General features: G+C 37.1%; 1 protein-coding gene across 11 annotated transcripts; it reads right to left on the reverse strand.

Moving 5' to 3' along the window:
* Positions 1-9705: 9705 nt before the first annotated feature.
* Positions 9706-49287, reverse strand: LOC135220867 (nuclear factor NF-kappa-B p105 subunit-like). 11 transcript variants are annotated; one of them, XM_064258450.1, is made up of 26 exons: positions 33813-33947; positions 30162-30268; positions 29761-29909; positions 29426-29595; positions 29046-29205; positions 28472-28616; positions 28256-28360; positions 27933-28044; positions 27564-27679; positions 27218-27355; positions 26342-26407; positions 26143-26201; positions 25430-25549; positions 24499-24754; positions 24380-24462; positions 24179-24247; positions 21200-21353; positions 20679-20958; positions 20128-20242; positions 17902-18124; positions 17427-17596; positions 17169-17273; positions 16746-16916; positions 16027-16220; positions 15145-15397; positions 9706-11255 (listed from the first exon to the last, which is right to left on the reverse strand). In XM_064258450.1, exons 1-25 carry the CDS (start codon positions 33857-33859, stop codon positions 15148-15150), a joined length of 3564 nt encoding a protein of 1187 aa, XP_064114520.1. In that variant the 5' UTR covers positions 33860-33947; the 3' UTR covers positions 9706-11255; positions 15145-15147. The 11 variants fall into 11 exon arrangements, with proteins under 11 accessions (XP_064114520.1, XP_064114519.1, XP_064114514.1 ...); XM_064258449.1 differs by lacking the exon at positions 33813-33947 and adding an exon at positions 49130-49287 and having other exon boundaries at positions 24380-24754; XM_064258444.1 differs by having other exon boundaries at positions 20679-20955; positions 24380-24754.
* Positions 49288-72089: the final 22802 nt, after the last annotated feature.

Raw genomic sequence — 72089 nt, forward strand, 5'->3', positions numbered from 1 at the left:
CAAAGACTTCAATGGCTTGTGAATGTTTCTTGAGGTCACCAAATCTTTCTGAAAATTCCTCTCGTAAGACTGCCAACTTGTCACCATACTTCTGATACTGAGGGTTGCTAATGTCATGGTTTTTTAGCGTAGGAAAGTTGGCTGGGTTTTGGTTTCTGATTTGTGACTCCCACAGATGCAATTTTATCTGGAAGCCTTTGATCAGTGAGAACATCTAATTTATTAGTTGATCTTTTCCTTGAAGTTTAACATTCAGTGCACTAAGATGATCAGTTATATCTACTAAAAATGCTAAATCACACCTCCATTCCTTATCTCTCTCAATTCAGGGATAGCATTGCCTTTCATATCTAAGAACAGCTCAATTTCTTCCAAAAGGTCATATGCTCTCTTCAACATTCCTGCTTTGCTTAGCCACCCTACCTCACAAAAATACTTCACATCACTGTACGCTGCACCAATGTCTGCCATTAACTTCTGAAACTCGCGGTGATTTAAACATCTTGACCTAATGAAATTGACAGCTTTCACGAGAATATCAGTCACATGCTGAAAGTTTATTGTCTTTGCACATAAAGCTTCCTGGTGTGTGATACAATGCAGAACAATAAGTGAACCGAACTCGATATTTTGAGACCCCATTCTAGTCTTCAGTAATCCAACAACCTCATTTCTTTGACCAGACATCACAGGCGCGCCATCTGTTGCAATGGAAACTAAATTAGTGTAGTCCAGTCCAAACCTTGCCAATACTTTTTCCAATTCATCAAAAATAGATTGTCTTGTTGTGGTCCCCTTCATGCTTTGTAGTGAAGCCATTTCCTCTGTAATATTATAGTCATTGTCAACTCCCCTAATATACACAGCCAGTTGTGTAGTGTCTGCGGTGTCACAACTCTCGATCATCAAGAGCAACAGAGTATGAAGAAAAAGCACTAACTCGTTTGGCAATTGTACTTTCAATATTCCCTGAAAGACTGTCTATTCTTCTAGCAACAGTATATCTTGAAAGGCTATGTTTTCAGCTACTATGAGATTCAGGGCCTCTGTAACACGGTTTTTTCGCAATAACTTTTTATCTATGCATTTCATAAATATAACGCTTATTCAGAATACATATTATATCTACACATAAATTTTGACTATTCTGCATTACGTAGGTTGAATAAATTTGGTACTTATAATGTAAAAGTGACTTTAAAGACGGGCCAACTTACTCAGAGAATAGGTTTCGAACGCACTCGTTATGTAACTTACGACAGCATTTCTTCCCTCTTTCTCGATGGATGATTGGCTATACGTAACGAAGGCTAAACTTCTGGCAACAATGACATACAAATTTAAATACAAACAAAGCAGTACACCTTTATAAACTCTGGAACCTCTCCACTGATAATTGTCATAGTGATCAAACCAACAAAATATGTTAATAAACACAAAAACACTTCAATTGTTAGTCTAACTCCCAAAATAGGTTTCCTAAGAAATTACAGTCTACTTTATAGGTCACAATCAGATTGACAAGATGTAGGGAATAGTTGGTAATTTTCAAAAACATATTAGACAAGCTTAATTTGATAACTGCTATATCCAATGTCAAGCAATTTTTATTTATTGGCTATCTACCTATTTACTGAAAAAAAAAGCCGGTATCGTATATTGGCTTTAAACCTTGACCAATAATTATCGTCAGAATGATGACTTCATGAGGCTCCACCCACTTTCGCCTCGTTATAATTCAGGATAACACTGAAGGCTACCATGGGCATTGTTGGATTAGAAAATTTAACTTCTGGCTATAAAAACTAATTTCTCGAGTAGTTGTAAGAAGTGCTAAATGATCCTAAAGGTTCCCAGCAGTTGGCCTAAACGTTTAATTCATGTATATTACTGCTATACTGTTGCGACACTACTGCTACAGTAGTATTACCAAAGTCTTTGGTATTACTACGCTAGCACTGATACCCCACCCACATCTATGTATCGTTCCGCCATTCATAAAGTCTTTGGGTTTCAGAGCCGATGTAGTTTCTGTTGCTTACGTAATGAATGTTTTTCGACTCTTGGCTCGTAATCATTAAAACTATGGGTTTAGGTTATTGATAATGCTGACAAAATTTGTGTGTGGTTGTAAAATATACATATGTCAACTTTCAGCTACATCCGATGCTTTGACAAGGAGCAAAGTCCAAAAAACTGTTACAGAGACCCTGAATCTCTTAGTAGTTTCTTTTTGTCAGGAAACATATTGCCTGAGGCTCTACACAAACATTCTTTAATTACCTCACCATGAGAATAGGGCTTGAGTCTTTTTGCAAGGGTTTGACTAATCAAAAAACTTGTTTTGAGAGATGCATCACATTCCTTAAGTTTCTTTGTAAACACCGACTGTTGCCTTTCAGAGATTTCTGCAAGATTGATATTTTTTCTTTGCATGCTTCACCTGTCATATTTTCATATTCTTTGTGCTTTTGATGTTATATTCTTTTAAAACAGAAATGGATTCATGGCACACAAGGCACAATGCTTTCCCCCCCTGATTGTATGCATAAATATTGCTCAATCCATTTCTCTTGAAAACTCCGGTTTTCCTCTGAAATCTTGCGTTTTTTACTCATAGAAGCTATTATTAGTACATTAAGATCTCTTCTGCTGAGCAAAATATATAGAATGCCGGTAATCACAAATCAACCACAACAAATGAAGCACACTGATTTCACCACTTGAGTCTGAGATAAAACTGAGAACTAATATTAATTCCGCTGTACCGGGCTGTAACCTGCAAAAGCATAGCAGTGTAAAAAACTGTAAAAACATCCAACCTTAAAAATAATGATCGGTTTGGTGTTTTACAATGGTCTTAAAGGGGAGTTACTTATAAGCGATGACCCCTTCGTACCATCGGTTGTATTGAGGAAGGGAAGGGTTTTGTTGGGATGAAAACACAAGAGAAGAGAGAGAGAAGAGCAGGAGAGAGAGAGAGAGATTGTTAGGAATATTGTCAGTTGCGAAGGCGCTCTCTCTCTTGTGGGCCGCACCTATAGCTTTATTTATTTGTTTTAGGAGAAGGGCTGCAATTGAAAGCCTTTGAAGGGTGGCCGCAGGTTTGCACACCCCTGCTCTAAGACGTAACACTAAACTCAGGGCTACCCTGTAGCCTCTAATGGCAGAAAAAGACAACCCCTTCTCATCCCTGAGGAAGGTCAAAAAGCCTGCTATGTGCTGAATAGGGGTTCCGAGTGGAGAAAACCCCCGTTTACAACACGAATCACAGTAAGTCGCACATTTGCCTTGGTAAACGGCAGAGGTAGACTTTCTGAGACTGATGGACATATGCCCTGCTGACCTCTTGGAAAAGAAAAGCCTCTTGCTTGCCAGGAGATACTTGATAGCCTCCAACCGTGTTTTTAGAAGGAACAGGGAGATTCTTACTGACTAGTGGAATCTTTCTCTACTTGTGGCTAACAAAGGAAGTATTGCCTGCCGGGGGCGGGGCTTATCTTCCCTCGGCACCTCCGACAACAAAAGCGACAGGCAGATCCGTTAAAACCCTTCCTTCCGCCTTTGCAGCCCACAGGGGGAGGGCTACCAAAATCATACTGAGACTCTGCGAATTCTTCAACCTGTTCAGAACTTGATGGATCAAACAGAATGGAGGAAAGGCACACACCTCCAGGTTGTCCCAGGGATGTTGGAACGTGTCCTCCACTAACGCCAGAGGATCTGGAACCACCAAACAGAATCTCTCCAGTTTCTGTTGAACCGGGTCGGCAAAAAGGCGATCCAGCCATGGTTCTCCCCCCAAACCTGGTAAGGGAGGCTGTTCTGCAACGGCCTGATGAAGAGGGAACCATTTCTGTGGCATAAGGAGCCTAGGATCCGATGGACTGAGCTTCGTCTGCAACCAACCCTTTCCTTCTGCCTGGGGATGTACCTTCGGCTGAGAGCCTCTACCGAATTTGCTGAACCGCCCACTGGTGAACTAGACTGTCAAGGTGTGAAGGTTGACGTGAAACCAGGGCCCCCCACCTGCCTTTGTTCCACATAAAGCAAAACCCACCGTGGTGTTGTCTGACAATTTGAGAACAGGAATGACCCTCTACTTTTCCTCCCCGAAAATTTCCCCTCAGACCCAGGAAGGCTGCTTTCAAACTCCAAGAATGTTGATATGCTGGCTGTTTTGGTCCTCCAAACTCCAAAGAACTCCCGAAGTAATGAGGCCGCCTAAAGCATGACCCCCCCCAACCTACGAGGGAGGCATCTTGAAAAACTAGCAAGGAAGTCCCGGGGGAAGGAGGAATGCAGGGAAAGGAACACACTTCAACGAGATTCCGGTCGTTTAACCAACCAACCACGAAGGTCTTCTCTCACTTCCAGGCACAGAGGAACCCTTAGGGCGAGTCCCCCGCCGGGGAGACCCAGAATTGTCCCTGTCCTCCATTGCAGGACTGGGAACTGAAATGAAGTCCCCCTCCATTGGAAAGGGACTTAGCTTCTCCGAGAAGAAGAACAAATTCCAGGAAGAACCTGCCATTCTGATGAGCTGACTGATTGTGGTTGCGATAGGAAGTCCGCTCGCTATCGCAAACTTCTCCAACTCTGATCCGCAAGGAAACTTCTTGAAGGACCTGCTCATTATCGATTCCGACCATGGCCCAAAAGTAGAGAATCCTTTGACTTGGGTACGAGGCTTGACCATTCTCTTGGTTTACCATGACCAAATGAAGCCCAGAATAGGGATCTGAAATATTGCGTCCTTTAAATCTATCAACAGTATGAAGTCGCTTCCCCTCACAGCTGCCAACACCGATTGTGGGGTCTCCATCTTCCTGATGAAATGATTCAAGGTAGATAAGTCGATCACAGGTCTCCATCCCCCTGACGCCTTGGGCACCAAGATGTGACTGTAAAACCCTGGAGACAGACGCACCACTTCCTCTATTGCATCTTTGTCCAGCATCTTCTACACTTCCTCAAAGGATGAGCCAAGACTTCGGAGAATTGGGGATACACCCGCCTGAGCAGAGGTTTGTCCGAGAGCGGAGGAGAGAAGTCGAATGGTGGTAGATACCCCACCTAAAGGACATCTACTATCCACTTCACTGCCCCATAACTCTGCCACTTGGCCCACTGGCCTGCCAGGCAACCCCCCCCCCCCAGGCAAAGGAGAGGGAGAGGCACCCAACCTATCGACGACCCCATTTATATCTGCCACTGGAGCCCCTTCTTGACCTGTAAGAGTGGGAACGAAAGGGACGTTGGTCCTCTGACCTAGACTGGGACGAATGGGAGGGCCCTGCCGAAACTGAACTCTTAGACGGCCTACCAGGCTGAGCAAGGGGAGGAGGATGGGCGGGATGTCTCCGAGAACAAAAGACTGACTTTGACACAGCCTGGTGCACTAACTGTCCTTCGTGTCAGCCTGGCATCGGTCTATCGCGTCCTCCAGCTCAGTCCGAGGGAACAGGAACTGAGATTCTAAAAGGTCCCCATTCCTTAGCATTAACAAGGACTCAAGATCAACTGATCTTGCTATCCTGGACAAAGCCGCGTCTCTTCTGATCAGAAGAAGATTAGCCCACAAATTGATGCTGAGGTGTACGAGATACAAGAATGCCTTGCCTCCAGACTGCAACAAACTGGCAAGAGAATAAACACTCACCAACTCCTCTGGGGACTTGTCAGACGCAACCTTGGCAATGACCGTCAACCAGAAGTCCAACCATGATACAGTCTGTAACATGGAGGCTGCCATAGACTCTAAAGCTTAGGCATCCTGCAGACAAGGACAGCACCACCGACCTCACCTGCTCTAAAGTCAACCCTGGCTTCAGACGTATGACGTCTGGGTTAAGATGACGAGACAACAAGTAGGCAGAGTTTGTAGCATAATACTTCCTATGCCTCATGACGTGAGTGGAGGGGGAAGGAACTTGGAAGAACCCCTTGACCGAAGAGACCTGTCCCAATCTGACACAGAGGTGTTCACCTTATGCAAGACCAACTGGACATGCCCCGATAAGGGAAGCTGAAACGACGACTTAGGATCTTGCGTAGCCCCCAGCAAGGCTTCCAAGCAAGAAGGAGTGAAAGACAACCAAGCCTGAGTCCTACTCTCCAAATTGTTGAGCCCACGAATGAGTCAACAACTTTGGTAAAGGAAGACAAAAACTCTTCCGTGTCTCCTTCCTCCTGCTCCGGCAATGGAGACTGACGACAAGAAGATGCAGGCTTATCCAACATGCCTTCCTTGTGCAGACCCAGCAGCCAAACAACCCGAAGTGCCAGCCGACCTATCTGGACTGGAGCCAAGTGGCAACTCCTGTGACGAACCAAGCACAACACTAGGAACATTACTACGCACACTCCCAATAGATGACTAGCGTACGTGGCCACATACGTGTCCGTGCGGAGCATACGCTCTTACGTGTGACAGAGAAGTGTCTCAAACACTTGACAGAGAATTCCTCGGAGTCGAACTCCGGACAGCATCAAGGGGAGAAGGAGACGAACACTCCCACTACACTACTTTTGCATTCACAACCTTCGATCTTTTCACAGGTGCCTTGAGATCCTTACAGCAACAAATAGGCCCTGGTGCCAAAGAAGCGGAAGAATCAGCAACATGTGAGGTTGCAACACACTCACGACTCTAAGTAGTCACTGCAGATTGCACAGGGGATGAAACACTAACACTCACAGGAGCACGGGCGTGCCGCTCCTTACTTATAGACGAAGAAAAGGCAAAGTCCTTAACCTTCCAACGCTTGATATGCCGAGACGACGGAGATGGGGGAAAAGGAGAGGATGACAGCACTGACTTCTTGGCAGGAGGAGGGGCCGACGCAATACGCTTCTCCCAGTCGACATGGCAGCAAACCTATCTTCCAAAACAGAGTCCAATCTCTTAGGAACCACCTGACATAAAGCCTCAGACGATCCGCAAGAGAGGGCGCAGACGTCACGGAAGTGAGATGGAGCGTACTGGATAACAGTGATGACGTCATGGGAGCAAACGATGATGACACAGAAGAGTGAGGTAGCACACCAGCCCCAACTGACAACACCAACATCGCAGGGAGAGACGACACTGAGGGAATTGGGAGTGTCATCATCGATGGAAGTGACGTCACCAGAGGCGCTGACGTCACGGCTTCCCCTCGACCCGAGGAAGCAGCAGGTGTCACTGGCGGAGAGATACAAAATGGCTGATCCCTTGATGTCACCAGCGGTGCTGACGTCACAGCTTCTCCTCTACCTGAGGAAGTGACAAGTGTCATTGGGGAAGCAATACAATATGACTGACCCCAGCTACCAATGAAGACGAGGCCAGGAGAAGGGAGGAGAGCTTGGCTTGGGTAGCCTAAGGGGGGAGGCGAGCATCCATGAAATGCGTCAGCAAACCCTACATGGAGGATGAACCCTGTAGCCCAAGCGACCCCCAGAGCGCCGCCATTATGGACGCCTCCAAATCTGAAATAAAATAAACTGATGAAAAAGCCTCCTCCCTCATGAGAAGTAAATTTACTCCCGAGGAAGAGGGGGCGACATTACACAATAAATCAGCCCGAGGGCCTCCCGATACTTCCACTGACGAATCGATGGAAGAAAAGGAAGGAGACAAAGGCACAACAACACTAGCATCATGGGGTGTGACTGCAGCAGAAGATGAAGCATCTGGGCGAGGAGATGAAAACCCCTCCTATGAAGGAAGGGTAGAAACTCTACGATGCTCCCTCTTACTATAAAATAACTTCCACTGCACTCTAGGCCGTGCACGACATTCCAGGCAGGGATTCATTATGGTACAAACATTAGCACGACACCTACTGCATGTGGAGTGTGGGTCTGTTGCTGAAGACGCCAAGAAACGAGAACACGGGAAACCTTGAGTTCCCGGACACATATGTTGGCGAGGCCGAGAAGGAGCAGAAGAAGCCATAATACAAGCACGCACACACATACACAATCACAAGCGAAAACAGGCAGTGAACCGGGTACAAGGCTGAGTTTTCACCCAATGTACACACGTGTTGCCAGCTCTCATAAGATTCCTTGTTTTTCATCTGTGATTTAAGCGGATCCAGCTAGGCACTGGAAAAATTATCCTATTGTTAAGACCGAAGGTTTGTTCGCATATGAACAATTACTTTTTCGTTCATTCCCCAAAATATTTGCACACACTCGTGTTACACCTTGTATGATTGTTACAGCTGTCAAAAAACAACCCCTGATTACAGCAATAGGTTTTTATTGTAAAAATATCTGAAACAGACTTAAACAAGAAAATCACCTTTCATATTTCCTATCTTTCAGCTACTTATATGCTTGCGGCAGTACGTCTATGTATACATGTGAAACTAATTTTAATTAATTTCTATTTATACTAGAAACGAATAGCTACAGAAAGATTAATAACCCAAGAAAGCTTTTATGAAAGTAAGCCTTTCTTAAAGTATTTGTCAGCTTTGACTCCCACAGCTTTCCAACATGTCCGGACGAGACAGGATAAATTATGTTAAGCAATAATGAAAAGGATAAGGAAAAAGAACATGCCCAATAGAAAAAAAAGAATAACGGGAATAATCAAATACAAAGCAGATTAATAATATAGAAATTGTCGATTTAAACATTATTCAGATTACGTATCTGAGAGTATACAGTTTAAAATAGACCTAGGCTATTCAGGTGTCGAAATCAGAAATCAAATTTAGCTCTACTAAATGTCATGTAAATTATTTTATTGATAAAGACAGATCACACTTTGCCATTAAAGAATATTGACAGGCTTAATGTATTTATCAGCCATAGGTGACAAACTTTCAGCCAGTACAGTACGATACGCTGGGTCATGACTTCGAGCGGCAGCAGGCCCATCTTCCAAATGCTTATGCCATTGCTGCCATGAAGCCTTAGTCGATAATAAAACTAGAATTTGTGGACCCATGGTTATATATTTCCCTTTGCAAAATAATTATCTTTGATATGTTAAATAAATATACAACCTCAATTATATTTTATTTCAAGCATAACATCTTTGAATGGAAATATTATTTATTCCATATGGCAATATTTCCATAACGAACAATCAATTAAGAAACCACCAATAGTTCGTTGGCCAACTGTACATAGAGTTCAGTCCCAGTGAAAATTTTTAATGACTATCTCTGTCCTGTAGGAGTTATGTCCCCGAGGCCATCAGGACTAACCATTCTTCCAGTTCTCACAGTAAGCACATACCTACCAAATAAGCCAAAGCCAACACCAAGGTGAATAACTGGGCACAGTAAACATAATGTTATTGCAGATCAACTCAAAAGTCATTACAGTCAGGTAGTGGGGATAGTGGTCATTCGAGCTATGGAGATTTCCCATGCTTGACATATTTACAACCAGGTTGAATTGGGAACTTGTAGTTTTTTGCTACCTGGTTCCAGTTTTTTGCTTCCCGGCTGCAGATCCCTGACTAGTGATGGAAGATGGTTTCCAACACTTCTGGGACAGTCTGGACATGTTTACACCTTTCACTTCTCAGCAAGGTGGTAAACCAAGTGTTTGTTGCTTTTGTACTTGCCAGGAGTTTATGCACAGACTTTTTGAGATTCACTGATCAGTCACGGAAAGTATAGGGGTGATCACGGTTACTTTCTCACAAGGATTGCAAGTAAAAGAGAATAACTGATTAAAGGTATTGAAAAAACTTAACACATTAAACATGTTTATTAAACTGAACTTATAAACTTTAGCAGCATAACAGTGAAAACCATTATCAAATAGGGAAAAACAATAAGAAAATCTTTTTAAAGCTTTTTGGAATTTCCTTTCTCTGAAAAAATAACCAAGGAGTTCTGAATTTTTTGCAAAACTATTTATTGCAAAGTGAAGTAGGTTTTTAAATCTTGACATACATCTCTATATTACTTGGAAAAGATTGAAAGGAAGGAATGTCATATCAACATATCAGTACGTACTTTCCCAAGATGGGAATTCACACAGCACATTTTATATTAGAAGACTACTTCCCAGTCATTAAATTATCATCCTTACAAAATATAAAATATCAAAGTTTCATGGTACGTAATGAGAGTGCAGTGATAAAAGTATTTTCTATTGATATCTATAAGGTACAATAAAATGTATATTTCCTTGTACAAATGAGCTTGAAAATTCAAAAAGTTATCTGGATATGTAGCAAACTGTAAAAAAAACTTCAATCATTACATGATGTAATGTACAGTAGTTACACAATAAGTGTGTGGAATGTTTTGTTCATGGTCCATATTTCATAATTTCATATGTGAAGAATTACTCTGTAGTACTATCATACATAACCTAATGATAAACGATTTAATTTCTGTATACTCCATGAATTCAGAACTGCTGATAAGCAGTCAGTAAAAATATAAAATCTGTTACACAATTTCTCGGCTGATAGTCACCTTAAATAATAAAATTAGCTTATTAAATATCTCAGATGACAGCCTTCATCTTAACATAAAATTAACTTAAAATACAATCAACTGAAATAAAGTTTAGTTGTCAATAAAAAATATATAAAATCTATTTATATATATACAAAATCTCATCACAAAACTTTTTGCCAAGTAGAAGGCAATGTAACTCAGGTATTTATTCTTTAAGGACAAACAATCCTCAAGATTACAAAAATATCTCTTAAATGGAATAAACATTAAATCTTTTCTTATCCAAAATCACAATAGTATACCACAGATTATTATAAGCATAAAAGGCACTTACTTTCCACCTGCAAAGTCACACATCAAAAGCTACTACTATCAATACTGAATCTTAATTTTGATTTCTTCTCAACCACTAACTCTACCCTAAAAAAGTATTCTACATCAGCATTCATTCTCCATTTTACCTTAACAAGAATGATTGAACTATTCTGATGTAGCAATTCTCAACATACCAACAAAAACAGGATTCTACATCAATGTTCACTTTCTGGTTCATCTTGGCAAGAATGACAAAACTATTCTGATGTTGTGATGTAGTGATACATAAACATATCATCCTAGACAGCACATACCTGAGAAACCCTACTGTGACAAGCATGCTTTATCAGACTCTTCCTCCATCTCTGAACACATTCATATAGTTCCTTAAATCTAGATGCCCCCTTATATAAAGAACTGGGAAGTTATTCCAGCTTATGCTGCATCCAAGACAGCAAGGCAGTCCTTCAAACCAAGGACTTCAAGACAACCTCTGAGCTTCTCTATTGTAACACTCTGGAAGGAGAGAAGAAATATCAGTACAAACTTTCAATAAAGAACATGTTCAACAAATTGTGTGTTAGTGTTTCTTTCTACATACTTTAATAGCATACAACAGAAACTTCATGCACAATTACTGGCAGTTCATGAAAGAGGACATAAAAACTGAGTGAGTTTCCTGGTTAACCTTACACCAGGCTATTCTTTTCCAATACTAATAACAATTATCAAAACTACTTTCAAGCATAAAATACTTAGTATATTTTATAGAAAAAACCCTAATTATTAATAACCACTTTAATCTGACCAGCTAGTTAAAATACTTTAAATCACACAGGATTGACATGAAGGATTTGTCATAATAATATCAAAATTTTGACAACTGATTTTTCCTTAATTAATTGGGATATCAAAAGCAGGGAATACTGAAATTTTTTCATCCCAAATTTTAAATCTGCTGGACAAGCATATAAAATACACAAACTATTTGACATATGTATAAAATACACTTCAACTATCAGTGCTGACCTGTACCTGTTTCCTTTGCTTATGGGGGTTGGGTCATGCATGGGCTATTCTTCAGAACTGAATCATAACATTTTTCTTTGTTACAAGAATGGCATAAGAAATATCCAACCTTCCAGAAATAAGCGACCATTTCTAAATTTTAGTTAAACAAGTTTACATGTTATGACAGTCCTTATGCAGTTTTACAAAAGTGATCTGTTAACTGGGGAAATACTATGCTCTAACTATAACATTGTTATTCATACACAGCCATTAGCAGATCACAAAAAACTTTATACTGTACTAAATAGAAACCTCCAATGTGCTTTAACTCATCTTAACCAAAACATGCCAAAGAAAATAAAAACTACACTGTATATGCCAAATTTACTACATCAAATATTAATTTCTCTCCCTATTGATGGAACTGAAGCCAGAAAACTTGTTCTATTTTTAACCAGACCCAGCTATGCTAGAAATATTTTTCCCCCTACATAAAGACATGTTCCAGCAGTTCCCTAACATGGAGTATGATAAATAGTAAAGGGAGGAAGCATTACTGCTACAATGAATTAATTATATTTCTAGACTTCTAAGGTGACTGCCCAAGGGAAACTGGAGAAAGGTCAAATTAAAACAGCTAATTAGGAAGGGACAAAAAAGGGAATGGGTGAAAAACCAAAAGAAAGGAAGCAATGCAGTTGGGGCCAAAGGAAAGCTGCAAAGACCCCACTAACAGGTTACCTTTAGGAAAAAGGCATCAGGCTGACTCAATACAAAAAAGCAAACCCTACAAGAAAACATTAAACATTGACAAAAAGCTGATATATTAGACATCATACAACCATCCAATAAAACAGACATCATCATATATCCCAAAGTCAGGAACTTTCTTAGGCAAAATCTCAGACACACCTAAGCTGGAAGATGTATGTAGCCTATTAAAACCCAGATGCAAAAATACATTAAATTAGATGCAAAAATAAAAAAAAAAACTACCCCACACATTGAAGAGCCCAACTTCAACATTGCTGCACAAAATAACTGTGTCTATCCGAGACTAAGGATGTCTGATATACAGTTCAGCCTCAAATCCTCAAGTCAGCAGATATCAACATATATTTTTCTCCAGTAATAGAAATACCTCCTCCTTAGACTATGCATGAGATACAAACTTGTAATATTTATCCAAAAACCATGTATATATCCTGAAAATGATGCTGCAGAACATACAAGATGGAAAGGTTCACTATGAAATATACACTGATGGGTCGATATCTGCATAAGTAATGGGATTTGTAGCCATATCAACCAACAAAACATAACAATTTTCCTTGTTAACAATGCTGCTATGTATACAACAGAATTACTGGCAACAGGATATGCCATTAAAATTACTGGAAATATATCACAGAAATTTTTAACATTTAGCAACTCAAGAAGTGCTATAGAAACTTTCAGAATTATAATACCCTTGCACAAAAATTATGCCACAAGATGGAATATGGACTTCATCATATCAAAAGGAAATAAACATAAAAGTAATTCTGATCAATCCCTTTATGTACTAACATTAACCGGTTAAAACATTTCCAAGTGAATACCCAAAATATGATCGACAACCAAATGTCAAGTTTTTTAAACAAATCCGTTAACAAGAAATTCTGTCAATCTCCATCATTGCAATTAACCCAATTATTAGTTTTTTTATAGAACTGAATTTTAATTGTAATTAAAATCTACATTTATTAATAGAGACAAATCCTTCAAGTCAGACCTGTGAGAGCTCAATGAGTTACCTCAGTGATCTGTTTACACTACGTACTTAATAATAACAATGAAGAAAGAAAAGAAGAAACCCAACATAAATGGTAAAATGCACTCTTTATTTAACGACCTTCAGAATGATCCCAGAGACTATAAACCAAAAAAGTATTATACTTGATAGTTTTCAAGTACATAATGGTTAACCTGTTTAACATTGAATAAGGGAACTTAACCATTCTTTTAATGCTTGAAAATTTTCAATACAAATCCACTCTCTCGTGTATAAAACTATACATGGATTTTATTTTAGGTGTAAAATTACTCAAAATGAGCAAATATTCAAATTAGTAAAAACCAATAGGACATTCTTTCATACCAAGTTCCCACTGAATAGATTTTTCATATGAAATAAGGTGAGAATAGATATCACACATATAATGCTTAACAATGATCAATCAACACAAACATATAAAAACAAAATATCAGAAATCCAAAAGCCTTTTCGAAACTCAACATTAGCATCAGCATTGCCAGGAAGACTAATAAACAATCGAACAAGGAAAAGAAAGAAAGATTTCTAGTACTAATGGGCAGATAGTGAAGAACCAGAACAATGTGCATTGTTGATGCTATTGCACAGCAAGAGGCACACTATTTTTTTTAAGGTGCAGGCAATATGGGTGCTAACAAATCCCAGTTGTTAAAAAAAAAGCCAAAAAGAGGGCTAACAAATCCCAGTTAAATAAAAAGTCAAAAAGAGCTAACAAATCTAAATTAAAAAAAAGCCTCAAAAAGAACTAAAAATTATTCTAAGGGAATTTAGCTCTTGTCATAAATTTACTACTATTTTCTCTCAATGATGACTAATCTGTATACAGTACTACATATAGGCTTTTTATCCAGTTTCTCCACAAATACAAAAAACAATACTTCATAATTCATGCATGGAAAGGACATGATAACAAATTAGTGGATTTGTCAAAAGTCACTCTTGACTGGAATGAGCAAATAGTTATGAAAATATCCTGTAGTATTCTTATACAGTAATTTTTTAGGATGAAAATATCCTGTAGTATTCTTATACAGTAATTTTTTAGGCTCTCATAGCTGGAGTGAAAGAGACTGATGTAAGGTTGATTGAAATACTTATAATTACTGTGCTATAAATATGAACAAAATCCTCAAAAAAGACCGTAGGCAGTGCAGACATCAAAAGCATTTGTAAGTATACAAGCATACGTAGAAGTAGTTCCAGTAATTAACCAAAGGTAGAGTGACTGCACAAACTAGGTATACCTTATATAGATTCCTGAACCACCTAAACATTCACCAAGACATAAAAGCAGGGGGCTAGATATCCACTATCCACAATTCCACCATTGGTATGTACACTACATGATTCTATAGAGATTTCTTCCCAAAAGACATGCCTATCACCTCTGAAACCCTAGCAAATTAGTTTTGCTAAAATAGTATTTCTTGCACAAATGTGTGAATAGACCAAAAGATATAAAAAAAGCTACTGTTCTCAATAAGAAAAATATTTAAAAATGAGGGACAAGTGACAGAAAGCAAATTTCTATGAGACCCAAGATCATGCATGACAACACACGTGTCCCCCATTTCATACCTATCAAGACATTATGGGACATATCGCTGCCAGAGAATTACACTGCAGATTATAATCGGACTTCCCCGGGCAGGTATTGTAGAACCTAACCTTCATATTGTCTGGCTGAAGGAGAAGTGAAGCTGGAGATGCCTCTCTGGATAGATGAGGCACTAGGTAGTCTAGGTCTAGAAGTTGTGCCAGGTGGCGCCATGTATCACCACTCAAGTGATTTGCCAAACTCCTCCGAATTCCAGCACTTAGGAGACCAACACTGGAAAATACCAATAATTTCCCATTTAATACTGTGTACATAAAGAATATCATATGGGTAATCCTGATACAACTGCAATGAATGCACTGTATAAAGATTAAGTAAGATAAGGCACTCGTATACACATTTTTTTAGACAATCGAAATCTAAAATGTACTGTTAAAACTTTAGCTATAGGATTACTACAATGTTGATTGATTATTGTTATTAATATTGTCAAATATAGTGTTAACTAAACTAACCAACCGGTCTGTTAAAATGATAAATATCCAATGATAAAACAAACCTAGCAGTTTAAATATTATGGAATGGAATGGAATATAAAATTTGGTAAAAGACAATGCTGGGACCTAAGAGGTCATTCAGCTGAATAGGAAATTGAGAGTTGAAAAGTTTTACAGGGGTAAAATGAGGAAAACCTCGCAGTTGCACTATGTAACGAGTATTAGGAGCACTACCCAAGTGAATGTAATTTCTGAAAATGGCTGGAAACCTTAATCTTTTGTAAACAAAACACAATAGAATCTGAGTCAGAGTACAATACTCTATGTGACTTGTGCATAGAAAGGAATAGATAAAATTCCCTTCTTTTTCATATTACTTCTTAACTTGCTCAAAACCTTGTTTACCTGTTCTCTGAATCCTTGGATGAATCTGGGCATGGAATATCTGTTACGGAAATATCAATACCAGATACAGATATATCGATGCCCGAGTCTCCACCAAACTGTGCATTAGGTAGTTTTTTTACTTCCTGTACTTCATTTGCTACTTCTGATACTGAAGGCTCATCCAGAACCTCTCTCCTAAGGATTGCCAAGATCTGTAACATTAAAGAAAATGACTCATAAATTCTAATCACTAACATAACACGTTCAATACGGGTCATTCTGGTATATCTTAATTTAAGGCTTCTCTTATGATACAATAAATAAAAACTGTGCTAAAAACATTACAATCAGGAAAGTGACCACATGGATGCTACGGGGGAAGTGAAGGGGTGCCTAGTGTTATGCATTGAATGTACAAATAATGGAAGTAACAGAAAGAAGACCAGTGGAAAGTCCACAAAATCATGGAGAATGGACATGCATGAAAAACTGGACCAAATAGAAATCCTGGCACAAAATGGAAGAAGGGAGTGAACTCATTCCAAATATGCCAAATCTGATGATGATGACTGAGTACTGCAATGTATGATGGAGAGTTGAGGAAACTGCTTTTCTCGTTACATGCTAGTCTTTAATAAATGTTTTCTAAATTTTTATCATAGTCCCTGGATGTTAATGAAACGATTCAGAATTAGAAAAAACCAATAATGGCAAAACTAAGAATTACAAATAATGACCTCTCTATCATCACCAGCATAGTCCAGTGGTGTGTAACATTCTGCTTCTTCTTCTGATTCCTCCTCCTCTTCGTCCTCATCCTTTTTGGAGCTCTCCTCTTCCTCTTCCTCTTCTTCGGACTCTGATACCTTTTTTCTTCTTCGCAAATAATTCTTGGCTTCAGGGTCAGCCTGAATATATTTAAGTACAATATATAAACATGAGTATATCAACAACACTTAAATATCAAACATCTAAATTGAAATACCTTATTTAATAAATTCATAAAATTTATTACAGCTTAATCTGCAACATTCAATCTGATCCAACTCAACAAACAAAGTCAATGGAGATACTGAAAATTTGGATTTATATAAACTTGAAGCATTCCACTTCATACAAAACTTTTTATGTTTTCACTGAAAAAACCAAGATTTAATTACATTTGCTCTCATGAGTACTCTGCACATTTCAGGATCACGGGCTTGGGCTGCGAGGTGTAATGCAGTGTTTCCATCGAAAAGACCAGCTTCTATGGTAATACTTGTCTGAAGATAAAGGACAATGGCAAATTGATCTTAGAAATGACACGCATAGTAAGGAAACCTACAACACTATTTTATTTTCCTTTTCATATAAAATAAAAAGCAGACTGCCATATACAGTTCAGGACATATTTAAGAATAAGACAGTTAACTTACATTTCTAATAAGATATTCGGCTATTCTATGACGACCATACATTGCACATAAATGTAATGGATTTGCACCTCTCTTGTGCTCACACATGTGAACCTGTGCACCAGCACTGATCAAAATTCTCACAATATTCAGATTCCCACTTATAACAGCTAGATGTAAAGGAGTCTCACCTGGAAAACAAAAGTAAAAATAATATATAGTAAAAACTCTCCTACACAAATATAATGTATTGTAGTCACAACATGCAGTTCAGCCAACCTAATCACAAACTTCTATAAAAAAAAAAATACAACTTAAGACACTTAATTTCTAGACTTTGAATCCTTTGATGTAGCATCATGAAGAAAAAGATTGAATCTATTCAAGTATAAAATCAGTGCAACAATGAACAAGGAACATTACCATTCATTTTAGGAAGAACAGACAAAAGTACTCAAAACCATGATTTTGCACTCTTCATATCATAAACACTAACCCTGATAATTATAAGCATTAATGGCTTGGGATACTGCTGATCGAGCTCCATTGATGGGTCGAGTTAGTAAAGCCTCAAGACAGCTGTGATCTTGAAGTTGGACTGCTCTGTGCAAGGGTGTGTTTCCCCGTGCATCTGGAATGGATACATCGCAGCCTGGAACAGCAACCAGTCTTCGGACCATAGTTAGCTCGTTGCCACTTACAGCTTGATGCAAAGCCGTCTGAAATATGGCGTTGATATAACTTTCTACAGCAAAGAAAAATGCTTATTATCACACTAGCATATTTATGCAACCACAGACAAATTGAAAAATGAATTAAATACAATCAGTAGCACATCACTCTCAAGACACTACTGCAATTTCCTTATCAATCTGCAATTTCTTTTTTGACTAGGAAGAATTGCTGCCTATGTTGGACAATAATGGTTTTCCAGGAATATTCAAAATAACCTATCTAATATTAAATAGCCTCTCAAATTACTGTTTAATAATAGTATTAAGACTATAAATATTCTATTGTATGTTCTCAAAAAAATAAGAAGAGGAAAGAGGGAAAAGATATCAAAGGGGCAAAGTATAAAAAAGTTGACAAAGGAAAATTCAAGTTGAAAATAAGAGAGGTAATGGAATGATAAAGGCAATATTTTGAAAACCTTCCAATTAAAGAGAATAAGGACAGACTACAGGATATTGGTGTAATAGAAAGAGCAAAAGAGAACACCTGAGGTGGTTAAGATTCTCAGGAACAAAAAAAATTGAAATATGTAACTTAACACAAGCAGCAGGAGAGATGGTCATCTATCAGCTTGCTGGATATATAAAAGAAGAGGAGACAGGTCCACATGAATGAGAAAAGATCCGTACAGTAATTATACGATGGAAAAAGGGATGCAACGCAATGCAAAAGTTATGAGGAATATGACTACTTCACCATGCTATGAAATTATTGAAAAAGGTGCTAGAGCAAAGTTCAGAACATTGTTAAAACTGATAATTATCAGCTTTGCTTCCTGCCAGAGGTCCACAACAGAAGCAGTCTTACAATATGGCTACTACAAGGAAAGTGTAACAGAGAGAAGAAAAATTAGGCATTAGACAAGGTACCGAGACAAATAATTATGATAAATGGCTATTATGAAGGCAGAGTATAAGAAAGACTAATTGGGATAGTGAAGTTATTCTACCATAGCACATGATCTAGAGTGAAGACAGGAGCAGGTTATAAGTAGATTTAAAAAAAATGTTGGTGCCTATCAAGAAGTGGCACCGAGCTCTATCACAATGGAAGAGCCTAAAAAGAAGAAACATAGAAAAGGGTGCCTCCCTGTAACTGCTTCATGCAGATGTTCTAGTGCTTCTGCAAAATCTGAGGATGTGGTGAAAAGGTGTAGAAGGAAGTGTGGAAATGGTGAACATGGGACCAAAAATCAACTTATGGGGACTAGAAAGCAGACTACGGAAAACTACAAACAGGAAAGTGGCCAAAATGACAGGTCTTAGCAAAGGTAGTGAATTTCTTTAACTGGGGACACACTACAATGAGAAACAAAAGTTGAAGTAGTTAGAAAATGAGTAGCTGCAGTAAAGATGAAATGGAGAGAGCTTTCTAGACTACTGGTTAATAAACTATAAGTCACATTACTAGAGAAAGCAAAGACTTATTGTCAGTACATAAGGACTGTAATACTCTATGCAGCAGAGGCATGGACATTGATAAGGAAAATGGTGGTCATGAACATTCAAGTTCATGGCCCAACCAAGCTTGGAAGATCTTAGCATGAATGATGAAATGGTGGGGATGCAGTATCAGGGAACTGAAAAAATGTGGAATAGTTGGTTAGAAAACCTTCCACAGTTGATCAGAAAACCAAATATGAAGGTAGCAAAACATATTTGTAGGAAGACCAAAGAATCCATGGAGAAAAGGGATAAATTACAGCCCAGACCTGACGAGAATCCATGCAGAAAGAGCGCAAGACAAAGAACAGTGGAGAATTCCCGTTTAACACCATAAAGAGAAAATATGATGTCCTCATGATGATAATGATCTTATAAGAACAACTAAAAAAACGTACACCTCTCAAATGCATTCCCCAAACTTTTAACACAATTCTTGAACTGAAATTAGAGACAAACATCATAATCATTTCTCTTTTCCAGTAAATTACTGTGAACCTTTTCTCAGTCATTCAGTAAGCTTAAAGAATACTGCCGATGCTTACCTCAAGAGAAAAATTCTGAGCATTCAGTAAATCGGTAGGTTTTATCTTCTCGCAGGCTTTCAGAATTTTATTAAATGCATCAACATTTTTGTTACTGACAGCTGTGTGTAAAGCACTGAAAATAGAATCAACATGAAATGTTCTATTAGAAATCAAAAATTAATCTATATGCTTGCCACAGCAGGCACAAGAAGATTATCTTATTGTTAAGACTCAGGTTTGTTAGCTATGAAAAATACAAATTGGTTAAAAATTTATCATTTTTCATATATTAAAACTACCAAAACCTATAATTTCATGTACAGTATCTACAACATATGCTTCTCATTTCAATATTTATTTCAGACTACAGATAAAAAATTTACTAAATATAAACTATCACTGCAAAATTATCCACTAAACATAAAAATTTAACATTCATACAATGATAAAAAAAGAATATATATATATTACATGTCTCCTTTCTACTAAATTCCATAGAAAGCAAACTGAATACTGATATGAAGTAAAAAAACAAACAAAAAAACATATGCATCAACAGCTACACTTACGTGTCACCCTGATTATTCTGTACAGCAAGGAGATATCGGTGTGTAGCTAATAACAAAGAAATATCTCCAGTAGCTGCATATGCTTGCAGACATTCAGCCGCATTAATTGCCACTTTGAAAGCTACATCTACACTTGGTGTAGTTTGACGATTTCCACCGTCTCTCTGTGTCTGACGTTCTCTTGAATCATCAATGCGCACTCCGGAAACCAGCTTTGTAATTTCATCAACATCTTGCCCTGAGCTGAAAGGCTGATCTTTTTCTTTCTTTTTGGTGTCTGCTGACAAAAATGAAATAATACAATGGGAAATATTCATCAGAAAATATCCAAGTCTTTGCATTCAGTACATCACACAGAAGCATCACCCTACAAAGTTCAAATACACAATGTTTTATAAATATAAACTGCACCCTCAGTAATCCTAGTTATTGAAAGATTTTACAGAAGATAAAACTATTAAAAACTTAAAATATCTCCTACTAGACTTCTACATAAAAGGATCAATATATATTGTACTCACTCGATTTTCCACCATAGTCAGCTTTCAAATTGGACACAGGAAGTTCATTGGCTCCATAATCAAGCTGCTCTGATGCAACTTCTAACATATCCAAAAGGCTTTCTTGACCAAGGTTTCCCAAGCTGAAGCAGTCAGGCAAGTTAAAATCTTGAACCTGCAACATCACAAGAAAAGGTAAATTTATCTCACTCCCAGTATTTTCTTCACCAACCTAAGAATAGCATTTATTAGGCTCAGAGGTCTGGACAAACTAATCCTTTATTAATAATAAAACCCAGTATTTTCTATTCAAAATATGTAAACCCCTGCATAAAAGGGAATGCAATATACAAAACTCCCTTTCATTTACAGTATATATCTGAATTACTTTATACCCAAGAAAGCACAATGCAAAAGATGGAGCATGCACACACACTTTATTCTTTTTGCTTATGCATGTGGTTTATTGGAGTGGAACATCTGAAGCTTAATTTAGCTCTGTTAATTGCCAAATCTAACAATCACAAGTTTGGGCACTTCACTCTACAAATACAAATTTTCTTCCACACAATTATTTATGGCAATTGATTGCACATTGGCTAGTTCAATTGATGTATGTGCTCAGTACAGTAATTGCAGTTGTTTCCTGAGCTATAATAACCAACTGCATTTCCCATAAATTGTCTGACATGGTGCACGTTTTAAATCTGGGCCTTATGGCTTGGCTACTGGGGAATTTATCTGATAGGGTCTAGCAGTTCCAATAAAAGTTGGAATATACTGCACCTGGAAGACTACTGAATATATTAACTCAAAATTACCACACAGTTTAACTATTGCTGCGCAGCAGAACTCAAAGTGACACACAGCACAATCGTTATTACACAGTGCAACAAGTCCAATGAATTTACATTACCAACTCTCACAGCACTGGTCAAAAGGGGTTTGTTCTCAATAAATAACTCAGACCTTATTCATAAATCACATTGCCTTAAAAATTTAATGATTGGATTAACTAAAAATGTTTAAACTCTTGAGCTTTCTTTAGGGGGCTGGCTAACATAGCTTTATATTTACAGTAGAATGAAAATTGGAGAACAACAAGAAACTTGTTTGTGCTTGTGCTGACGTCCAACTACGAGTTTTCCATGTCCCCCACAGTGAACTGTTGATAAGAAATCTAAATACCCTGCAAAGTTTACTTTCCAAATAATCAGGTACCTCATATTATTCACAAAGGCTTAATGCACAAAATCCCAGGGAATTCTAAGAATGGGTGGGGGGAGAGGGAATTATGTATCACAAGGAGCTAGTTTTATATTAAGACACATTTCTTGTTTACATCATTATTTGGTGAGCAAACATTCACAATAATTTTGTTATATCATGCATCAGCAGCCAATTCTATAAGCCATTAACAGGTAACCTACAACTCCCACAAGTGAAACAAGGCATTGGACTAATCAATACTAATGGAGCATTGATTACTAAACCCTACGTACGACTGAGTTCAGTTTGGGTTGCTGTAAATCAGAGGTCTGCATCTTCCACATGAAAATGTTGTACCATCTGTAAATTTATTCATATCATTGGTATTTTTTATTGATAGATGATTTAATCAGCCAAAGGAGCTGAAGTATTTAATCCCCAAAGGACTGCCCTGAAAGGTTTGTCTTTAGTAATTAAAATCTAAATTGTATCTGATGATTTGCAGTAATTTCTAAAACTCGTACTAACTGGAAAACTGAAAAGCATTTTATCGCAATTTACTAATATTTTAAAAACTTTATATTAATTCAATATATACAGTATATTTGGATGGTGAATTGATGCCTGCCATGTGTTTTGCACAAAAGTTGTCTACGTAACTTTTTATAAGTGTGCATTACAAACCAACACATTCCGACAAAGAAGTCATTAGCCCAATTTAATTTCCATTTGATTTTCATACAACAGTGTTCTGAAAATAATACGAGTATGTTGGTTTTTATTAAACCAACACATTCCGACAAAGAAGTTATTAGCCCAATTTAATTTTCATTTGATTTTCATATAATAGTTTTCTGAAAATAATAAGAGTATGTTGGTTTTATCTTTGAAGCTGTTTTCATTACTGTGTCTTTAATATAATTGGATATAACTTTTATCGTTTACCCAATAACATTTCCTGACTGTCATTCTGTGATAGCTACTGAAATACGTGAAAACTTAACAGTTGTGTCCTGACAAATTTTTTGTAGTTATACTGAGTGAATTGCAGATTACTGAGAAAAAAGTGAGGTAAGTCACAGAGTAGGTACAGCAAGGATGGTAGCAGGACATATGCATATGACTAAAAAGAGACTTGGAGTGTCTATCAAAGCCAAAGGAAGGAATGCATGATAAGATAGTTGAGCCAACACTAACTTATGGAAGTGAAAGAGGATGGTGAATGCAAATGAAAGTGAAAAGACTGAAGCTGTTAAGATGAAATGTGTGTGTAAGACACAGCGTAAAGGAAATGATAAAATAAAATTGGATGTGCGTAATGCAGAAACAAAAAGTAAAAATAATCGATAATTTCAAAATGGTTAAGTGATGAGTCTTTTGTCTAAGTACATGAGGTAGTTGCTGGTGAGCCTTTTGCCTCTTGAAGTACTATATGAGGTAGTTGTTGGTGAGCCTTTTGCCTAAGTATACGAGGCAAATGCTGATGAGCACTTTGCCTGAGAATATGAGCCAGATGCTGATGAGTCTTTCACCTATGTATATGAAGCAGATGCTGTTGGATCTTGTGTGTAAATTTTGTGTATTTTGTGTATATTGTAGAATTTCCAGCCTTAATTTATCAGTTAAGGGTAATGTAGTATAAGTAGTGACCACGGCTATTCTTCTCTAAATCCACCTGTTCTTTGGGGAAACACCTACTATTTTGAAAATAAACCACAAGAAAAAACATCCTAATGTGCTTCAAACTATCCCTATTTTCTGATAAAACAGTTGCTCAAAAACACCACCTACCAGTTGTTGAGAGGGCTGCATGGACACAGTCTGTTGTTGAACAAGTAATGTCTCCTCAGTTCCCTGTATCTGAAAATGAGTCAGGTGTTAATGAAAGCTAATGTGCACTTAAATCTAAAATGTCACACTGAGAAATTTTCCTTAGTATGAATAGCTGCAAATTTGAAAAACTATGTAATTTACATTGAATTGTTTACTAACCAGATGTTGAAATCCAATATCCTGCTTTTGAATCTGCTGATTTTGTTGTTGTTGATGCTGTTGTTGTTGCTGCTGCAACTGTAACTGTTGATGTTGTTGTACTTGCTGCTGTTGAATGTACTGTTGATGTTGTTGTACTTGCTGCTGTTGAATGTACTGTTGATTAACAACCTGCATTGTGTTCTCTTGATATGAAGGGGAAGGTACCATCATACCCGGAGAAGGAGAGTTGTACTGAGAATCTGTAAACTGAGGTGTCATACCCCCTCCACTATCAGCTCCACCTTGATATGGAGGAGAGCCAACTGACTGATCACCAGGAGACATCATTCCATAATGAGGAGAGGTTGACATATGATGGACAGGTGATGGAACCTATTGATAGAAAATAAAATTGTTAATAAACAACCCAAGTAAGCTTTTCTGACACCACCAGAACTTAAAAAGATTGAAAGACACATCTATATTTCCTCAATATGCCCTTTCTGATTATAAGCTTTAGGCATCTGGCCTTCTGTTAAGCATAAAAATCTGAAAAACTAGTAAAGAACTATAAGTACAGCCTATACTTGAACATTCAAGATATCAACACCAACAGTAATTCTACAAGACCTCCAGTGTAAGGTGGATAAAACTATACGAATGAAGATTTTTGGCTTGATGGTCATTAAAACTTTCGCATAACCAAAATCTAGACCAAGCTAACCTATATTTTAACTTATAACATTTTATTCTGCAGAATGTTTCACCTAAAGAAAGCCTTGTAAAGAAAAAAAAGAAAAATAAAATAAAAAGAAATAAAAACACACTGACATAGGAGACAAGTAACAAATTCTGTTAAACTGGGGTCTTGAGTACTAAGGGCTGCTGTGTTTGAAAAAAAAAAAAATTGCCCAATATTAGGCCCAAAAATTTTGATTAACAACTCAAAAGACTCTAGACTCTATCATCATGAGATTCTACAATACTTCATCCTGGAAAGGTTTCAATTCTGCTTAAAAGTCAACCAATTTTATACATGTAAATACTGATTGCAATTTTTTTCAATACCTGAAGTTGGGAATTCCCTAAGGTTATATATTCCGTATTAGGCGTTCCTGTAGATCCAGGGTGCATAGGAGAATAAAGACCCTGGCTGCTAGAGTCTATTGAATTCACAGGAGATGGTACCTGTAAAACAATAAAGTATCTTTAAATCCTTTTGAGTAATTCCTTACAAGTCACTTTTCTAGAATTTACAAAGTATCCTGATGGGGCTTTATAAACCAAAATAAAACAAGAACACAAAAACATTTTCAATGGTTACATCAACTGCAAGTTTCAGAAAATAAAAATGATATTGTAATGATACAATTAAGTTTGTTCATACTTACCTGGCAGATATATATATAGCTGTATTTTTCCGAATCCGACAGAAATTTAAACACTTACGACACACGCAGTGGGAGTCAGGTGGTTAGTATCCCATTCCCCTCCGCCGCTGGGAGGCGGGTATCAGGAATCATTCCCATTTTCTATTCATAATTTTATTTCCACTGTCTCCTGAGGGGAGGTGGGTGGGTACTTGATTATATATATCTGCCAGGTAAGTATGAACAAACTTAATTGTATCATTACAATATCATTTTGTTCATGAAACTTACCTGTCAGATATATATATAGCTGAATCCCACCTTTGTGGTGGGAGTAGACAGAATAGAAGATTTTTAGGAAACATATATATGCAGATAATTGATATCTTGTATTTTTCAAATAAAACATACCATATGTAGTGGAGACTGACTCTGGCCTTCTATGTTAAAATTTGCATTTCCCCCTAATTCTGTAATGGTAAGAAATTCTTAGAAATATAATGATTTTCTGTAAAATATGACACAATGTTTAAACTTGATAAATTCTCAGTTTATGTAAAAATATGTGAATTTATATGCTAAATTAACAAGCTCAATAGATAAAACTTACCTCCAGCAAGAAACTCTAGAATGTCAGGAGTTGGCATGCTGTCTTCTTGCCCTCGTCCATTACACTCTAGAAAAAAATTCAGACCACCAATTATTCTATGCAATGAATATTTTCAACAATTCAATAACGAACAGAAAATATCAGATTCAACAAGGATACATGGTGCCCATATTTGCACACCTTATATTAGAATATATCTTTCTTATTATCAGTCACCCAATATCATTAATTTAAAATAATTTCATTTTGCTACAATGAACATTTGTTACAGATTTGTAAATACCACACTGGACATCCATGAAACCAACCTTGTCAAGTTTAACTGACAGGCTGGTTGAATATATGCATGAAACCTATCATGTCAAGTTTAAAGATAGGGACACACCTCTCATTTAAACTGGATGAAAACATTTTTGAAAATCTAACAGTATATGTATACATTTACAAGGCTTTCACACCATTGTCTGCTAAATATTACTAGTGAATGTCAAAACCAAATACAGGCAGCCCCGTGTTACAGGCGGTGGTTCCGTTCCTGGCAATTGATGATAGCCGAAAATTGTCGGTAATCAAAAATGAACAGCACCTTTAACCGGTTAATATCACCGTAAACACCAGAATGGAGCAGATAGATATAATGTTGCTGGTAACAAAACATGGCACCATAAAATGACCATATTTTTTTTTTTTATTAATACAATCGACAAACGCTGTAAAACCGGAACGCCTTCAACTGAACCCACCAATAACTGGGGGCTGCCTGTAAATAGCCAAACCTAACACAAGCAATTCCAAATTTTTTTTTTTAAAACTTGGAAATATCCTGTAAATTTTATAAAAACCAAATATATTTCACAAAAAAACATATCTACACACCAAACTTACTGTTATTACTCAGATCTATAGCTTGAGAGTCATATGGAGTAAAATTGAATCTCTTGGAGGGTGGGTCATTGTAACTTCCTTTTCCTTCCTCAAGGGCAGTCTCCAAATGTATTCTTGATCGTTTAAGGCCTGCAAAGTTAGGAGGAATGAAATAAGACTTCCTATACATCTTACCTTAACTAATGCAAAAAAAAAAAAAAAAAGAGGGGGTTAATAGCTTCAATGTGTATTTCAATACTAAAAGAATGATAATTGTGAGACTTCTTACTACTATTATATGGCATGGAAAAAATTAAAGCCATCTTCATCTAAGATACCAAATATTTAAACAACATACTGTCTGGCATATAGGTGAAATCCAAAGGTTCACTTGTATCTCTGTCAGTGGGGCGCTCAAGCTGAACTTTCACTCTAACAGCAGTGTTCAAGTTTGTAAATCTGTATCTTGGTGTCCTGAGCAAAGCAAAATATTACAATTATAAAACACATAGCAATGCCTTAATAGTATTACAAGATAAATGAAAGCTATGACATAACTGTTATTACAGATTGTTAAAAACATAATTGTCAGGTCAAATAATTTCTTAATTTTTGTAAGGCACAGCCAAAGATTTTGTTATTAAATTAAAGGTGAAAACTGGAGTAGAGTAAGTTCAATTAGTTGGGCAGCAGAGTGACATCTGACAATTAATGAGAGAGAGAATACCTGAAAACTATGGCATACTGATGATGAACATCCGAATCTGAAAATTCTCCATATGCCGTCCAAACTTCCCGATCGTTATTGTCCAGCTCAAAGAATTTGACTTGCACATTATCTATCGAAAAAAGGGAAAATAGATTAATACGATATTTACCAAACATTGCAAATAAAATTACATTTAAAAAATTCAAGTAAATTACTTTGTAACATTCAAATGAACCTAGTACCTTAATTACAAAATCTGCTCACCATAACCTCTACATAAATCAATTAATGGTACTTTCTAAATGAAAAGAAACTTGAAAACTTGGTTATTCAGTACTAACTTCTTCTAACTTTTTCAACCAGTAACCAAATTTCAGTTCCTCCAGTACATGGCGCTGAGCAGGCAGACATACGAACAATCTTCAGCTCCCCAGTTGTTGCATTCTCTATAAGAAAAATACAATGTAAGTAAAACATACCCCTTTGTAAAGTAACTACGTATCAATATAGGGTATTTAAAATTTACTACATGCAACCCACAGATAAATTAGACTTACTGAGATTGTAAACAATGTCCGAGTCCACTGGAAGTGTAATGGGTCTGTATCTTTCAATATTCTTATCATACTGGTATGCTTGGAATCTCAGAGTAACCTTGTTAAGGTCCATACTCTTTGCTTCTTCATCTGCTTCTTCATCAATCTGCAAGAAAAAAGAAAAATAATCTTCATTCAAATTAAATGTCAACAACAGCTAAATAAATAAAATTAAAGTGAGATCATTCTTACTGTGTCAACACCTGAGCCCTGTAACACCTACAAAAAAAGTAGCCGAAGAAAATATAAAATGCATGCTTCCAACGGTTAATATATTCAACATCAGAGAATAAACTGCTCTTACATATAAGTACAGTGGTCTCCCCGTATTCGCGGGGGATGAATACCAGAACCCCCTGTGAATAGTTAGGGGAACGCAAATATGGGGGGTCCACTGTATAGTACAACAATACAGCACAAGTATTCATTAATAATTAAAAAAATATTCTACATAAAAATAACCGACCACTTTTATAAGTACACAGCAATCAACTCTTCCAATAACTTAAACTATTCCAAATACAAGACAACCTACTCTTTTAAGATCAGCTTGGGTAATGCTTCTACGAATTTCTTCCAAGGAATGCTGGGGTTTTCTGAGTCGCAAGTGAGCCACCAGTTCCTCTCTTTTCCGCCTCATTATAATTTCTCGTGTGTCTCGCTTAGCTATGTGAATAATGCCCAAATTTTGAAACCTAAAGGAAATAAAAAAATTCTATTGTTAAAATTTCAAAGTTATACAAAATGGTCATTATTCAGTACAGTTTAGAACATAATTTTCACCACGAATAATATTCGTGAATCATTCTTGCATCTAAAATGTAAACCTTTTAAGCCAAGTGACATATTTGTCATTTCTGTCACTCATGAACAAAATATAGAAACAACATTCATACAATCAGCGATAAGACTTACTGAGCTGTATAGTCACATTTTTCATCCACCACCACTTCACATATTCCTGTTTCTTTGTCACAGTTTTTTCCAGATAACTCATGGACATGACGTTTACGCTGATTCACATTCTCCTCCGCTGTGTACAACATAAGACGTATGACTGCTGGTCCACTGTTCCACTTGGCAAGCTTTTGATAGAAAAGAAGAAAATATGCACTAAATTACATAGCTTTACAAAAGTTCCATATATGCATGAACTATATCTTAGGAATTTGCTGGTTTCCTTGTGACATCTGGTTACTACAGTCTGACATATAATCATGCTAATCCTGGATCATAAAAAATTAACTCACCTTCACAGTTGGAAATGCTGCTTTATTTTTGTCTGAGCAATCAGCTTTCAGCTGTCCATGGGTTCCAACCATCTCACTCTTGTAGCGAAATCGAAACTTCGACTGTGGTTGTTTGAGTACTTGGATGTATGGCCCATCATAGTGAACCACTAAAAAATTATAGAAAACAATAATGAAACAAAATTAAAAATTTCAATGTATTTTCAATTGATACACACATACATATATATACATATATATATATATATATATATATATATATATATATATATATATATATATATATATATATATATATATATATATATATATATATATATATATATATATAAACTTTTTTTCCTTATTAAAGTAGCAAATATCTCAGGTTACCTTTTTAAGGTAGCTTAGTTCCTTCTTACCTTCATAGGGACGATTATATGCAGCAACAACAGTTGGCGGGGATGGAACACCATCAGAATATGGAGAAGCACTCTCTCCACTGTATGGGGAACTCATCCCTCCTTTACTGAAAACAAAATACATCATCAATGCACATGCTTATCACAATAGCTTCCATCACCTAAAACAAATTTGGGTTATCAAACTGCATTACACCCCACCAAAAAGAAACAATACTGCAACAGAAAAAATTTGTACCTGTATTCAGATGCATTCAACATCTACTGATTCATTATGAGAACTTTATCAATCCTCCCAATGAGAGCTCAATGATGAAATAAAAACAAAACAAAAGAGGAAACACTTCATTATCTTCTATGATGCATTGTGGAGGTCAATTAAGACCATGCACACTCAAATCATTTTAAAGTTATCCCTTTGATACAATAACCAATGTTTTGAATAAATGTACTTATGTTTCATACTAGTTATCTTCAATCACCACTCAGAAGTCCACGCTCAAATAAAATATTGAAACAAATATCATTAATAGTCATAAGGGTGGAATCACTTTCTCAGGAAACTGCTTTTAAGAAGTACGCTACTTCTACCAATCACAAGGTATCTTTAAATATTTGCCAGATCTGCGGCATTCCTAGTACTACACTGAATTAACACTTATGTAGCAAGCTGTCATATTCAATGTTATCTTATACCTCAGTGACCATTTGGCAACCACACTTTTAATATCCCTTTACATTCAAATACAGCTACATTTCAATAACTCATTTGTGATTAGGTCACTGACAGTATCTGTATCACAGTATGACAAATTTAAAATCAATTTGTATTTTTCATAACTAATAAACCTTTGGTCTTAACATTAGGATAATCTCCTAGCGCCAACTGGAAATCCGATAAAATGAATACAAAACTTGTGTGATCCAGGGACTATTGGCATCTGTGCTCTCAATAACTACCTCTTCATACTGAGGGTCAGACAATTTCTTGACAAGACAGAATTAGAGGCTGTTGGACAAAAACATATGTAATGTGATTTCCCTCTGGAATACATGTGAAAGCTGACAAAAAGCAATGCACACACATTACCTACTCTCAAGAGGCACATTACCTACTCTCATGAGGTCTGTGCAGCAAAGTATTTTGTACACTTGAAAATGTGGAATTCCAACTCTTTCAGCTATGCTAATACATATTCTCTGATGCAACCCACTGTTAACCTGCAGCATTACAGGACCACTTGGGCTTCCCTTGGTGCAAACTGACTAATCAAGAATGTAGCTGTCTTACTCCTCATGATTCACTATTTCATGAATCTTTTCCTTCAATGCATTTAACAACAGACACAACTTTCATCTGATGACATAAAAATACTCCCAGACCTTTCAAGGTATTGGTGACTGGTCCATTACCAGTGATGTTGATAAATCAAAGTCTGAAAGTTCAAAACAATATGTGAATATGGCTGTTTGATGTAGATAGTATCCTCATTAGGCCCACCCAAGAATGCCACACCTCTTCTGCACTTTCATTGGTAAAAGATGTATATGAAAATCAGGGAGCTTGATGGTCTGCTGTAGGTATAATGTTTGTTAGCGTAGTGAGTAACCATTTGTAAGCTCTACTTTTCCCAAAGTTGTCTCGAATTTCTGGATGACAACCAAATGGTTTTTCAACTGCCGCTAGTGTGCCCCCAACACTCAATTTTGGGTTTCCCCACACTAAACAAACTTTCCAATATGACCTGAATGCCACATACTGATTAGCCCATCAGTGATGGCCATACTAAAGTACTCAATTTAGGTATAAGATGCACCTTGTGCTGACAATAAAGAATACATGGTACTAGGCTATAGCTACATCTACCGACCAAAAAACAAGTTGCAACTTAGATGCCTAAAGGGCTGCCTCCTCTCTAAGCTATTTCTTAGATTGACCACAAAATATATTGCTAGACTACTATTTTGTTAACTCTTCATAATTAACTCTGTACCTATATCTTATGCTCACCAAAAATTTGGGTTACCCAATGATTTATAAATTAACCTGCAATTGCACATACATTACCCAACAAGGGCCAAGCTATTAGATGATCTGACAACCAATTATCAAAACTGTGTTTTCCAGACCAGTTTGAAAAAATTAAACTTCAAGATCATAAAAGTCTAGTAGGTATGCCCACCTGTAGGTACCTACTGGGTCATACCTACGCCTCAAAAGAGGAGAGACATGATATTCAAGATAAATGTAGCTTCCCAGTCATTTCTGACTTTACAAGCTCGTGGAAAATGAAGTGCAAGCACACATCTACGATGCCACATTTGACCACCCATCAAAACCTGGGGGGTTCAAAGCATAAAATGCCAAATAGCTACTACCTAGTAGCTACTAGGTTCCTAGTACCAATGGCAAATAGACATGATTTCGACTGCTTACCGTGATCGGCCACAGTTGTGTCATCTATGACCTTACCACAATAACCTTCGGCATTTAACGTGAATTTAACACTCAAATTAACCTGAGATAACAACACACGGGGGAAAAATAAATTCACTGTCAGGCTTAGGTCTACCTGACGAGTTTGACAGGTCTGCGACAACCTGAGCGAATTAATTAATGCACCAACTACTACAACCAGCGACCTTATTTATCGTCCTTATTAGAATATGATGTTCATGACGACTATCCTTCCTCGGGGGACATACGAAAATTCCCCGAACACTGCGACATTACATGGATTGACTGTCGTACGGGCAAAGGCTATAAGGATAGCTATGGCCTTGAAATCACAAAGTAATTTGAACACCTTCTCCATAAGTACAATCACAAATTTACTAACTACGACAAGCTTTTGGTATTGAATGGAGCTTTCCTACCAAAAGACACAGTGTCTGAATTAATGACAATCACAATAACACAAGAAAATAACCCGAGAAACAGATGTCGTCTACTTGAGGGTTTCGGGCAATGGGAAATCCCGTCTTACGTTCCAATAATATTTCTCGAGTTAAGCCTCCTAAAACTTCTTTAGAAACGATGAATTCGTACGGAAACCAATATAATTTTTTTATACCACCTACGGAATATATTAAAAGTTCAAATAACCCAGTTATCTTGAACCAAATCTGAATTTTAAATTCCAATCATCGAGATAGAAGTTTTCAGCGTTTACATTCAGTTTACGAAACCACCTGTTGCAGCAAGGCCCGCTCGTCAAAAGTTTACGTTCTGCAAGAGCACGCTCTGCAACAGAAGCTTATCATTCCGTATCCAGTCTCAGCACCACGGATAACAAATGTGTATATTAAAGTACTGTAATTCACAAATTTGATTACAGGATCAAGAAATGTGGGAGATACGCGTACCTACTTACAATTCGCGCAGTTTACTTTTTCATATTCGAATCTGACCATAATAATTCACAGGAACACAAATGGCACTGGAACATAAAGACTGATTTGAATTTCTGATGATTAGACACTAACCGAACAAAAACTTGGCACACTGAAAAACACGTGTCCCTACTGTACTCCAGAATGGGATCAAGGAAAACACGAGACATTATGCACTCGTTATCCTCGTCGTAAAAACATAATGCCACAACTATCCCATAATTTTAACACACGCTTGTTTCACATTCTTACACTTACAAAGGATTGCACGCCGTGTAACACAATTCTTCACTGGTATAATACATTATAACGCTAAGGGTGACACCAAACTTCTGACTACTCTGAAAGGGTTCTGGTAATCTTTATAGCTACGCTGGAAATATTCCCGCAGTCTGGTAATTCCCCTCCCGCCCCGCACACTGGACTAGGGACGAGGCCCTTCGCCGCCTGGCTCCTCAAGGCGTGCTGTGCTCTTCATCTCTCAAACGATATTCACTTCACTTCCCAAATGAGAGCGATGTTTCCATCTGACGGATAACAAGTTTCCTACGCATATTAGTCTAATCTCATGGTGCTCAGAGCTATAGGCTACATGTAGATATAACTTTCGGCAATTCATTTAAATTCAACAAAATGGGCAATGCTCACAAGAAGCTTTGAAAACGTCCTAGCACATTAAAATACTAAACATCTCTACAAAGCACGTGAAACATACATAGTTACTACTCAGATAAAAAAGCATATTGTATCTGAATCTTTCGACGGCTGATATTGGAAACCCAGCAACAACATAATTAACACAGCCAATGTCAGTCGTACCTAATGGTAGGACCATTGTAGGACTTCAATCAGGAACGTGCATTTACGAACTAAATACTACGAGTAAAGAATATTGAAGTTACGGTCATTATTTATTTATTTTTGTCTTTTATCAAATTATAATCTAGGTCACTGTTTACTCATTTACAGTACTTTAAGCAGACTTCTGTTTCGGTCCCAATCCACCAAGGGCGTCCTCGGACCCGCAAATTCATTAGCATTATACACAGTAATTCTGAAGTCAAATTCACTATATTATAACACTTAGAAAATATTCAAGTCTAAGTTTCTCCTCGCAAGACTTGACATTCTCAGTCCTTTTGATATCAAGTGGGAGATTGCGTACTGCAGATTTAACGATTCTACAACTTTCGAAGTAAACCTTGGCTAGGATAACTTGAAACCATCTGTAGCAATTCTTGGTTGATTCCATTTTTTTTTTTTTTTTTTTTTTTTTTGCACGGCAAAATCAAGAAAAATATTTTGGACATCCAGTCTTGATAGTCTGCTTAGTCATAACATTTTAAACATTTGTTCTAAGAGGTCCACAATAATAAAAAATGTTGCGAGTTCGTGTATAATTTGAAAAACCCTTTACAAAGCTTTCTGACCCTTCCCTGAGTTCATCTTCAGTCCTTGGACTGGAGATGAACCCAGGGAAGGGTTCGAAAGCTTTGTAAAGGATTTTTAAATTATACACGAACTCGCAACATCTTTTATTATTGTGGACCTCTTAGAACATTATATATACTCTGGCGATAGAGAGTTTTTCCAAACAAATTTTAAACATTATTGTACCTTCCATTGGCAATCATAACCCACGGTTCGAAACTCTTGATTAAAGACCATGCCGCTCTGTTAGAGATATTTTGCAGTTCCTTAAGTTGTATATTAGCTAGATTATAATAAAGAATTGCAACAGCTCACTTTTAACGACAATAAATCAAAGTTTTTATTTTTATTTTTTTTAATTTTGTTTAAGAGCACTCATCAAGAAATTTCTAACAAAGCAATATTATTAAGTTGGTGTCCACGGACCCTTACAATATTAATGTTTTAAACTTACAGACAAAGTACAGTAAGGTAGTTCACCAAATCGCGGATTTTATCAGTAATCATCACTAAATTACCACAGTATTTACAGCAACCCAAACTTCAGCAAGGCGTTTAAAGTTATTTTTCTTCTCGGCAATATCAATTAAGCTTCATTTTCATTTAGTTTTAGTTGCTTCAATTTCATCTATTCCTCGACGTCGTTTTTGGAGAAATAAAATGGGTGTCATCCGTAAGGAGATTGAACTTTACCTTGTCCCTTGGTCTGGAGTCGTATATATAGGAAACAAGATTGCCTTTGGGGTCATTCCTCTAATTCTTAATGTTTTAATTAGATGAATTTGAATGTTTAAACTGTGCACACAACTTTGTCATGCAAGTAGTCTTCCAAATACGCAAAGGCTTCCTCCAGTAATTCCAATTAAACGTAACCATTTAGAAGTACTGTAGTTCACGAACAACCTATATCAAAAGCTGCGGATATCACATTTTCCCTCATCAAAATTTTTCAATAAAGCACATATAAGAGCACACAACGGTCTCTAGATTACAAATGTCTGTAAGAATTGCCTTCCAGTAAAGCATTTACCCTATTCAGACGAATAATTAACTACTCTAGTATATATAATGCTATATGTGAAACAGGTCTGTATGAACTCAAATTTTAAGCGTTAACCTGTGAAATACAGGAAAATAATCTGAGTTTAGGAACGCATAAGGACATCACACTACGAATATCTTGACAATTCATTTCTTTTTAATAGTGAACTTAATTTAGTGTAACAGCGGGCTACCAACAACCCAATAGCCCAAGGCTCCAGATGTAGGTACATTTACGGAGCTCTGGTCGGAATGAATTTCATTTCATGAATTCAACAAACTTCTTCTTTTCGCTCCTATGTTTATCTATTTCATCTTACTTCTGGCTGAGTCCTCTTGCATGGTTTTTCAGGGGAGCACGGTCGGACCCTGAGCTAGTGCGTATAGTAGTAGCACTGGACGCAAAGGCTGTGGATCATGGAACTCTGTCGTTAGTCTGCCTGTTGTGCTTTTTTTTAACAATTTATATTTTCTCAGCAGCTTAACTGAATTAATGTATATTAGAAAACAACATTCTAACACTTAACGAAGAAAAACATACAGAAGCAATGGTCTTACTCTGTGGTTGAGCCTTCTGGTGTTTTCAATCGATTCCGCTTGTATTAATCATGTGGTATTTAAAAAGGCAACATCAACATTTTCCACATACAGTATAACACTAAGGGCCATTGTTTTCATGTAGCAAATGCAAGGAAAGGGCTTCTCCTTCATTACCATGTTAAACTCTTGGTTGGGAAATCCCCGTTTTCCACGCATTCACCGTCCTACCGTCCCCGGCCCCACCCATCCCAAACCACATACGGTCTCTCCCTCCACCAGCAGTCTCGCTAAGCGGGTATACCCGGTAGCCACGGTATACCCTACCATCACCAACATCCCGCTGGCCCGCTTGCGAAAGACAATGATCTTGACTATAACATCTACTACTCTCACTTTCTAATTTGTACGAATTTGCAGGGCTTTTAAATATATTTTGCTTTTTAATGATGTCATCTACGGCGTCAATGACCTTTGGTACTGTATCCTCAGTCATAAATAGTGTTACCAAAATCGGCATGACTTTCTGAGACACATGTGTTTCACTGACGATGACTGATGGGTTCGAGATTTGTAAATTTCAGCTTTGCTTTACTGAGGAGAGAGAGAGAGAGAGAGAGAGAGAGAGAGAGAGAGAGAGAGAGAGAGAGAGAGAGACTCGTTTCAAAGGTAAACTTAGTAGGCCATGGCGATACCAAGATTCCTATACTTTCACCACAACAGAATTTGACAGGGACTAATGTTTGCATAACACGAGAAGGAGGAGTCTAGTCTGGTATATTCGTCAGAATACTCATATACAACATCTAAATTCAAAGAACCGATTCTATAAACTTTGCTACCCTTTCAAATTATAAGAAGTGCTTTAGTTCGTATAGTATCGTTAACATGATGATATAGCCTAACCCAGACGATAAATGTCATTATTATTGAATGTCCATGATGTTAAAATTGAAGGTCATAAAACAGAGGGTCGAGACGGTAACTCCCAGCCCTAGGGAAGTTACGTACCGCCCGAAGAACTGCGTATTGTTATACTATCTATAAAAAATGCGCAAGAGGTGTTATATCTCCTGCATTATTATGTGTATTGTATCACTGTTACCAATGATCTGTATTACAGTTATGGAGTTTACCTCAAAATGACAGTTGATAACAGATGAGCACTGACGTTGAAAAACTCATTATGGGAAAGGAACGGCAGAACACCAAGGGAATTCATTCATCGTTTACTCCAGATTATACCTAGAATCTGCATACTGCGTAAGATAAAAATAGCTGGACTGAGCGCCAAGAAAATAATTTTGTTTTAATGAAAAAGTTACAAATCAACGTACTATATGAATAAAGATATAGGAAAAGATAAAATGAATGGAAAACTTGGTTGCCTTTGATAAGCACTATCATCCAGTCATCGAGTACCGTTAAACGAAGAATAGAATTTCAATACTAAAACATACTGACGTCACGATGACGTCAGAGTAAGCGGACGAAAACGGCGGGAAGTCTCCCCGAATCCGCCCGACCGACGAAAATAGAGAAACGCTGTTTCCTTGACGGAAGTGGTTCTTGAGTGACGCTCTTAACGTTGTGTGCGCGAGACTGAGATTATGTTAACAAAATGACAGGTGTCATTTTGCATATAGGATGTACTTTCTCTGCGGTATTAGTTATGTCATGACAATATTCCCAGAGCATTGTTAATACTCTAAACTGATGTCCAGAGAGAATGTAATTTATACTCAATAATATATTATATAACATTTGTACATTGTAACCGAAAGTGATACAGACGGCTGAAAGAACTGGAATGCCAATACCAGGGGTATATAAATAATTATGGAAGTCATACAGATAAATGGTACTCAGAAAGTTGGAGCAGTCAGTGCTACAACGTTTTGGAAAGTGGATGATGCATTCAAATTTTAACAGCCAGTTTGTATGAACCAATGTGGAGAAAACTTCCACAACATTAGAAGCTCCTAGCACCTGCGCAGAAGGCTCATTAGCACACATCAAACCATCCCACATACTACATGATGCAATTCACCTCTACCTTGCATGCACTCTCGCACCTCCTCTTGCAATACATATATCCAGCATTTTCCCGGTCTTCCTCTCCTCCTCCTACCTCCTCAATTTGGCTGAGTAACCTTTTTTCCCATCTTTGCCTTCAACAGGCACTTCAAGTCCCTTGTCAGATTTCAGCCTATATATATATATATATATATATATATATATATATTATATATACAAAATATACATATATACATACATATGGAGCAACATAAAAGCAAATGTCTTTGTCTTTAAGTTTTATTCTTGAAGATTAGGGATACAGGAATCAGGAAAAAATGTGTTATTTTAAAGTTGTACACGCCACGTACATATGTGTATTGGCATTCGAAGAAAATTGTCTTAAGACAAAGAGTGGGCCCAAAAGAGTATGTATGTGTATATACATAATATATGTATATGTGAATAAAAATTCAAGTTAATTGCCATGAAAATGACAAAATTTTCAAACCGATTACCAAGAAGTCATCTTAAGTGAAACCGGAAATAAATGCGAGATCCACGAGAGAGAGAGAGAGAGAGAGAGAGAGAGAGAGAGAGAGAGAGAGAGAGAGACTGTTATTCATACGTGTTAACATTTTCGGTAACATCAATACGTTCTTTCCTGCGGGATTGAATAACACTAAATCAAATAAAGTGAACACAGTTAGCTGGTATGAACCGTACCGTAGCTCTTTGATGAAAACCCACCTTTGAGAACATTCATTGCTATCATTAGTGTCATCATGAGAAATGGCAGTATTAGTGATGTAATCTGTCTAAATGTCGTGAAACATGGAGTAGATTTCCGGCGGGGCCGCTTTGCACCAATTCATTCATTCAATCTCGCTTTAGGCGGGAAAACAGTCGAACTGACATGCACTTGGCCAGATCTCTGTCTCCGGTCAGGAAGGTTAAGTAGCTTATTAGTATTGTTCCAATACCCAAGTGTGACGGTTAAAGACGGAAGACTCCACACGTGTGCGGCCAGCCTAAACAAAATAGAAGCACTACTTTTCCGTTTAGATTTTCTGAGTGACACATGTGACATGAGTGGCCACAGATACCAAACAATAGATGTCGCTCCCGCGAACCAAACGAGCTCGCGCCTTCTCCCCCACAAAAACAAATATTAAACATGACCGGAGGACTTGTACATGTGCTGGCCATTTTCTTTTTGTGATTTGTTCTATATCAGTATTTTTTTTTTTTATTTTTTTGGGGGGGGGTTTCCTTCATTCCTGATATTCCAAGTAGTTGACCATATATATATATATATATATATATATCTATATATATATCTATATATACCTGAAGAGAGAGACAGCAGTCTCTGAAATATAGTACTTTTTCTCTCTATATTTTGGTGTTTTTTGTTTGGCTTCCTTTTATTGGGTCTATATTTTATTTTCTAATATATATATATATATATAGTAATATATATACATATATATATATATATATATATATATCTATATATATATATACATACAAACACACACACACACACACACATATATATATATATATATATATCCTATATATATATATATATATATATATATATATATAGTACAAAATAAAAAAAAGGAGAAAACACACGTCATTTTCGTTTTGGCTTCCTACTTGAAATGTATTACTTCTATTCAAGTAACCCTTCAAAGAACATTAGAAAGCAGCTGCTATAATATACACTGATAATACTTCTGCCGATGGTGTTTGTAGCTCAAAGCTATGAATGACGCGTTTCAAGGTAAAGGTTTATTTGGCCATTCGGTCATTGCAACCGGTGACGATTATCAAGACTATTACTGATGTTAATAATAAATACCGTCATCATTATTAATGCTTGCGTTACCCAATAATACTATAGGTAGTATATGACTTGACTTTGCTAGTAAGTCTCTTTAAACTTGGGCGCTATTGACCCTGCTCGTTGTCAGGCTCGCTGCATCAGCCGAACACTTAATGTTGATCAATTTGGAGTAAACACTTGACTATCTGTTAAGTACTCACACACGTCACTCCATCTTGTGTCTTGCACGGCAGAAAGATTCGCTACTGCGGAAATTCTCATCATTCTCGCAGAGGACATCTTTCAACCCCATTATCCTCATAACAATATCTTTGTGGGGATTCCTTTTGTGAAAGCGAGAAGCGGCCAATATGGGACCAAAAAAACAAACAATCAACAGACGAATGGTTACAAAAAATAACCAACAAGCAACTCGAAGGCAATCAAGGTCAACAACATGGATTGGGGGAGGGTGGGTGATGGTGGGGGAGGGAGGGGGAGAGGGCACCAGCCAGGAATTTGTCTTCTCGGGAATTCCAAGATTCCGAGGACAGGAGAACGGTCTGCAGATGCATACATCTATAAGATTGTGTGCACTACTGAATCACAAACATGAACAGGGGTATTTTAGTTTATATATACACGTTACCCTTGAACTCCAGTGCGAGGGTAACCATTAGAACTAATCAACAACTTTAATCTCTATTGTTGTCATTCGTTGCATAGATGATGCTTAGAGAAGTAGGTAATGTCAGTTCATATAGAATAGCAGAGTAAACCATTTGACCGACTCGCTCAAAAGAGATTATAATCATAATGCTATTATTTAATCACTGTAGTCAGAAACAATACTTGTTAAATACTTCAGCAGTGAGCGAATATCTTCCTTGAATCACTGATAATAAACACAAGTTATTCTTTACAATGTATGTACGTATATATATATATATATATATATATATATATATATATATATATATATATATATATATATATATGTGTGTGTGTGTGTGTGTGTGTGTGTCTGTGTGGATATCTTTATAATCAAGAAATTAATATAATATATATAATATCTATATATATATATATATATATATATATATATATGTGTGTGTGTGTGTGTGTGTGTGTGTGTGTGTGTGTATGTGTGTATATATATCAAGAAATATATATATATATATATATATATATATATATATATATATATATATATATATATATATATATATATAGTGTGTGTGTGTGTGTGTATGTGCATACATCCGCCAACCAAAGTTGATACATAATTCACACACTACCTGCGCATAAATCTATTCCCCTCACCTCCAACTATACACGTATCTATATATAACAGTGGAAATGCTCTAACGAACGATAAACATCATTATTCAACCTAAAACACGGATCCTTTGTTAACCGTCCCCAGGACGAGATGAACCAAGTTTCGGTACATCTCTGGCGAAGCAACCGCCAACTCGGTCTCTCACCCCCTACCCCCCGACGCCCGAGTTGGAATTCCCAATCGTAACCAGCAGGTTTCGAGGCGCCCTTAGTCAGCGTCGAGTCTCTTGGGGTCGAGGTTTGGAAACTCCCGCATCAACGCAATCTTTTTCGTCATGACGATCTATTCGGTCATTCAAAGACGCCATGGTTTGGGCGTTCCGTTTACGAAGGGTTGAGAAGTCTAACGAGGCGATTTTCAGTAAGTGAAGTTAACTGATGTCAAGCGATTGCAATCATTTCGGTTTTGCCCCAGGGAAGATATGCAGTATCAAAGGTGCGCTCTCCTCACTTCTATCGGGAAGGGATTTTCATACCTACATTTTGTTTGCTGGATGTGATGATTTTGTCCGAAAAGCAAGAAGTTAAGCAGTATCGCGTCTGATGTGATCAGCACTTGGATGGATGATAGCCCTTTCAATAAAAGTGTATACAGACATGCACAATATATATATACTATATAAATACACACATACACACACATATATGTGTGTGCGCGCCCGCGCACATTTCTGATATTTAAAGCATAAACTTTCCAGAGAAAACAATGCCGACATGAGAATAAAACATAAGATCGGAAATAAAAAAAAAGTACAACAACATATAATAAAAAAAAAAAACGATGAAAAGTAGATTCCTCGCATAAGTCAACAGATTCGAGAATCTAACATAAGAGAGATCCATCCGAACACGTCCCAGAAAACTGTGACGCAGTCTGACACTCAGGAAAAGAAGGGAAGCTGGAAATAACTGAAAACGGAGATGACGAAAGACAACAAACGACAAAAGCGACGGACGATAAGAGTAAACAAAAGATGTAAACGGAAAGACAAAAGGAAAGTGAAAGACAATTGCGAAGTAATGGATGTAAATCTCTAGAGCGAAGAAGCTGAGGTGAAGAAGTAAGAAATAAAATGGTAAATGGAAACGAGCAAATTATACTGAAATCAGAAAGGTATAAGATACAAGATTTAAAAAAGATGGACAAAGACAGTAAGTAACGGGGATGAAATGAAACAAACAAATAAAAATGAAGGCTAGCAAAACATGAAACAGTTTTGGATAGAGCCGATCGAAGCGACCAATGGAAGAAACGCACTCAGGAACCAACGAAATGCTAGAGGTGAAAGAAGACCTGATGTTATAATTGACGCTCGTAACAGGAAATGAAATCCAGAAAAAACTACATATTTGCAGAGCCAGTCACAATACAACACAATATTACACAACATCGCATATTATTATTGCGATCTGTATTACTTTCCTAATTTTGAACTTTGACTTGTTCGGAATTTTCAAAATACAGGTTCCTAATTTTCAACGTGATACCACCATGACATGGACACAAAAATTAAAAAGCACCATCTGCGTCACTGCGACGTCCTTATTCCGAGAGAGAGAGAGAGAGAGAGAGAGAGAGAGAGAGAGAGAGAGAGAGAGAGAGAGAGAGAGAGATTTGAGGCACAACAAAATTCCTTGAATGCTTTAACTTTAAATCTTTCGTTGCAGACACCGTGCAGCAAGCAGAGTTCTACCGTAGTATACTTTAGCCACAATATTTCTTTTTAGCTGATGTTTGCATCATTACCAACATTTGAAATCCTAGTCTTTTCTGCATAATGCATTTGATTAAATTCAAAGATAAGGCTGTAAAAATAACTCGTCGGGAGTATAATGATGGGCCAGACTTTTCAGGCATCACGTATGCCTCTTACAATAAATAATTAAGTAAATAAATTAATGAATAAAACAAAGTCAAGTTGTCTTCAGTGCCAGGGAAGGCCACTTTGAAGCTATTGTCAGCGAACCTCGGAATAAGCTCCGACGCACATTGGATTTTTTTAATAAGAATAATAAGATCCCAATAAAAGCAAAACAATTATGAGGGTAGAGTTACCAGAATGATTTGAAAAACCCAAAAATGTTCTCCAGTGTTCACTTGCTTCTCGGTTATTCCCATTCTTCGGACTTTCACCTCAAATGGTCTGACAATTTCGGGACTAAGTTTGAAATAACTGGATAAAAAAACATAAAAAGTTTTGGTAACATGGTTATAGTTTTATATCATCAAACTCAAGAAACTATCACTCTCTGTCCATGCCACAAAGACCCTCACTAGCCATATCAAAAAGGCCTCACTAAACGCGGAAGCGATGTCTATAACTTTCCTTGGTAGATAAAAGTCTTACTTTCATTCCTTGAAGGCACTGAGAGCGAAAACCTTGAAACGTGATTTACCCTATCATAAAATTCTCCCTTACTCAACCCTTGAATCTGAATTACGACGTAAATAAAATGAAAAAAGTAAAAATCGAAGCGAGACTACAAGGGAACGTCGCGTAGGTACAGCAGCCAGTCATTGGTCGAGTGTTGGTTCCTGGGAATTTCGTACCGTAACCCCCGCAGCCATAGCTGCCTCTTGAAGCTAACTGCTGACCTTTCGACTCCCGTTCTTGTTTTCTTTACTTAATACAATCTCCTGACGGCTCCATTATGGGGAGTACAGCATGATACCAGTTTGGCATTCAGTGATCACATGCGCCCTCTCTCTCTCTCTCTCTCTCTCTCTCTCTCTCTCTCTCTCTCTCTCTCTCTCCCAGGCCCCCGTGGTTTAATTTTCTATAAAATGACGTTGTAGTTTCAGTGACCTCTGACAGTTTTCTGACCTTGTGCTGTCAAATCATGACCAGTACTTGGGTCAGTCCAGACAATGAGCTAGTCATTGACCCCTAAGTAAAGTAGCACTGAGTGAGAGGGGACATTACCAAGGGCATGCTCATTATTTGCTTCTATATTGCCTACCGTTCAGACGCAAATGGCAAAAGTCAAAACGCACACGATACATTCAATTCTGAGAAGAAACATTGAGACTTGTATGATTACAATTTACTTAGGAAGAAAGTATAATAATTCAGGAAGTACGGTGTTGGTATGAAGATTTTAACAGCATGAAACAAAAATCGGTAGAAAAGTATTAATATTCTTTTGCAGGAATGTACAATAGACATGAATTTACGTATAGAAATATGACCCTACAATTTTTTTGAAGACTGGAACCAAAAGAATTTTTAAAGATACCCAAGTCCGTCTCGATGACAATTGCTTTTGAGAAGCATTCAGAGACGTGATCTTAACCTGGTGTTCGTGCAGCGACCTCACAAGATCCTGATTTGAAATGTTGCAAGATCTTGCTCGGAGCGAATGAAAATCCACAAGTCCAGGTCTGTCGTCAGTGGAAAATCTCTCTGAAATTGAGAAAAGTTAAGACTTGCCGGCATTTGCTAAGAGCAAAGTGACAGGTCCGTCTAGCTAAGTGCAACCAAAGCAAGGAGTCGGATTTGTAACTCAATAATCCGACTTGCATAAAACAATGAATTAAACCTCCAAACTTAGAAGGCAATGAGTGCAACGCTATGCTCTGGGGTGATGAGTAATCCTAACAGTAGTTAAGCTCCAGAAATGACGGTTCACTGTCAGTAATGAGTCGAACTGGTCAAAAGCCAACACTTGGAAAGCTGAACCGCTCCACGCTATCGTTGAACTAATGTAACAATGAATGAAATGAAATGAATGATAATCTATTAACACAACATACTTGATAACTTTCGTTTAATTTACTGATACGAAAATATTAGATTCGATGTCATGCACTAATATTCACAAAGCATGAGCATGAGTTAAATATACGTAAACGCTAAACATAGTTGGAAAACATAGACTTCCATGCCATTAACTTTGATGATGAATAACGAACAACATATAATTTAACATGCACAATTAAGATAATTGATATGGCGATGTGATTATCAATCATTAACTTTGAAGAACAATATAGCTATATTTACAACAGGTCTTAAATCACAGGACAGTGATCTAGAACAAGGAATATCAAGAGAATTCACCACCAGAGTGAGAAAAGGGTGAAGAGCATCCCTAGGATTCACACGTCAACATACTCGAAGCATGTTCACCCAGTAGCAGTAATGATAAACTTTAGGTAAGCAACTCTGGTGTCAGATATCATTTTCATACCCGAAACTAATTTAGGCGAGATCGCCTCTTCAGATGAGAGAGAAAGAAAGAGACAGAACAGACACAAACAAACTTCATGACAGGATGTCTGTATTCAAGCTAACTGAATAAAAACTGACACTGTAACACCAACTCTCGCGTACACATTTTCCAACCACTTCCATATTTGAAACGAATTAGGAAAAAAATATACGATACCACAAATGACGAGAACGCGCACTACGTCAGCACCTGGCAGGGGATCTACGGAACGGTTGCTAAGAATGACGCAGTCCAGGCACAATGACTCTTCAAAAGAAGAAGAAAACAAAAGCATGGCGATTTGCAAAGGCGAATTTGTAGCTTCCACGAAACCTCTCCAGTTCGGTGAAGGCACCTTAGAAATTAGGCCAATGACTTTAAACTGGAATGCAATGTGTCCACCAAATTCATATGCACAATTGCGGTGCCACCGTTATCATCTTGGAAAATAATTGAGTAAACGTAGCCTCTTATTAGCATGAAAAACAGTGAATATTTTACACGGTAAAACTTTAATTCGTAAATGGCGACCTTCAAGTACCATTTTCTCAAATTTTATGTCGACACATTCCACAAAGAATATATTGTTTATCAGTCACATCATATTCTAGGAAAAAAGTCATTTTATTTATTCAGCATGAGAACCACTCAGGGAAACATTACATACAAAACACACACACACACACACACACACACACACACACACACACACACACACACACACACACACACATATATATATATATATATATATATATATATATTAATATATATATATATATATAGATACTTTCCTCATTTCATAAAGACTGGGCTTCCAGACGAAACATGAACCTAAGGCAAGCAACTCTGTAAAATGAAAGATTTGCGGAAGGGTCTTGAAGGCCAAAATGATATATCCAGAATAGACTGGCTGGCTGTCAAGTAGTTGTGACCAAACTTATAAATTTATAATGAAGTGTTACGTGTTAATGCACTTATTGATAAATCTATTGTAAACTGACAATGAAATGATAATGATGAGGATGAGCATCCTGTCAAATTGACAACGAATTAACCAAGTTTTCTCTCATATCGATAAGGATTTTTCGTTAAGTGTTTATAAAGCGGCTGACAAACTTATGACGAACCTTTAGGCAAATATAACAAGAACAAATTTAAACGCATGAAAAGTTCATAAATCATTTGATCAAGGTATAAATAACTGATTCATAAATTCAAAATGAGCTGACGTAATACATAATGCATTATGAAAGGCAACAAAGGAATATACATCCATTAATTTCAAGGTTGTAATCATACAAATGTGTTTTGTGATAAACATGCTCAAGTGCTTGTTTGTTTGTTTGCATACGATTTTTCGGCAATCAGCCTAGCTTGGAGTACGGAAGGCCTTGGTGCACAGACAGTGGTATGACTACTTGTGGTGCGACTCATTTTACGTAAACATATATACTCATTGTTTTTATTCTCACAGGCGATTTTTAGAGAGGAAAATCTGCGTACTATTTGTTTTCCCCCATGAATACTATCATTGCGAGGAAAATACATGGAACTTCGAAATTAACCTACGAAGGTTGAGGGATAAATGTTGTCCCACGAAGAAAGGATCTGGGAGTGCGGGAATCCCACTATCTTGATTGAGTACGAACTCTAATATTATGGCAATTCAAGTCATTTTGCGCTCATATATATACGTGTATATATATATATATATATATATTATATATATATATATACACACACACACAAGTATGATATGTAAATATGATCGCACGAATATATCCTACAAACACCTCATCCTCGCTAATTAATGCATAAGCACGTATAAATACTGGTTACAGCTGGAATTTCGTCTTACTTTCTTAATTGCTACAGGTTTGGTTTGATAGCAAGTTTGTGTAATTATTGTTTATAACATTCTCGTGGTGTAATTTATGGTATAACATAGATGCTCTTCCTTTATCTTAAGTTAGAGAGAATTTTTTCGGTATGACGACGATATTCATGAGCTTTTAACGGACTGATCTTTCAAGTTATCACCGTCAGTTATGAACAACCTCAATTCATCATCGCTGTCCGCGTATCTATGAAACAGTGCATGCGTTCCTTTATTTCTCTCTCTCTCTCTCTCTCTCTCTCTCTCTCTCTCTCTCTCTCTCTCTCTCTCTCACACACAAAAAAACACACACACACACACACATATATATGTATATATATATATATATATATATATAGAATTATAATATAATTATCTATATATATCATACTGTATATATATATATATATAATATATAATATATAACTTATCACATACAGAATTGTTCTGTGCAATGGTGCAATTACTAGAAGGGCCTCATTAAAACTGGATAAATAACTGCTAAATACCATCCAGTTTTAATGAGGTTCTTATAGTAATACATACTATATATATATATATATATATATATATATATATATATATATATATACATATATATATACATATATATACATACATATATATAAATAATACAGAACAAGGAACCAAAAGCTGCTTTCAACACCACCCAAATCGGAAAGTCTCACGAGACAATCGAAAGGTCAAACGCGCAATTGTTCAGGTAAACCAAGACATGAACTTCTGATATCTACAAACAATTAGACGTCATTGCTCATTACTCTTTCGTGCTTGTCCACTAATGTTACGATTGTGCGTTTCAATCACTGTGTCCAATAACTGTCAGCACAGCTAACGGTAAATATAAACTGGCGCTATCTATGCCACATAGCTGCCACCAGTTTTCTTTCAGAAGAGTCTCTTGTGCTTAAAAAGAAAGAAAAAAAATAAACACACACACACCGCAGTAAGTATACGTTTATCTAGAAATTAAATTACGTGCTAAGTATAAATAGGAGGTACAGCGAAGATATGATCGTTTACTTTCGCGAAAATCTTAATAAACAGTGATGTTTCTTATCGTTCTATTTTTTTTTCTTCGTTTTGTTTTGTAATTGGAAATCACATCACTTTTTGATCAGGGAGTCACTTCCCTAAAACGAAAGTGATCGAGGGTAATTTTCCCTTCCAGTGAAGGATTCTTATTTTGGGTAAGGGTACCCAACAGCGGGGATGGGGGGGCGGGGGAGGAATAGTATCCTATCAACAAGGCTAGTGACCTACCTATCACCTCTGACCATGACCCGGAATTAACGATCAAAATCCTGGTTTCTGCACTTTTAAAACACCGGTTGTAAGAATATCACTATAGTGCCAATGGTCTTCTAGTGAGAACTACGACCCAGCGTTTTCAGCAACCTTTGGACAACATATCGTTGGGGAACTCCGCTGATCTGGGAATCCCCGCTAACGTAATAATAGTCACGCTGCTCCATGGGCGTAACAGACCAATCATCTTTGTTGTTATTCTTAGTTTTTATGTGACTCCCTGTATAGAATTAAATGTCCCATTTACGAAAGTAATGTGTAAGCTGTCCCTATTAAAACGAAAGTTCATCTTTAGATGGAATTGTTGATGTAGAATACACAAATTAAGATGAAGTTGAGCGACGTAAGGTTTCTGTATAAGCGTACACCGTTGAACCTTGGGATAAGGGGAAAGCCTCAGGATTCCCAAGTTTTCACTGATTTTCTTTTACAGAGCTAAGAGATCAACGCCTTCTTTTTGTAGATTAAGAAATCAAGTTGGCCAGCACGGGCTCTTACTGATGGAGCAGCCCCTAAAAAAAAAAAAAAAAATCGAGGATATACTTGCTAGAATTCCATTGGATTTTTTTTACACAAACTTCTTGTTTAGCCACCCTTAATGAGAGTTCATAAAGCAAAGTTAGTGCATTCTATTCCCTTTCTTTGTTGCAATAAACATTAAAATCCTTAGAGATTTCACGAGAGAGATTTGATGGAAATAAGAAATTATTACTGGTATAATTACATATCTAGAGACTGCCGTGTCCCGTGACGACTTCCACTTAGAAATTTCGCTGGTAAGAATCTGCACAAGGGATGAGGTTGCAAGACACGCTCTTGCTTTATTTCGACGCCCCGACACTTGTTGGCTGTTAACTGCACACTTTCTCACCGTTGAGAATCTGACAAACTTTCATAATGATAATAATAATAATGATGATAAAGAAGTTTAAACAATTCTGATAATACCACGGTGTTTTCAGCATTTTCTATTCAATACAACAACAACAACAACAACAATAATAATAATAATAAAGAAACTGAAACAATTCTGATGACACCACAGTGTTTGCAGTATTTTGTATTCATTAATAATAATAATAATAATAATAATAATAATAATAATAATAATAATAATAATAATAAAATTTATATCCTTAAATTGTATCATTGTTGTAATTGTTACCAATTAGATAATTAATGATACAGCTGGGGATTTTTAATGAAGCAAAATGTAATCATGACGTTTCTGATTTTTAGGAATAATAATAATAATAATAATAATAATAATAATAATAATAATAATAATAATAATAAAATAATAATAATAATAATAATAATAATGTTAAATGCCTCCATCCGACTCTATATCTGAATGTGTTTGTGTTGTGAATGTTCTCAGTTTGATATAGTTCCATTCTAATGATTTAATCCCCTTACTGAACTTCAATGGAAGTACTCAGAGAAGTCTCCACCTCTCCTCATCTGATATACCATGACAAAAGACTTAATTAAAAGAGGGAAAGGTAAAGATAACAATTTGGTGTCATTCTTTGAAACGTTTTAAATCAGATAAATAAATTGCTGTCACTATATCACATATATTATCATTTAATAAAAGGCAAAACATTTGGATGTCAAAATTGAAAACTAACACTTGTCAAATGTTCGTTATAAAAAAGAAGCATCCCAATCGGGAGACTTGGTTTTGTGAAATACTATTAAGCAAGTGTTCTACCACTTATACCCTGTAGGGGGGTAGTCCCATCTGTGCACTTTACGCGATGCACTGTAGGCATTACTTACGGTTGTTTGCAGCGATCCTTCGGCCCCCAGCTGCAGACACTTTTTCGTTTTACTGTACCTCCGCTCTTATTCTCTTTCTTCCATCTTACTTTCCATACTCTCTAACAATTGATTCATAGTGTAAATGGGAGGTTTTCTTCCTGTTATGCCTTTCAAACCTTTTACTGTCAATTACCCTTTATTATTCCATTTCCATTTCACAACTCATATCAAAATTTATATTGACTTTAAAAAAGCAGAATCGAAATTATTAACTCTAGGTTCAGTTCCGTTGTTGGTATTATACTTAATTGAATGAATAGAATCACATTCACTCGCGAATGGTGTAATCATTCGTCGGTCCGATAATTGTTCTAGTTTTCAGAATATCTTACTTTCCATTTAGTATTGCTACACTAGACGATCGTTTCTGTGAAATACAAAAGAGCAGACTCGGATGACTTTTCACCTGACAACGCTCATCATGAGTTTCATCACACTGACTTTTTTCGTATATGGTGAAATTCGTATCAAGCTTCACTGAAAAAAAAAATATTCAAGCGTTTTTTTTTCCAGAATGTTCGCCTTTATAGTGTTTCCTAATTCTCAAGTTTGGTACCATTATAGTCCATACGCTAAATGTCAGTGAGAAAAATAAATACAAGTAAATAAGAAAAAGAATGTAAACAAGGAACTGGACTATTTCTAGTTACCACGGGTACCGGCAGACGCATTTCGTAATAAGTTCCCTCGCCATGTCGTCCGGCCTTACATCTTGAGGAACAAGTTCTGGATGTTCAGAGTACAATTCCCCCCCCCCCCCCCCGCCCCAACCCCCGGCCCCAAACCCCGGCTCTCCCCACCAGATGGCTGGTGAATCATTTGGTTCACATGAGGACTTACTGTTCTGCTTTACTAAGAAAAGTGGTTCCGTCTTATAGGTCAGTTACGTAAATTTATAAAAGACTGCTACTGCTGTGATAAGCAACACAACCAGAACTTACAGACGGTTCGACTTCGTGGTTTTGGGGACTTAAATTTGGCAATTAGCGAGAGGAAAAAGCACGAGAAATTAAAAGAAGCATTCTATCAAAAATTATTGCTAGAGATCGAGTCCTACGGAATCTGATCCTCATCAGGAGCAGCCAAACAAGCGCTCTTGTCAACATTTTTATTCCGTAGGAAAGCTTCGACTTCAACGCATTATTATCCTTTAGGTTGAAAATGGCTTAGTGTGTTGAAAGTGAAACGTCCCTATGGAATGAAAACATTGACTATAGCGCTTGTTTGGCTGTTCCTGATTAAAAGAAGCATAAAAATGTACGATGTTTTTAAAGACAACGCGACACCAGCCTTGATTACCTCAAGATCTACAAACTATAGGGTCAGCCGGACAGCGATAAGCTTTAGTAGGCCGCGTCTGCGCATGACGTCATCCACGACATCCCCCTCAAAGGAACCATTGCATATTTGCCTTTTTTCTTCACTCATTATCCATATCTAATCAAATGATATTTTTCTTGTTGATGATTCTCTCTCTCTCTCTCTCTCATGGAAATTGTAGATATTGTTTTTATGAAATCACTTTTCAGCATTGTAACATTGTCAGTGGAAACATGAAACAAAATAATTTTTTAACTATATAACTTCCTATATACATATATCTCAAAGATTCTTCCTCGTTTACAGAACTGAGTATACTTGCAGGTGTTCCATTCGCTTTCCCTGTTTCGGTTACTTTAAAAATCTCATCACCTTCCATCCATGAATCTTGATTAAATTCAATATCTATTACAGAGAGACAAATTTCTAGAGTAATTTCTCGTTCTATGTCTGCAGTTTTCCCCTGTGTAGACGAACTCTTAGACACTGATGTATTAGGCAGGTAGTCTTGATTTTTATCGCATTACATCTTCCACTGACCAGGGCTACTCTTTCCCTAACGAATATTTTTTCAGTCTGTACTTGAAACTTACTGCATTGGGATGATCATGTGGCCGCTCGTCGGCCTAATACAAGCAAATAAATGCTCCAGACTATCCTGATTGAGCCTCCTTGTTCGGATGTAAGCGACTTCATAAGACGTCTCAAGCTTTTCAAGCAGGCCCATAAGAGAGTAGCGAGACAGAATTATCCCATTTTGAAACTGATAGAGATGTTTCTACTCTGGCAAACCTTTAATCACTCTCGAGTAGTTTTGTCGCCTTTCATAGATGAAGAATTCATATTATCAAATTAAGAGCATTGCCGCAACCTCTTGACAGCAACTGAAAAATAGAACATTTGCAAAAAGAAATATTTGTTTGTCTGCACATGGGTTCTGTATAGAGATTTCTTTTACATTAAGGGCCAATCCCAAATTTTTCCCACAACCAAAGATTGCAGGACCCTAAATCATGCACTATTGCCACCACTAGACAACCTGCACATTCCACTTCCTATATCAAATAATATATTTTTTCACGCATATTTGATTCGACAAAATCCAAGTATATGGATTGTTTCTATTTACCTCTTTGCCCCCTTAGCATTACCACTTGCACTCTCATTTGTCGTTTCCGTAATCTATTAGTGCTCTTGTCATAACAGAACAAATCACAGAATTTTCAAGATTCATTTTATCAGATCGACGATATGCTTGTTTCCAACACTCAAACATGATCTCTTTGGAAACCTGAAATACTTGACGTTTGAACGTAGTTTTCATTCTTGTATTAGAACATCCGAAAACTGGACGGTTGTTGGTCATTTTCGTAGGAAACGCAACTGAATAATGAAAAGAAAACAATATCCCTGGACAAATATGGTAGGTGGATCTTGGAAACGCGGACATAAAAAAAGTTAGAAATAAATAAACGAAAGAATTAAATATAATTTATTCTTCAAGAACATTACTTTAATGCAAAAATAATGTCCAATTTAGTCCACGCAGTTTTAATAACAAAATTTCTCTCCCTCTCTGATTTCAAGAGCATCTCTCTCCTTTCGAACTATGATTTCTTCCAGTGAATGGTAAGGCCTGGTACAGTTCTACAGGATTCCCGTGTCATCATCGTGATTTTATTTTAGGAAATTCCAGTCTTCAACTTTTTGTCTCAAGCTGTTAGCAACTGCAAGCGCCGACACCTTTTGTCTACCTCCGGTGTCGGTTCTTCATTTTCCCCGGCTCACATCTGTCAAAAAGCGAGGGATCGTCAATGCACAGTAGCTCTCTGCAGTCCTACAGGAGCACAGAAAAGTTTCCGGGTCTTGGCTGTAACTCGACTCCCTTCCCTGTCACTTCTGCGACAGCCTGGAGATCTGACACAACTTGCACTGTTCATACTTTTTAGAATTTGTACCTCTTTAGGATGGGAATTTTCTCTTGGATGCTTAAGCTGATCCAAGGCAGTCAATTTATCTTGGTATGACGCATGCATACATATTTTACAGAGAGAGAGAGAGAGAGAGAGAGAGAGAGAGAGGAAGCTAAGTATAGGTTATGATGTTGCTCAACCTTGGATGCCTGATTGTGGGCGCATGCGTATAATGGAATCTGACGAGTGACCACTGCCATCTTTATAGTTTTTTTTTTTTTTTTTTTTTTTTTTGAGACAATAGCACCTAATAAAAAATGATGAGTAATGTGTTTGACTTCTAGTGAGCATATTGTTCTAAAACGCACCTCCTTCATTGAGGCTGAAGCTGACGACGGTTTGTGGATTGGTTTTCCTGAGTGATGGAGAATTTTTTTTTTTTTTTTTGCTGCACGATGGATGAGCTCTTCAGAAAGCTTTAAGGACAAAAGGAAGCGGTTTCTTCTTTGCATTTTTGAAGAAACTTTGCTTGGCTTGACGATGAAAAACGAATTCGCGGCTTATTACGGATATTTTTTTACTTTTTATGGTAACAGTATTTAGATAAAGTTTAAAGTTTGTGAATGAATGGCAATGATCCTGGTCGTCTCTCTTTCTATGTAGATGGCTAAAGGAACGAGAGAGAGAATAAAACAAAATTGAAAGTCCGAGATAAAACGATTCGGTCAAGACTTGTAGCGGAAATTACAGGGACCCAATTCCTACTGATTGAGGCTTTTGCCCAGTTCTAGTTCTGGGAACAGGTAATGAATGACTCTGCCGAGTTGTTTTCCCTCTCAAGTTCTTTAGCTCTGAGTCAAGTTCAGCTGTCAGAGGCCGATCAGAGGCGTTTTCCTCTAAAGCAAACGACACTTTTAGGCGAGACGACAATTTACCACCCGACACATTCCCGCCCCCCACCCCCATAACAATATCTTTTGTTATCCGAAGTAAAACTATTATAATTCAAAATATATGTTTACGTAATATCAAGATTTCATTGTAACCAGATGGCCAGCAATGGTTACGTGTTCAGTTATTTTTAATTTTTTTTTTTTTTTTTTTTTTGCCCTGGGATGGGGAGCTGGTGAAGCCAACACAGAGAGAGATTCACCAGTAAATGATGATGATGTTGTTTAGATGAAAGTAGCCGAGCTGGCACGAACTCTTACTCCATCCCTCCGTAGGAAGGTAGTGCCATCAGTGCACCTCAAATGGTGCACTGTAGGCTTTACTCTAGGTTCTTTGCAGTCCCTTCGGCCCCTAGCTGCAACCCCTTTCATTCCTTTTAATGTTCGTACCTCCGTTCATATTCCCTTCTTCCATCTCACTTTCCACTCTCCCCTTGTTTCATAGCGCAACTGCTTTGAGGTTTTCCCTTCCAGCGATACATGACCTCACAGGTACCAGCGGTTGGATTTCGTCCTACATCTGATATTCTCATTCCTAGAAAAGGCTGCAGGCAGACGGGAAGCTACACTGGGGTTCTTATCAGAAGTGTCTAACGAAAAGTTACAGCTTTTTATAATGTTATGCGATTGTTTCTCTTTCTTACATAAACTGTTTTGTATTTACGTTATTGAACTACGGTGTCTCTTTATTTCATCTTCAGACAATGGATTCAGCTTTTACAGATGTGAGAAATGATTATTATTCATTATACTTTTATACTGTGATTTGTACCTCAACTCATCATATTCTAAATCCCTTATCGTATATACTCATTGCACCATTCTCGTAGTTGTAAACGTTCATCCCTCTTTCCTCTGGTTTCTCTCGTTAAAAGCTATTTTGTCTCGTTTAACACAATGATATCATTTCTTCATTTTTCGGTGAATTATTTCATAACCCGGTTTCTTTTTACTATATAATTAAAAAAAACAGTTTTCCATGATTGAATCTTATAGTTTCTATTCGTCTGCTTTATACCATGGCTTCGATTTTTTCTCTATCAGACATCTATAGTTATAACAGTTACTACACTGGTTTCATTTCTTGAGCATTAGTTTCTGTTTATCTTATCTTCCAGCTTTGGCTTCTGTACGTTACGTTACTTTCGTTCATCATCAAGTCCTCGTCTCGTGATTTCTGCTGATCGCGTTCATGCTTCAAATTTTATACTTAACATATTTTTTTTCTTGTCACGGTTTCGGTTATGCATCTGCATTACGGTTTCTCTTTCTATCCCTCAATTATCAATGTTTTGTGAAATGTTCCTGGATCACGATTCTTTTGACTGAACCAATTAAACATGGCGTCTGCTTTTATCGTCATATCCTGGTTCCTATCCGTCCTACCTACATATTATCATCTCCGTTTCTATTTAGGTGAGCACAACATTGCTTAACAAATCGCGCTAAAATTAAACTCTCATGACAGAACCCCAGGTGTGTGTTTGTGTGCATGTGCGTGAATACACACACACACACACATAATGTCACACAGGGGAACGGGGCAATTATAAATTATAATTCCCCCTTTGGTGCAAGTTATTCCAAGGTTTAGTGAACTGGATATTAGAAGATAATTGTGGTTTAGTATTAGTAGATTTAAAATTTAAAACAGGATAAGTCTCAAGTATAAAAGGCCCATTAAAAGACTCTGGCTTAAAGTTAAAGACTATATTTCGGTGGACTGACTCCCACCCTTATCGAGTAGTAAATGCATTCACTACTTGATAAGGGTGGGAGTCAGTCCACGGAAATATAGTCTTTATTTTTAAAGCAGTGTTTTTTAATGAGCCTTTCATAATAAACCTGATATATATATATATATATATATATATATATATATATATTATATATATATATATATATATATATATATATCTTATTATATAAACAAGTAATTTACCGAAATAAAATTAATTCCCTACTGGTTAGTGGAGTTTTATTGTCAAAAAATGAGGCCAAAAGGGATATAGAGAAAGAGGGAAAGAAAAGATATCAGTTAAATGGCTCCGGGGCTCCCAACCCCCGGGTGCAGATAACTTTGTTGGTGTTCTTTCGTTTTTGTGGTATACTGATGATGCTATTTCCCTTGCTCTCTCTCTCCCCTCGTTCCTTGAAGTTATGGCACTGAGCTCCCAGCTAAACGACACGCGTTCGAATCTCGAACCGAACAAAGAGATGGAGTGGGAGCGTCCCCTAAAATGAAATTAAAAGAAGAAAAAAAAAGCCTCAGTTGACCTTACCAGTAAATATGGAAGTCAGTTTGTTCAACTGTTGATGGTCAAAGCTATGCTGCAGAGAGAGAGAGAGAGAGAGAGAGAGAGAGAGAGAGAGAGAGAGAGAGAGAGAGAAAATCAGTGGAACAAAATCTTGTCGGTTCTATTTTCGATGAATCCCGAAGCGAGATTTTGTTCCGTGTCACTGAAGTTAAACTGGGCGTTCTCAGCATCAGTACTATAGTACTACCATTAACGGAATGTGACCGAGTGTATATCTATGGCAAGTATTCGCAGCCACGTTGTATTTGTGCGTCAAGAGACTTAAAATACACCGTTCTGTGCTGCGTTAGGTAGCTAATAAATCATGCCATTCAATTAAAGCAGAATATAATCAGATGTAATACAGGAGAAACGAAGTTTCCCCTTACCGAGGCTACTGCCTTCGCGATCATCAAGTAACAGCTATTGAATCACTTCGCCCTTTTCCTTTTCCGCCTGGGCACTCTATTTTTTCTTTCGTTTTTCCATTGATTCAAGAAAAAATGTCACTCCTGTCTTGAAGTGGAAAAAGTAAACAAACACATACAACCACAAAGCTTTTGCAAGAGGAGCGTTCCCGCTCTGAGAGCTCGCAAGCGTGGCAGAACTCATCCGGTCTTCATTCCAGAGGCGTCTGAGAATCACTCGTCTACTATCAAAGAGGAGCTTCTCATAGCTTAGCCTTTGCAAACACGTCCTGGGGAAAGACGTGGGAGGCGTTGTTCGGTGCCATGTCTCATGAATCTCTGCCTTGAAGATTCCTTTATAAGCAGACAGATATGCATCTCAGAATACAAAATTTGGAACTGCAGCAGTTAGATGACAACTGGGCGAGTTAGAAAACCCCCTTTGATTCGCAGTTTTCTAACTCGCCAAGTTGTCATTTAACTACGACATGAACAGTAGGTTCCCCAGTATTTTGCACTACATTACCATTATTTTTATTTCTAATCTGAATATTCAAGTTGTTTCTTCGCTCTCAGTATATTTCTGCGTTTTACGTAATCTCTTGTAACTTGTCATTACTCTTTATCAGTTATGAATTGCAGCTAACTTAGGTTTTTATGTTTCCTTTTTTACTTTGTATTATGTATTTTATGTTCCTTTTTTACATGTATATTGAAGTGTTGTAATATTTCTACATATAGTCAATGAGTATAGTTTTCTTACTGTTCCTCTTTTTTGTATCATTTTAGAGATAAGTGACCCTGATGATGGGAAAAGTAATGTATTCCCGAAAGCTCGGCTGTGCCTTCGTTTTATTTTAAAGAAAATGATAATGTCTGCAATATTACCTCGTCTTCTGGCTATCCTCTTCCTCCTTATGCATACATACATACATGCACACAGACATATATATATATATATATATATATATATATATATATATATATATATATATAAAGCACTAAATAAAACATGAATAAACGCATACGTGAGTAATGTGAAATCTGTACACGTATGCAAATGATATATATAATATATATTATATATATATCTAATATATAATATATATATAAAATTATATAATATATATATATATATATATATATGTGTGTGTGTGTGTGTGTATATAAATGTGTATATATATATATATATATATATATATACATATATAGTCATATATAATTACCATTTATATAAATATGTATATGTATAACGTATATATACACACACACACACACACACACACATATATATATATATAATATATATCTATATATATATATATATATATATACATTTATATCACACACACACACACACATATATATATATAATTTATAATTTATATATATTAGATATATATATTATATATCTATATATATATATATATATATAATATTATCTATTATATATATATCATTTGCATACGTGTACAGATTTCACATTACTCACGTATGCGTTTATTCATGTTTTATTTAGTGCTTTATATATATATATATATATATATATATATATATATATATATATATATATATATATATATATATGCGAAGAAGCAGACGAAGAAAGACAAAGCGGAAATATTCACATCACGTAGGCTATGACGTCAACCGCTAGAACATGACGAAACTATCTGTCGAAAGTTACGTTTCTTGTGTGGATTCTCAACGAAGTGGACAGTTTTCCCTCGCACAAACGGAAGTAATGCTTCTCAGTTTCGATGTTTAAATCCTTACATTCCCGCTGTTTGCATGGGAAGGCTTTTAGGGGGAGGAGGGTTGTGGAGGGAAGAGAAGGCCGTGAGATGTGTATGCGGCTGGTGGGAGGTTCAGAAAGGGCATTACTTTAACCTGACGTATGGTGGGGAGCCTACACAATTCCAACATCTCCAAAATGATTCTTCATTTATAGTTGCTGAACCAGAGAAAGTATGGATCGATTTCTTTTAGGCGGTTCAGACTGCCCCATGTGCCGAGTGAAGTGAAGAGGTAGGGGTCCTAAGACTTTCCGTCTCGTTCCTAGATTGAGGGCGGGGATTTCCCGGCCTGAGAGAGAGAGAGAGAGAGAGAGAGAGAGAGAGAGAGAGAGAGAGAGAGAGACTTCCGCTAAATTTGGCATACTGGCGCTATGTGGTCCAAGGCCTTGATTTGGTCAAAGCGAGCAATAATAAATTACCCTTTGTTTTCTTTTTGCCCACACTAAAAAGTTTCCCTTTCCCGTTGAAAGAAATTTCTTGAAAGAAGTCACTCAAAATCTGCAGAAAAAGAGTTCTTATAATATATTACAAGAAAACTAATCCTGACGTTTTAGATTTTGCGGAATAAAATATTATGCGATGTGTTTCTGAACAGTTTCCCATCATGAAGCTACAAGGAATTACGTACATTCGTGTAAGCGTATGTACACATACACGCGAGTGCACACGCACATTTCATATATATATATATATATATATATATATATATATATATATATATATATATATATATATATACATGTGTGTATGTATACATGTATATATATATATATATATATATATATTATATATATATATATATATATATATATATATAAGTATGTAGTTTCATCGAACTATTACATCATTCGACGTCATCCAGTTGAGTGGAGCTCAGCTCACCCACTGTGGACGTATGAACACGAGACAACTTTAGGAAAGGAATGGCGAACTGTGCAGCCATCCATTACATCTAGTGACTCCAATATTTATCGTGCAGTCTGCAGACCACGCAAAGAATGATTTCTGCTGATCATTACAGTAGTGTCAGTGAACTTCATAATGAAAAATGGGAAGCCAGCTGGAATTCTTTTTGGTGGTATGGATGAATTTGATATTATATTCATACTGTGAAGTAAAGTAATTTGCGCTTTCCGCCTTTCAGCGATTAAGTTGGAGTGATTGGGCAGCATGATTAAGAGATCCAGAAAATGCAGCACATAAAGTACAAAGATCTTGTGGAACTGGGAGAAAACCGTAGAGTTGCGCTGAAGAGAGGAAGCGGGAATGGAGGCTAAGGGGGGGAAACAACCGAGTGGGCTAGCTGATCCAGTCTTGCCCGGTTGTTGATCCATCCTCCGAAAACGTACTTTAACACGTTCTGACACCGGAGAATGGAGAATTGTAGAGGGGCACCAGTCATGAGTCATCGGTGGTGGGAGAATCACATCAAGACCTCTACTTTTCTTTCGAAGTAAGCAAAAGCACTTTTTCGGGGGGTGAATCAACAAGCGGACAAGACTGGACTGGATCAGCTAGTCCACTCGTCTGTTTCCCGTAATAGGCTAAAAAATGGTTGGAAGGGACGTTGTATTGTAAACACCCTTCCGTAATTCCTACAGAGCATCGCGTGTGAGGTGCACTACCTGCACCTTACCCCTATGGGCAATAATGAAAGGAATGTAGGAAACATTTGAGATGAATCTTGCATTACAGTCAGATGAAGCGATGAGTCATAGGTAGCAAAAATAGAAAATGAATTGAAGTGAAATGCGCCTCGTGAAAGGGTGAGTAGTCTACTAGACGCACCCTCTCGTCCAATTCAGAAAATAGTGATGCTCCTGCCGAAAAATGGATTAATTAAAACAGGGGTTTTCAACCTGAGGTACGCGTACCCCAGGAGTTATGCCAAGGGTCTGGGTACGCACTCCCCATGGCACTCCAATGTGCTTTAGCAAAAACTGCTCCTGGGCCAACTAGGGTAGTTAATGAAAACCAGTTTCAGCCATTTCATTGACTCCCTTTGCAGCTGATGTAATAGTAACGTATTTTGTTTTTGTAGCTCAGTACCATAACCTTGAAAATTTTACTGCACAGCCAGAGGCAAATAATTATAAAACATTGTCTATCTTTTTATGGAATTCTTTGTTTACAATATTACTGGTTATGTCAGGAGAGTTATATAATTACTTCCCTTCTGTACAGTACTTGCAAATATACAGAATGGGATGTTTTCCTGAGTTTGTTTTGTTTTCCACGTTATACAAAGTGGAGAGGGGTACACTCGACAAGAAAACTGAAGATACAGTTTCTATTAGCTATCATTCATCCAATTTCCGATTTGTTTTTACTGAAAAGACATATCGTTAAATTTACTCAAGAATATGAAAATATACTGCAAATTATATCATATAAGTTAAAACTGCATTACAAAACCGTTCAGATACTTAAAAACACGATATATTTCCGAAGTAATTGGAATTTCTCAGATGGATTCGTTCATAGAGATCTGGTAGATATGTGAATTTCTGATTTTAGTACTATGTATCACGACGACAATATTTACTCGGTTTGCTTCATGAACGGGGATATATTGCACCATCGTAAGTGGTGAATGCAATTATTTTAGTTTCTTCAAACTTATGTTTGTATTCCAAAGCGAGTAAAGTTAGCTGACGTCAATGGCACTCAATGTTGCGACGGCTAAGGTAGGTTGAACAAATCTAGTTGCATCCACAAGAGCGTTTTCTATGTTGTGAGGTGGAGCCCTAGAACTTCGAACAGGAAAGCACAAGTCACTGGATACTGGCTAACGTAACGGATTTCACACTTTGATTACTTTGACGTTGACATGGATCGAATGCTAGTTGCTGTTTACAAAGCTACTGTCTTTAAATATAAATCTTAATCAAGGTTAAAGTAGCATGTCAGCTCAAAGATTTTCTGGCTATAAGCTCCCATTACAAAGCAGTTCGTAGTAGCCTACAGCCCTACACGACTGCATTTCTTTGCCGCGAGGCTGAAAGATCTCCCACGATATAATACTTTAATTGCCTCTGCAATACATATTGATTTATTTGTGGTAATAAATATTATTACTTGACACAGCTTTTTTCGTGAATAATTTGTGGATGAAACGCGATTTTCAAAAGTAAAGACTATATCAAGAGAGCAAGAACGACCGCACCCTGTGTCTAAAATTTTCCACGTCTTTTTACAATCTTTGAATGCTACGGCAACTGACGAATGTAATCAAGATTAGGGTACGAATTTCTTACAGAATTAACTTGAATATTATGATCCTTCAAATTTTATCTAGCATAGTGCAGCACGATCTTGGCAGTCATGTCATATCGCGCAAGCATAGGCCTATCGATAGAGATACTTAATTCATTATATTTTCTTCTGCCTTTACCCCGTCACAAGTCCGTCACCAGTACTATAATTCTCTCTCTCTCTCTCTACTTCTAAAACATACTTTAAAAATATATATAGTACCATTCAATCTCCCAAAGAAAATATAATGAAATTAAGTAGTTATAAAAAGGCCTAAGCTTTCACATGAGCAGATTTTGCTCCTCTCTCTCTCTTTCTCTCTCTCTCCCGACTTTTAAAACACATTTGCAAAAATATTATCACTCACTCTCTCAAAGTAAATATAATGAATTAAGTATCTCTATGCTTGCGCGCGCGCTCTCTCTCTCTATCGTCATAATATTTCACTCTTCGCTGTATTGTTCCTCACGATTTCCACAAGTACTGCCCAAATTTTAAAACCCTTTCACTCATTGTTTAAGATCCGTCTTTAATTACGTATGAATTTTACGTCAGTTTAGTGTCAAACATTACTCATAAATATATAATAATATATATATATTATATATATATATATATATATATATAATATATATATATTATTATAAATATATATTTATAATAATATAAGGTTTCACAGTAGGTTTAAAAAAGGATGATCGATATTCTACCGTGAACTGACGTTACCAAACCAACATTAACGAAGAATATAGAGCCTGTTTCTACATTCAAGTATAAATGATTATAGGACCTCAACAGAATCTTTATGGTGTAAAGTTAGTGGAAATCTAGAAAGCAACAAACGCTATGATTTTGAAGCTCCGGCCCCTTTCAAGAGTTGCCAGGGGTGGCATTATTGAATAATATATGTCCGAATATTTAAAAAAAAAAATCTGTATCTTAAGTTTCCTTGCAGAGTTTACATTACTGGCATTACAAATGCCCGAAAGGGTACAAGGGGAGAAAAAGGTTGAAAACCCCTGAATTAGAAGGAAGCCGTGATAGATTATCAAAAAAGGGGTTAATCAGCAAGGACTCAGTACAAATGGTATAAAATTGAATATTTAGTATTAATGTTTTTAGTTGCCCTGGAACAGTTGTTGGTCATGTTCATATTTGAATTCTAGAATATACTTCAAAGAGATGGACTTAACGACACGTAAGTACTATATACGCATGTTTTCTGCTTCCTTCACATTCATTAAATGTCTTCATTTATCATTCTAGAATTGGTGCCTTTGCAGAGGTTGCGTACTTCTCCAATGAACCCAGGATAACAATAAGGGACAATGTCCCGAATATAAACACCGAGCGACTTCAAACGCACATCCCGGAAACCAAGGTTATAAACGGGGAATGAGCTATACATAAGATGGGAAAATAACTTCAATAGCATCTAAAAAAGGTAACAGCATTGACGTCATCATGGGTCTTGTAGTGAAGATAAAGAGAGAGAGAAAAAAGACCAGTTTTCTTCCTAGTTGCATTGTTGCTAGCTTAGCTCTAAGGTTAACCCGGCTGTAATGCGGAAGCTGACAGAAAGAACAATGTTGCCTGAATGGTTTGACAAAACACACAGGTGTCGAGTTAATACGTTCATGACATGAGTTAATATCCTGACATCTGTTTTGACGGAGTCGTTTACAGTTTGCATGCATTATCTTTCGTTGTACATTTCGTGGAAAAATGAAAAGCGCTGTTGAAAGGAAGCTTACTGCATGTTCGTTTTATGCCTCGTTGGAGGACAGCGTCATCAGTTTACCTGACGCGGTGCATTGTAGGCATTACTAAAGGGTGTTTGTAGCGTTCCTTTGGCCCATAGCTGCGCCCACTAGCAGTTTACTTTACCTGCATTCTCGCTTTCTTCCTTCATTCTCGCTGTCCAACTTTTCTAACTATTACTTCTTGGTACACGTAGGAGTTTTTCCTCCCAGTTCAAGTTCCTTGTTGGACGAGTCGGTTACGTGCTCAATTACCGATTTCAGGGTCCGGGTTCGATTCCCCCGCTCTGCCAACGCGGAATCAGAGGAATTTATTTCTGGTGATAGAAATTCATTTCTCGATGTGGTTCGGGTTCCACAATATGCTGTAGGTCCCCTTGCTCGGTAACCAATTGGTTCCTAGCCACGTAAAAATATCTATCCCTTCGGGCCAGCCCTAGGAGAGCTGTTAATCAGCTCAGAGGTCAGAGGTCTGGTTAAACTAAGATATACTTATCTTTTCTCCCAGTTCAACCTTTAAAAGACTCTTGTACTTCTCCCTGTCTTGCTGTCCAGCCACTCCACCTCCCTCCTTTTACTGTGTCGACCGGCGAATTGCTTCAAGTGGCCCAGTACTGAACTTTTTACCCTAAATCCATGAATCCAGTACTTTCGTTTCTCATCATGCGGCTTTCAACAAGAGACTCCTGGCAGAGGGCAGGAAATCGTTACGAGCACATACTTCACTTTCCAGCTCAGCAAAATCCCCTAAAAGTCGTATCAAAAATCTTCCATCAAAGGTCAAGCTTTCGCGCACTGGTCCCTCCTTCTAACTTATTTGCCCTACATCACTTCTGAAATTCTTTGTCTTCTTCTTCTCGTCGTTTACTTAGCATTCTTTTATATCAGCCTACTTTCATTGTATTTTTTTCGGTCTTGCTACAAGGCTAAAGCTACGATAATATTAATCTATGTGAAACCTCTCCTGACCTCGTTAACACAGCTTCGCCACCTATCATTCCTCTTCTTTTTCTGCCTCTCTATTACAGGCCTTTCCTCCCCAACATCTTCCTTCCATTTTTCCTCGTGTATGTTCATCACCCACTTCTCGTCTCACTTCCAAGAAAAGGTATGAATCGCTATCGACTTCACGCACTCGAACGTTCTACTTCACAGCCTCTGCCAAGCCCTCTTTGCTCTTTACAGGTAGTTTTTCTTTGGTTGGCCTCGTCATATCATTAACTATCATCCTTTCTTTCTTCCATACACTTTCCCCGGGTCGCATTCTGCGCCAGCTTTCCCATTTTACAAACAACTTAATACAGTTACCAGCCTCTGTTATTTCTCCCTGTAATCATTAAACAATCCTCGCAAAAAATGAAAGCTTTAAGTCTATTCACAAATTCTCCTTGATATCACAAATTTCCTCAAATATTTTTTATCATTGCAATTCTCACTTAACCTACGGTCAATAAAATACTATAAACTGACACCATTACCATTATCAATACAGGATCCCTTGACAAAGCATCATCTATGCTGTGCTTGAAGTCATTCACTCCTTTATTATAACTTTTATCAATTTCTCCGCGTCTAAAAACTACGGTGTAATAGTTCTATGGAGGCATTTATCAATTGTCTATCATATTTCTATCATCGCAAGCAAGTGCGTTTATTAAGGTTATGCATATGTATTGACACACACGAGTTCATGTATTCACGTTTGTGTGACATACATATGATATATATATATATATATATATATATATATATATATATATATATATATATATATACACAAAAATATAAGGCATGCTTGGTAATATATATATATATTATATATATATATATATATATATATATATATATTTACTGGTATTCGTAAGTTTGTGGATATGCTTGCATTGCATCTGTACCAGGAAGCCAGAGTTCTTTGGTCTACCAATTTCCAAAGGCAGTGCTCGAGGTCTTGCATTCAAAGGAGGGGAAATTATCAGCAGATATAAGGCGAATATTGACATCCTGCTTTGCTTCGTAGTAACGAGTTCAATTTCCTTTTGCCTAAATATCGAAGTTCCCCTACCCACTTTGCATCAGCGAAGTCCTACACGCTACAAGGATTCTAATCCCCGCCAAGACACGGAATGTGCTCCTTCAGAGTCCGGCTTTCATCTGGGACTAACTTCAGTGGTACTTATTTGTTCTAGATTTTTTATATATTTACCTGTGAAGTTTGATTAGTTCTGTAATCCTGTCTTCTTACTGATATGTTTGACTATGAATCCGGGAAGGTTTCATTCATGCAATATTTTCAGATGACACATGAAAAAAAGAAGTAAATTTTGGATTATAAATTACTGTTGTTGATGCTGGCAATAATCTTGATTTTTTTATTTGTGTTTGTCTTCTCATTTCTTAACATAAGTATGAATAGCAATTACTGCATTACCGTATTTTATACGTGACAAGCGACTAAATTTTTTCATACCGTAGCATTAAAAAATAAAATACATTAACTAAGCGTTGCGTGAAATACGAACTTAATCATATAACAATTACTACTCTGGCAGTGTTCATTAATTTCCTTATTTCTTAAGTATTGTGCTCATCTAAGCAACACACACATATCACCATTTTTGCTGGAGTATGCAGCCATGTCCTTAATAATCTATCCAATGTCACACAGACCACTGAACATTAGTAATCCTCACCCTTCTGATGTTTTCGCCGACTCAAATCATCTTCCTTCTTTCAAACCACGTAGTACTTCTGTCTTCTTTTGGTTGGACCTACTCTTTAAAAATCTATTCATTTTCTTTTATTGTGGATTGGGCTAGAACCAGATATTCATATTCTTCCAATACGACGGCCTTCGAATATAAATAAATGACTCGCTGATCACAATCATAGCTGCGTTTTGTAGAATCTTTCTTTTGATGTTGAATGCGTCGATATTGACTGAGATTTTCTCAGATGGCGTCTTCATTACCTCTGTCATCCACCATTTTCTTTACTTATGAAGTGTGTTGATATGGGGTGCATTATGTCTCCGTGTTTGATTATTACCTTGGCTAGGATGAGATGTCAGGGAAAGGAGAGATGTAGGTGCAAAGCTGTGGGATAAATAATTGTGTCGTGGACGGTAGTGGAACAGCTGATGGCTGCAGTTGATAGTGAATATAAAAGTTAACAATGAATATAAACTGCTGGCAACTGCCTTGGCACAACGGGATAGTGTACAAACTCATACAAGAGGTCGGTCGTTGGTGCCTGCATGGGAGGGCCTTCATTCTCACTTTTGGACATCTGGAAAGCTGTCCATACAGAACTAGAAATTGAGACAGATGTGACAAGCAATGAATACCACGCAACATCGAAGACGATATGATAAAGACGAAAGTAGAGGAATTCCCAAAAACACCAGAGAAAAGCCAACTATAGCTAACAGTCGTAAACTTAAATTTCAGAAACTCCTATAGACGGAAGCAGATGCACGTTAGTAAACATTAACACCGCAGGCACGCTATGAGGGATTATCGCTGAGAGTCGTCAGCTGCCCCAGCTAAGTCTGCTCCCTTGTGATTATATAAAGCACTGCCTTCGGAGTACCCAAAGGATTTTAGACCAATTTGGTTCATAAGGTCAATTATCTAAAAAACGCCCTTTAATATAAGTTACTTTGGCCACTCAGTAATAAACAGCATGAGGCAACTATAGGGGCTATGCAGCAGTCTTCCGTAGATATACCCGAAAATAAAAGCTTCCTTCAGATGGCCTTATTAGAAATATTTAATTCACCAAGAACATAACTATGGGTTGTTGATGACTTCTGAAGCACCGAGCATCTGACCGTAGCGACCTGTTTTAAATATCCCGGTGCCCTTGGGCTGCTCTCCCCTCAGGCAGGAAGAAAATGTTCTTCAGATCTTCAGAACTGAAGCTTCGTGAAAAAAACCCCAGATCTGTCTCTAAATATATTTGCTCATATGTTATTTTTGAATATTTGCTTGTACAGGAATACAAAATAGAGCAGCCTAGCAGCAATCTGTCTCTGATCCTTCAAAATTTCAGCCTTATAGATAAGAAGTACAGGAAACATAGTACCTGTTACTTAAAAGTAATAGAAACCACATGCACTGTAGCATTCAACAAGAATATTTTTGCATGGATATTTTTAACTTTTCCTCCCCGAACTGGATGCCTCCGAATAATGATAACCTCCCGATTGCAGCTAGTATTTTGGGACGATCATCAAACTTCCAGATACATAATTGCCTGCTCAGTCCATAGGGCACCACAGGGTAGACTGGTATTGGACGGAAGTTACACATTTGCTATGTCCTGACGTGACAATCGAATACGATATATATATATATATATATATATATATATATATTATATATATATATATAAATAAATGCACACACACACACACGTTGCTTCAGTCTATGACCTCAAAATATTGATGTAAGATACGAAAGAGAAGAATGCCCAAAAATCATCATAACAAGGCAAGGGGTAATACGAACAGCCGAGCATATACTGGAGGACAATACGTATCCTTTTCTTATTCATACGATCATATCGAATAGAGGAATATAATGTTTTCATGTTACGAAACTTAAAATATAGCAGTGTTTTTCTGAACTGACTTATACCTCAGAGGCTTTCATTAATTTACCGACTAACTGATAAAAGTGGCAGTCACTATTATTTCAGTTCTCTCCACTGCCTCCCCTTCCAGGAGGAATGAGCGAGGAGGACAAGGTCTTTGCAGAAAAGGAAGGAAAGATAACTGTTGAAAAGGTGAACATGATAATGAATTCAAGAACTTATTTCAAATTCACTTCTTGAGTATCACGAAGGTTTTTGAAAACATGCCTGTGAAGTACACGCGACCTACTACTGCGGGAACAGCAAAACAAAGCAAAACATTCTCGTAATTTTACAACAAGGATTAGGTCGTACAGTGATATAACCTTTAGGGGAAGTAATTCCTTGATGTTCAGGCATTTGAGGAGAATGAGTAAGATTCATGAAAAAAATATATATCGGAGAAGATAATCATGACCGGTGTATACTGAGGTCACCACATTTCAGAAGAACTGATGCCATTATACTTTCAACAAGTATAGTAGAGAAGTACTTAAACATCTGTACAAACAAATAACGCTTTTATAATAGTAGTGTATATCAAATGCAGCCTCTCTCTCACTCTGTAGACTTTATACGTGTGTATATATATAGATATATTATATATTATATATCTATATATATATATAGTATATATGAATAACTTGATCACGAAGTATATAAAACGTGATGCTATGTATAAATAAAGGTTTTTTGCCACGAAGGAAAAAATGAAAAAGCGAGATAGCCAAGTACTTTCGGTCCTGTTCGGACCCTTTACTGAGGCAGTAAAGGGTCCGAACAGAACCGAAAGTACTTGGCTATCTCGCTTTTTCATTTTTTCCTTCGTGGCAAAAAACCTTTATATATATATATATATATATATATATATATTATATATATATATTATATATATATATATATATATAATATATATAACACGTATATAACTACCTGTCTGTCTGTATGTCTATACATACACATATATGTATATATATCTCATATATATATATATATATATATATATATATATATATATATATACAAATATACAGTGTGTGTGTCTGTCTGTATATCTATTACACGTGTGTGTGCGTGTGTCTGTGTCCGTAAGAGCAGGGACCTGGTAAGACTACGAACCATTAGAAGAGCAGAGTTGCATCATCGTAGGGGATTATACCAGTTTCCGGGGAACTTCGCAAACTGGATCAGCGGTCAGTCTCCATCGGCCATAAAAAGCCACCAAATGTCCAAACTCTCTCTTTGGAAGGTACAATTCCAATATTTGGATCTGTTTCCTTCGTCGGCATTTACTATTTGTTCAAACGCATGCAACTGCTCAATTCATAACTTTTTCTACGTTTGTATTATAAAATGTTTTTGTTGCATTTATGTTATTATTAGCCAAGTTCCTAGAAACCTGATTAATATAATAATAATAATAATAATAATAATAATAATAATAATAATAATAATAATAATAATAATAACAAATTTCTCATTACTGCAACCTGTGGATTTCCAAATGCTGTTCAACCCGTCAGAAAAAAAAATCCAAGGGTTTTTCTTAGGTGGACAATCAAGGAACCGGGTATTTACGTTATCCACATCTAAACAACTATAGCTGTTTAGCATTTGTGTGTTATCTGCATTCATTCTGCTCACACATTCTTCCGACATTTCCACTCCTTTTGGCTTCTGCAGACGGCGGTTCAAACCCTCTCGTTTTCAGAGTCGGTGGAAAACGAGACAAGAGGCACTTATTTTTTTTATTCATCTACGAAGCTCAATAGCATTAGGTCTTGAAAGTTTGCTTGATTTGTTTTATGATCGCTGAGTAAAAAAAAATATTGCAACCATACGTTTGCTCATACTGTGCAGAAAGAGAATACGTTTTGCAAACTGGTTTTCCCGACCTCCCTCAACTCCCTCCCCCCGACATCACACCACCTCTCCCCCTACAGTCCACCCGCCTCCCCATCCCCACGTGACCAGGCCAGACTTGTGGTTGCGGATGTTCAATGGACTATAGTATCCACTATACCATTTCATGCATGTTTAAAAATATCCCCGTTTCGCGAAATGTCCAGAACACACTCAGGAACCAACATTTTTCTCCTGAAGGCCAAAACAGCCTAAAAAATGTAGCTTATGAGAGAGAGAGAGAGAGAGAGAGAGAGAGAGAGAGAGAGAGAATCTTAACCTCCGAAATATGCCTCATGAAATACTGGACGGCGCCATGAAAAGCACTATTAGGCAGTTCCTGAGATTTTCAACGGCTTCGTGTGTCTAGTGATGGATACGACTCCAGTGAATAGTTATCTGGGTTTAATAAACAACTCGCTAAACGGCGAGTTGTTTATTGGTTGTATAGAAATGTTTTTCTTCATTACACGTTTACCGGGAATAAATTCGACAATAACGAAGATAGAGCCTTACACCGAGAGAAAACAATATGACTATGGTTCCATAAACGAAATTTCCCAAGTGACAACACACGTTCTGCTACTGCAGTGCCTTGCCTACCCTTAACGTATAAGACTCGGAAATCTAAAACACTCTTAGTTTGGTTAACTATGGTTCCATAAACGAAATTTCCCAAGTGACAACACACGTTCTGCTACTGCAGTGCCTTGCCTACCCTTAACGTATAAGACTGGGAAATCTAAAACACTCTTAGTTTGGTTAACCAAGCTTCCCTGAGTATCACTGTACATAACGCTCTGTTTTAGGAAGCCTGGGACAAAAGATTTTCATCTGGCTAATGGTTTAACTAATA

Source organism: Macrobrachium nipponense, chromosome 2, assembly GCF_015104395.2.
Source record: "Macrobrachium nipponense isolate FS-2020 chromosome 2, ASM1510439v2, whole genome shotgun sequence".
NCBI classification, from domain to species: Eukaryota; Metazoa; Arthropoda; class Malacostraca; order Decapoda; family Palaemonidae; genus Macrobrachium; species Macrobrachium nipponense.

Coding starts and splice junctions, on each gene's coding strand:
- LOC135220867 (XM_064258443.1), bottom strand. CDS start 33,859: ATGTATTATACCAGTGAAGAATTGTGTTACACGGCGTGCAATCCTTT. Junction 30,269..33,812: donor TACACGGCGTGCAATCCTTT/GTAAGTGTAAGA, acceptor TTTTGTTTTCAG/TAAAGGAGGGATGAGTTCCC. Junction 28,617..29,045: donor CCCAAGCTGATCTTAAAAGA/GTAGGTTGTCTT, acceptor TTTTTCTTGCAG/ATTGATGAAGAAGCAGATGA.